The sequence below is a fragment of the Lingula anatina genome, chromosome 3 (genome assembly GCF_051362555.1).
Source record: "Lingula anatina isolate TDL-2025a chromosome 3, LinAna3.0, whole genome shotgun sequence".
Classification (NCBI taxonomy): Eukaryota; Metazoa; Brachiopoda; class Lingulata; order Lingulida; family Lingulidae; genus Lingula; species Lingula anatina.
In genome coordinates this window covers 12732462-12786128 of record NC_141769.1, presented here as the reverse complement: position 1 = coordinate 12786128, position 53667 = coordinate 12732462, and the positions used below count along the sequence as shown (strand labels likewise).

General features: G+C 36.8%; 6 protein-coding genes and 1 long non-coding RNA gene across 11 annotated transcripts; 4 read left to right on the top strand and 3 right to left on the bottom strand.

Moving 5' to 3' along the window:
- The first annotated feature begins 4841 nt into the window (after positions 1 to 4841).
- Positions 4842 to 7821, top strand: LOC147762921 (uncharacterized). Of its 2 annotated transcripts, none has more exons than XR_015333571.1 (4): positions 4842 to 5183; positions 6028 to 6205; positions 6707 to 6767; positions 7228 to 7821. It is a non-coding gene; the product is annotated as an uncharacterized LOC147762921 (long non-coding RNA). The 2 variants fall into 2 exon arrangements; XR_015333570.1 differs by having other exon boundaries at positions 6707 to 6815.
- A 2844-nt stretch (positions 7822 to 10665) lies between these two features.
- On the bottom strand, positions 10666 to 14483 carry LOC106158983 (WD repeat-containing protein 55). Its single transcript, XM_013535121.2, has 8 exons — positions 14327 to 14483; positions 13710 to 13819; positions 13153 to 13338; positions 12568 to 12640; positions 12276 to 12382; positions 11933 to 12032; positions 11552 to 11721; positions 10666 to 11148 (listed from the first exon to the last, which is right to left on the bottom strand). The coding sequence occupies exons 1-8, from the start codon at positions 14333 to 14335 to the stop codon at positions 10803 to 10805; spliced, it is 1101 nt and encodes a 366-aa protein (XP_013390575.2). The 5' UTR covers positions 14336 to 14483; the 3' UTR covers positions 10666 to 10802.
- Positions 14475 to 20185, top strand: LOC106158982 (post-GPI attachment to proteins factor 2-like). Its single transcript, XM_087008146.1, has 5 exons — positions 14475 to 14641; positions 15217 to 15481; positions 15721 to 15827; positions 16152 to 16260; positions 17842 to 20185. Exons 1-5 carry the CDS (start codon positions 14480 to 14482, stop codon positions 17991 to 17993), a joined length of 795 nt encoding a protein of 264 aa, XP_086864272.1. The 5' UTR covers positions 14475 to 14479; the 3' UTR covers positions 17994 to 20185.
- A 958-nt stretch (positions 20186 to 21143) lies between these two features.
- LOC106158979 (autophagy-related protein 13) lies at positions 21144 to 26829 on the bottom strand. The gene is made up of 5 exons (XM_013535115.3): positions 26663 to 26829; positions 24836 to 25395; positions 24333 to 24530; positions 23734 to 24016; positions 21144 to 23282 (listed from the first exon to the last, which is right to left on the bottom strand). The coding sequence occupies exons 1-5, from the start codon at positions 26816 to 26818 to the stop codon at positions 23076 to 23078; spliced, it is 1404 nt and encodes a 467-aa protein (XP_013390569.1). The 5' UTR covers positions 26819 to 26829; the 3' UTR covers positions 21144 to 23075.
- A 228-nt stretch (positions 26830 to 27057) lies between these two features.
- On the top strand, positions 27058 to 31673 carry LOC106158980 (acyltransferase PGAP2). 2 transcript variants are annotated; one of them, XM_013535117.2, is made up of 5 exons: positions 27058 to 27337; positions 27863 to 28124; positions 28607 to 28716; positions 29327 to 29435; positions 31295 to 31673. In XM_013535117.2, exons 1-5 carry the CDS (start codon positions 27176 to 27178, stop codon positions 31459 to 31461), a joined length of 810 nt encoding a protein of 269 aa, XP_013390571.1. In that variant the 5' UTR covers positions 27058 to 27175; the 3' UTR covers positions 31462 to 31673. The 2 variants fall into 2 exon arrangements, with proteins under 2 accessions (XP_013390571.1, XP_013390572.1); XM_013535118.2 differs by lacking the exon at positions 31295 to 31673 and adding an exon at positions 29934 to 31034.
- An 889-nt stretch (positions 31674 to 32562) lies between these two features.
- Positions 32563 to 36765, bottom strand: LOC106159000 (uncharacterized). Of its 3 annotated transcripts, none has more exons than XM_087009482.1 (2): positions 36635 to 36765; positions 32563 to 34050 (listed from the first exon to the last, which is right to left on the bottom strand). In XM_087009482.1, the coding sequence occupies exon 2, from the start codon at positions 34031 to 34033 to the stop codon at positions 33413 to 33415; it is 621 nt and encodes a 206-aa protein (XP_086865608.1). In that variant the 5' UTR covers positions 34034 to 34050; positions 36635 to 36765; the 3' UTR covers positions 32563 to 33412. The 3 variants fall into 3 exon arrangements, with proteins under 3 accessions (XP_086865608.1, XP_013390606.2, XP_013390607.2); XM_013535152.2 differs by lacking the exon at positions 36635 to 36765 and adding an exon at positions 35337 to 35792; XM_013535153.2 differs by lacking the exon at positions 36635 to 36765 and adding an exon at positions 35190 to 35347.
- A 6524-nt stretch (positions 36766 to 43289) lies between these two features.
- LOC147762920 (uncharacterized) lies at positions 43290 to 45721 on the top strand. Its single transcript, XM_087009092.1, has one exon. It carries the CDS (start codon positions 43616 to 43618, stop codon positions 44243 to 44245), a length of 630 nt encoding a protein of 209 aa, XP_086865218.1. The 5' UTR covers positions 43290 to 43615; the 3' UTR covers positions 44246 to 45721.
- The last annotated feature ends 7946 nt before the right edge of the window (positions 45722 to 53667 follow it).

The window sequence follows — 53667 nt, the reverse complement described above, 5'->3', positions numbered from 1 at the left end:
TTTACCCATCCCACCACCCCAAAAAAATAAAATTTACTAACCTTAGCTTGGATCCAAGAGTGAAGTCCATGTCCAGGTGGGGTCGCTCGTCATCTTCTTTGTCCTGTAAAAAGAAATGAAAAATGATATTAGATTTATTCAATTTACCCATCCCACCATCCCAAAAAAAATAAAATTTACTAACCTTACTTTGGATCCAAGAGTGAAGTCCATGTCCGGTTGGGGTCGCTCGTCATCTTCTTTGTCCTGTAAAAATAAATGAAAAACAAGATTAGATTTATTCAATTTACCCAATCCACCACATCAAAAAAATAAAATTTACTAACCTTAGCTTGGATCCAAGAGTGAAGTCCATGTCCGGTTCGGGTCATTCGTCATCTTCTTTGTCCTGTAAAAAGATATGAAAAACAAGATTAGATTTATTCAATTTACCCATCCCACCACCCCAAAAAATAAAATTTACTAACCTTAGTTTGGATCCAAGAGTGAAGTCCATGTCCGGTTGGGGTCGCTCGTCATCTTCTTTGTCCTGTAAAAATAAATGAAAAACAAGATTAGATTTATTCAATTTACCCAATCCACCACATCAAAAAAATAAAACTTACTAACCTTAGCTTGGATCCAAGAGTGAAGTCCATGTCTGGCTGGGGTCACTAGTCATCTTCTTTGTCCTGTAAAAAGAAATGAAAAACTAGATTAGATTTATTCAATTTACCCATCCCACCACACCAAAAAAATAAAATTTACTAACCTTAGCTTGGATCCAAGAGTGAAGTCCATGTCCAGGTGGGGTCGTTCGTCATCTTCTTTGTCCTGTAAATAGAAATGAAAAACAAGATTAGATTTATTCAATTTACCCAATCCACCACATCAAAAAAAATAAAATTTACTAACCTTAGTTTGGATCCAAGAGTGAAGTCCATGTCCGGTTGGGGTCGCTCGTCATCTTCTTTGTCCTGTAAAAATAAATGAAAAACAAGATTAGATTTATTCAATTTACGCAATCCACCACATCAAAAAAATAAAATTTACTAACCTTAGCTTGGATCCAAGAGTGAAGTCCATGTCTGGCTGGGGTCACTCGTCATCTTCTTTGTCCTGTAAAAAGAAATGAAAAACTAGATTAGATTTATTAAAAGTACCCATCCCACCACCCCAAAAAAATAAAATTTACTAACCTTAGCTTGGATCCAAGAGTGAAGTCCATGTCCAGGTGGGGTCGCTCGTCATCTTCTTTGTCCTGTAAAAAGAAATGAAAAACAAAATTAGATTTATTCAATTTACCCATCCCACCACACCAAAAAAATTAATTTACTTACCTTAGCTTGGATCCAAGAGTGAAGTCGATGTCTGGGTGGGGTCGCTCGTCATCTTTTTTGTCCTGTAATTAGAAATGAAAAACAAGATTAGATTTATTCAATTTACCCATCCCACCACACCAAAAAAATAAAATTTACTAACCTTAGCTAGGATCCAAGAGTGAAGTCCATGTCATCTTCTTTGTCCTGTAAAAAGAAATGAAAAACGAGATTAGATTTATTCAATTTACCCATCCCACCACCCCAAAAAAATAAAATTTACTAACCTTAGCTTGGATCCAATAGTGAGGTCCATGTCCGGTTGGGGTCGCTTGTCATCTACTTTGTCCTGTAAAAAGAAATGAAAAAAGATATTAGATTTATTCAATTTACCCATCCCACCACCCCAAAAAAATAAAATTTACTTACCTTAGCTTGGATCCAAGAGTGAAGTCCATGTCCAGGTGGGGTCGCTCGTCATCTTCTTTGTCCTGTCAGTAGAAATGAAAAACAAGATTAGATTTATTCAATTTACCCATCCCACCACACCAAAAAAATAAATTTACTTACCTCAGCTTGGATCCAAGAGTGAAGTCGATGTCTGGGTGGTGTCGCTTGTCATCTTCTTTGTCCTGTAAAAAGAAACGAAAAACTAGATTAGATTTATTCAATTTACCCATCCCACCACCCCCAAAAAAAAAAATTTATTAACCTTAGCTTGGATCCAAGAGTGAAGTCCATGTCCGGTTGGGGTCGCTCGTCATCTTCTTTGTCCTGTAAAAAGAAATGAAAAACGAGATTAGATTTATTCAATTTACCCATCCCACCACACCAAAAAAATAAAATTTACTAACCTTAGCTTGGATCCAAGAGTGAAGTCCATGTCTGGGTGGGGTCGCTCGTCATCTTCTTTGTCCTGTAAAAAGAAATGAAAAACGAGATTAGATTTATTCAATTTACCCATCCCACCACCCCAAAAAAATAAAATTTACTAACCTTAGCTTGGATCCAATAGTGAGGACCATGTCCGGTTGGGGTCGCTCGTCATCTACTTTGTCCTGTAAAAAGAAATGAAAAACGATATTAGATTTATTCAATTTACCCATCCCATCACCCCAAAAAAATAAAATTTACTAACCTTAGCTTGGATCCAATAGTGAGGACCATGTCCGGTTGGGGTCGCTCGTCATCTACTTTGTCCTGTAAAAAGAAATGAAAAACGATATTAGATTTATTCAATTTACCCATCCCACCACCCCAAAAAAATAAAATTTACTAACCTTAGCTTGGATCCAAGAGTGAAGTCAATGTCCGGTTGGGGTGGCTCATCATCTTCTTTGTCCTGTAAATAGAAATGAAAAACTAGATTAGATTTATTCAAATTACCCATCTCATCACCCGAAAAAAATAAAATTTACTAACCTTAGCTTGGATCCAAGAGTGAAGTCGATGTCCGGGTGGGGTCGCTCTTCATCTTCTTTGTCCTGTAAAAAGAAATGAAAAAGAAGATATGATTTATTCAATTTACCCATCCCACCACACCAAAAAAATAAAATTTACTTACCTTAGCTTGGATCCAAGAGTAGAGTCGATGTCTGGGTGGTGTCGCTCGTCATCTTCTTTGTCCTGCAAAAAGAAATGAAAAATGATATTAGATTTATTCAATTTACCCATCCCACCACCCCAAAAAAATAAAATTTACTAACCTTAGCTTGGATCCAATAGTGAGGACCATGTCCGGTTGGGGTCGCTCGTCATCTACTTTGTCCTGTAAAAAGAAATGAAAAACGATATTAGATTTATTCAATTTACCCATCCCACCACCCCAAAAAAAAATAAAATTTACTAACCTTAGCTTGGATCCAAGAGTGAAGTCTATGTCCGCTTGGGGTCGCTCGTCATCTTCTTTGTTCTGTAAAAAGAAATGAAAAATGATATTAGATTTATTCAATTTAACCATCCCACCACCCCAAAAAAATAAAATTTACTAACCTTAGCTTGGATCCAAGAGTGAAGTCAATGTCCGGTTGGGGTGGCTCATCATCTTCTTTGTCCTGTAAATAGAAATGAAAAACTAGATTAGATTTATTCAAATTACCCATCTCATCACCCGAAAAAAATAAAATTTACTAACCTTAGCTTGGATCCAAGAGTGAAGTCGATGTCCGGGTGGGGTCGCTCTTCATCTTCTTTGTCCTGTAAAAAGAAATGAAAAACAAGATTAGATTTTTTCAATTTAACCATCACACCACCCCCAAAAAATAAAATTTACTAACCTTAGCTTGGATCCAAGAGTGAAGTCCATGTCTGGGTGGGGTCGCTCGTCATCTTCTTTGTCCTGTAAAAAGAAATGAAAAACGAGATTAGATTTATTCAATTTACCCATCCCACCACCCCAAAAAAAAATAAAATTTACTAACCTTAGCTTGGATCCAAGAGTGAAGTCTATGTCCGCTTGGGGTCGCTCGTCATCTTCTTTGTTCTGTAAAAAGAAATGAAAAATGATATTAGATTTATTCAATTTAACCATCCCACCACCCCAAAAAAATAAAATTTACTAACCTTAGCTTGGATCCAAGAGTGAAGTCCTTGTCCGGTTAGGGTCGTTCGTCATCTTCTTTGTCCTGTAAAAAGAAATTAAAAAGAAGATATGATTTTTTCAATTTACCCATTAAACCACCCCAAAATATTAAAATTTACTAACCTTAGCTTGGATCCAAGAGTGAAGTCCATGTCTGGGTGGGGTCACTCGTCATCTTCTTTGTCCTGTAAAAAGAAATGAAAAACAAGATTAGATTTTTTCAATTTAACCATCACACCACCCCCAAAAAATAAAATTTACTAACCTTAGCTTGGATCCAAGAGTGAAGTCCATGTCTGGGTGGGGTCGCTCGTCATCTTCTTTGTCCTGTAAAAAGAAATGAAAAACGAGATTAGATTTATTCAATTTACCCATCCCACCACCCCAAAAAAAATAAAATTTACTAACCTTAGCTTGGATCCAAGAGTGAAGTCCATGTCCGGTTGGGGTCGCTCATCATCTTCTTTGTCCTGTAAAAAGAAATGAAAAACAAGATTATATATTATGTTCAAGTTTTAGCAGGTTCAGGGGTTGGGGTGAGAAGTAAAAAAGTAGAAAGCCAAAATTATTAAATAACCTTTACATGAAATTACACAGATTATACGAAGCATATGTTTCTTACTGGCATGGAGTTTTCATTTTTACATCATGGAACTGAATGAAGCGATATTTAGACTACCTGTTCATACCTGCAAGAGATATGCAGCAAGAAAACAAAGGACATCGTGGGATATGGTGGCCAGACCATGGACAGACGATGGAGAGTTACAGGTGGTGCCCCCTCTGAAATAATAATAATAATAATAATAATAATAATAATAATAATAATTTATTGTCATATTCATACTTGTATAAAATGAAAATTGGTATGATCTGTCGATAAAATGTAATACAATGGAATTATTAAAATACATTTTGTTCATTAAAAATACGTACTGCTGATGGATAAAAACTATTTTAGTGCGCGTGGAGGTTGCTTTTAATGACCGTAGTCGACTTGATGACATATGCATAAGTAGGCTATTCGCTGGGTGACCAGGGTCACCCGTGACTGACTTCACTTTCTTGAGCACTCGTCTCGTATACAAACATTCAATTCAATTTTACTACGCGATAGAGGCGATTCTTGTCCTCTGCTGTAGCACTACCGCACCAGACGGTGAAAGATTGTGTTAGTACACTCTCAGTCAACCTCGTTTACCTCGCTTTCGCCCCTTCCGCCGCGTATTTGAATCTTCATACTCGGTACTGGTAATAAAGTCAACCCGATTTAGTCCTCCAAACATGTCATAGCTCCCCTCAATGTAAGTATTTATGGCCCTTAGCAGCTCCTCTCTTGAATAAGTTATGTATCCAATAGTACGGTTAAAAATTGAAAGTAAAATAACAAGTAATACTACAACACGACAGATCATGTCGCCATAGGGCGGCGCCATCTTGAAAATGGAGGTAAGGCCAATGATCTGAGAAATCAAGTATTGGACTGCAAGATGCATGATAGATTCCCACATTGTTTTTCAATGGGCTGGATTAAACGTGCTTAAAAATCGAAAAAGACCACAGGTAGTTACAAAAGCATTTAATTTAAACAGCTTTGACATAGGTGAACAAGAAAATGTAAAAAAAAACATTGAAAAACTGCTTGAAAAGTTAAAGTTACAGGGTGGGGGGGGGGGGGGGGGGGTATACTACAAAGCACCTCTACGTTGGGCATCGCAAATGCCGCGAAACGGCGTTACCTCCTGACGCGGGCGCACTGAAAAGTTTCAAATGACCGCCATGACGTTACGTTTTTCTGCCGGCTGCCATATCTGACTGTTTGTGCATTTCCCAGAGGGAAGGGGGGGAGGGGACGCTTCAGAGTAAGTGACCAAAAGTCACTTGTAATTGTTGTCACTCTCGTTGACTACAAATTAGCTCTTTGATCATAAGATACTTCTTTTTCTGTCACCTGTATTCTCGGCTTTAATTTTAATTAATTACTGCCTAAATTAGTAATCTGAGCACCTTTCCATGAAAGAAAAAGTTGTCATTGAACTATATTTGAATGAGAATTTTTAAAACCTCCACCTCCTTTAGTATATAGTTGGTTCTCACTGAAATTGTACAGTCAGTCCATGTTGATAATGACCACACCTTTCATTTCAGCTACCCTCAACCTGATATTCAACACAATACCTCAGGCTGCGAAGGACCAGTGTCTCAGCTCTCAGGCCAGAGTGTAGTTATGGACGTGCTGGAGGCCAGGGCCAGGAAGTGGGCGGGGTCAGACCATGTCAACCAGGGACACTATAACAAGAAGCAACAGGAGATGGCTCTCAGACCGGTGGGTGGGGTGTGGCTAGAGAGAGGGGTGTGGCATTGGGAGGGGTTAGATATCAAGAAACCTATATACAATGTGAAAATAGTGGGAATCTCCTTGGAACCTTACAGCCTTTTCCTGTAACAGGTGATATTTGTCCGATATACTGAGCTGGATACATGCTTCCAGCAAACCCTTACCTTCATTTATCACATGGGACCGTGGACTTTCATTGCTGTATATAGGACTACTATTCTTGTAAAGCAGTGTCAGAAGTTAAAAGATGGCATTTGAGGGAGTGTTGTGACAGTGGGAGGGGCTAATACATAAGATTACAAAACAATGAGATGAACAGCACCAGATGCCATCCACAGATGGGGGCGTGTCAATCAAAAAATGGCACACAGAAATTGTTTAAACAGGTTGTGGGAGGTATGACATGATAGCAAGAATTATGGTACACTAAACTATTGATCAAAGATAACTTTCAGTGTTGGAACTTTATTTTCTGATTTTTCAATTTAGAAAATTCCAGACCCAAGTGTGCCAGGCTCCGCCCACATCCCACCTAGCTGTCATCAGTCATGTGAGACCATCTCTTCAATCAACTGTCAGTGTGGATATTGCTGTAGAAGTAAAATTTTATGAATGAATTTTTTGGGTTTTTTTTGTCAAAGACATCTGATGTAAATCTGTAGAAAGAAACAAAATATTGTAAAAAAAAAAATGTGTTGTACATATGTAAGTTTGCCATGGACTAGGTAAATAAAGATATTGTTGAGGTTCAGAAACTATATGTATAACTTGAAAAAACAAGGCATCTGTTTATTTTACAAAAAAAAAAAAAAAAAAAAAAAAAAAAAAAAAAAAAAAAAAAAAGATGAAGTTGTCAATTTAAGGCTATGGTAGAGTTTAAACAGAGTTTAAAAATGTGCTGTACTTTGTATGGGCTACAGGCTCATGCAATGATGTTTACTTTCTTGATTTTGTACAAAGCTCCTTGAGATAAATCTAACTTGTTCAGTATTTTATTTATTTTTTTGTAGATGATTCAAGAAGCTCAGGACAAGAGGTTTGTTTCAGGAGCAAAGAAAAACCTGCTAACAGCCTTAGATGACGTCAGTAACCAGCTCACTGAAGGGAACTTGCATTCCCGCAATGTCTCTCTCTCCTCAAGGTCGCGCTCTCCAAGTTTTACTGGAAGCCGCACGCCTTCCCCAACCCCCAATCTCAACAGTAACTATATTGTGATTACGGACATGAGGAGTCATACCCCTGAGCCTAAGAATGGAATAATCGGGCATTTGCCATGTGGTGACAGCACTAAAGAGAAACTGGCAGATGAGACAAAGGTAAAAATGGTTAATGAAGTGTTAATAAATGGCGATTGCTTCAACAGAGTAAATCAAATATATTTTCAAACATTGCCCTTTACCTCCAAACCCAGTGATTCACCATACCATGTATGATTTGAGTGTAAGCATAATTACTGATTTTTATGTACAGACACAGATGTGCCTGTACACATAGCCGTCACCTGCGTCTGTCGTCGCCGTCGCCGTGCACTTTTACCGATAACACGATAAGTGGAAAACCATTTTTTCTTTTGGCTTGAAACTTACAGAACTGATGAATATTCATAATATGCAGGTCAAGTACGAAAATCAGCATAATCGGGCCATTTTTAGGGAACTTATGCTGTTTTTTTTTTTTTTTTCATTTTTTCAGCATTTTTATAACACGATAAGTGAAAAACCGCTTTTCTTTTTGGCTTGAAACTTACAGAACTGATGAATATTCACAAAACGCAGGTCAAGTTCGAAAATCAGCCTGATAGGGCCATTTTTAGGGAAGTTATGCTGTTTTTTCACTTTTTCAACATATATGCAACACCGATAACGCGATAAGTGAAGAACCATTTTACCTTTTAGCTTGAAACTTACAGAACTGATGAATATTTACAATACGCAGGTCAAGCTCAAAAATCAGCATGATCGAGCCATTTTTTTTTAATTGTGCTGTTTTTTCACTTTTTTCAGCATGTATGCAACACAGATAACATGATAAGTGGAAAACCATTTAATCTTTTGGCTTGAAACTTACAGAACTGATGAATATTCATAATACGCAAGTCAAGTTCCAAAATCAGCTTGATCAGACCATTTTCACAAAAGTTATACTTTTTTTTTTTTTTTTTTTTTGCTTTTTTCTGCAAATATGCAACACTGATAATGCATTTTAAGGAAAATCGAGTAACCTTTTGTCTTGCAACTCACAGGAGTGATCAGTCTGAAAATAAGTTTGAAAATAAGCTTGATCAGTTAAAGGGATAATAACTCTTCGTTTTGACCAAAAAATGAATTTTCCTGGAGTAAACAACAATTTTCCCATACTTACCAATGGTTAATGAATCCATTTTTACATTCAAAGTTAGTCCCTGTTTTTTTTTTCTAAAATCTCTTAAGAGATTGTAACAGAGTATAGCCATCAATGGAGGTCACGTGGTCTGAAGACAAGCTTAGATATCAGAATAACAGCCATAACTGCTGTTTTTGTCATAAAACAGAATACATAATATTTCTATGAGTTATTCACAATGTTTTTATTGTGAAATATAGACCTCATACAAAGAGTTATTATCCCTTTAAGTTTTGATGCAGTTATACCTTTTTTAGTATTATATTAAGTGGTTTTTCTTCAGATTTAATTTTTAGGCATGTTAACAGTCTCATTATGGAACTAATTTGATGTGTAAAAGTGTTGTTTTGACAATTTCTACTTCTTAACAATATTATTAGTTGATTATATAAAAATGACAGTAAACCTGTTATCGTGCATTGTGTAATCAAAAATGGAAATGAACTCATATCATTGCAGTTCATCAGATCCAATCATTCACTAAGTTAAGAATCTCAGAATGGAGCAAGTTGGACATTTAAAATTGTTCTATTGATATTTTTCCTTTGACAACATTTTTTTAATTGATCATATAAATATGACAGTAAATTGATTATTTTGTTATACATAAAAAAAGGTGTTGAAAATGGAAATAGACTCTTTTCAATACAGTTATCTCGTTTACATTTGGGGATTTTCAAAGTGTGACTCTGAACTCTATGGACTAGTCACATTTTTTGAATATCCATGATACTTTTATTTTATTATTAAAAAATTGATGGTAATTTTTCTGTTAAGCATTGCATAATATTGCATCAAGATTGAAGGCAACCCTATTTTGGGCACTGCCTCCATAGTGACCATGAAAGGAAAACCATGTCACTTACTCTTCTCACACTTACAGGAAAGAAACATAGCACTGAAATACAGCTTCAGTTAGAAAATCTGTCTCATTAGTTAATTTTCTGGAAGTTAAAGTTTTTTTTTTTTTTTTTTTTTTTTTTCTTGTGAAAATTTTTATCTTTCACATATTGGAATTTTCAACGTGGGATTTAGAGCTCCCTTGGGCATGAAGCCCAGTGGTATTCAAATTTTCTTAATGTCCATGCGCGAATAGAAAATAGAATTTAGAAAATAGACATTGCATGTGAACGAAGCCTTACAAGAATGATTCTTAGGATTGACATACAGCTCATATTAGAAAACCAGCTCTATTGGATTATCGTTTTTTTTAATTTATGCATTTTTTGTGAAATGTTCATTTTTCTCATTCTGGCACTTTCTAAGTGTAAACTTGAACTCTGATGGGCCTGAAGCCTTATGCTTTTACTTTCATCGGTGTTACCGGTTGTGCATAATTAAATTTTGATGTTGACTGTGCAGTTAAACATAATGTATTATTGCATCTGAATTGGCAGTCTCCTATTTTGTGCCCTTTTATTTTCTGCTTTTCTTAAGGTGTGACTTATGGGCCTGAAGACCTTTGATAGACAAATTTGTGTGGTCAGTCTGTAAATTCCCCTTGGGTATTCACTAGGCTAAGTTCAGAGCTGTTAAGTTATTTGTTATATATATCTAACTCAAAGATTAAAAGTTTGAATAGCAGCTTCATTGGAATGATATTTTTGTTATGTTTTCTTTTTAATTTTTTCTCAAACACTGGCATTTTTAAGATGTGACTTTAAACTCCCAATCTGTCTGAGGCTCAGCACATTTTCTGTAGTTCCACATAAGCAGTTGTATTGGTAATTATGTTTTCAAATATTGGGACTTTCATCATGTAGTTTGAACTCTCATGGTGCTGAAACTGTAATCTTATTGAAGGGGTGGATTGAGACCATCCTCTGGGTCTTCCGGAAGACGGTCAGATTTTAAAGTTTATATTGACGGGTATCTATTTTTTCTGTTGGAAGACCATCAAAATGGAGGATGGATCAACAAACATACTTTGGAATACTGTTAAAAAATATCTCTGGATCTGCTCCTGTTATTGATCATGTTACCTGTTGTGCATGATTAAAATTCAGTGTTGAGTGATTGTGCATTATAAGCATTATTTATTATTGCATCAAAATTAACAAAATTACCTATTTTGCATCTTTATTTTCTGTTTTTTGTCTGTACATTTTACAGTTTTGCTGCCTTGTTGAAAATTTCACATAGAATTTCTGTAAGCATATAAAACTGCCAAATGAGAATGATAGAAAATTCTTCCCGTCTATGATTATTCATCATCATCATCATCATCTAAATCGGAGTCTTCAACTCCAGAATCTTCTGTACCAGCAGATGGTGCAGCAGAAGATGACGAAGGTTCTGCCAAATCTGCAAAGAAGTCATTTTTCTGTGCTGCTTTATTCAAAGTCTTAGGTTTGTTACTCTTTTTGGCTTTCTTAGAAATGTCAACCTTCTCATCCTTCACATCTGTGATGTTCCAAAATTTGATTTTCTGATCATGTGAGCAACTGGCCAGAAAAGTGCCATCCCTAGAAAGACTCAAGTTTTCTACTGGAAACTCGTCATGCTGCCCCACACTGCCTAGGAACCTGTTAGGCAAGATATGCACTGCCCTGGAATAAAATTAAGTTACTATTTCTTAATAATTTGAAGTTTGATTTTTAAGTTGAACATCCATCAATGTACAATAAATTAAAAATAATGATAATCATATTAATATGAACAGTAATAGGTACTTGTGTATTTAATTTGTACAGTCATAAAACCAAGATATTTAAACACATTAAAAAAGTTGATACAGATGACAATAAATTAGACTGCAAAGACACATGCATCTTGCAACAGGTGGTAAAATATAAACACCTAAGTTTTCACTTCAACACAAAAAAACATGAAAATGCCAGTATATTAATGAGATGGCCATGGTTGGTCACAGTAGTACTGTTTAATCCTGTCTCACTCACCTAGCCAAAAGTCATCACACCTTGCTTATCAAGTGATTTAGAATGTCATTACCTTACAATGCCATCCATGGACCCCGTACATACAATGTCATCACTAATGGCTACCATACAGTCTATGGACATTGGATGACCAGGGAACCTGTCACTTATATTTCCCCACTGGCCCCAGTTAAAGAAGTTTAACACCCCTTCACCATCACCACATAGGAGTTTGCTGCCTCCCTAGAATATTAAAAAAACAACATTATTCAATATCTCAAAAAAAAAAAAAAAACTGCCTAAAACAACTTCACGCAAATAATAAATTTCTTGTTCTTTCTAAATACAGACGATCATAGGGTTATCTTGCTATACAAAAATCAAAAACACCCATGCTCCCAAAAAAAGCACTTCCTTTGCACTGACATTCAGTACATTTTCTTGGCACTGTTACCTTGACAACTGCCAGTGACAGCATCTCTGATTCAAACAACTCTGACTGAAGCTCCATCTTTTTCTTCTTTATATGAAATGCTGTTAATGTGCCCTCACCACTGAAAACATAAAAGAAAAGAGGATATATTTCCACGAAGACAGAAAAATTAACTCCTGGCATAAAATAGTTTACATGTTAAGCATAATTTTATGTATGCATGAGAAAGAGAGATACTAGCTAACTTTGGTTGAAAAAGTTGCTTTTCCAACTTTTTTGTGTGTATGCCTATACACAAGAGTGAAATAGAGAAAGAGGTTTTCTAAGGATAAGGGAAAAGTCTCTTCAATTTATGATGGTTCACCTTGATGCAACCAAAATCTTCCTCTGATCATCTATTACCATGTCACTGATAAATTCCTCACACTCTTTCAGCTCCATGATAGCTTTATCTTGCCTTCTGTCCCATAACTGAAAAGTGTACACAAAAGGTATAATACACAAATCCCAAAAATGCAGGAAATGCATTTACTAATATTATGAACCATAGTTAGAAAAGCAAGCTTTTTGTGAACAAAGACAGCTACAATCTCTCTCTCTCTCTCTCTCTCTCTCTCTCTCTCTCATACAACACTCTTTGTTGGTGTGTTCAATACCTTAATGGTGCCATCATCGTCCCCAGTGGCTACTTGGTTCTCATCTATGACCAGCATGCTGTATGGTGGAGAGCTGGAAAGAACCATGCCATCAGTATCATGTACTCATGTTTTTATGTGTGTCAGTAAGACAAATTCTGGCACCAAAACTTTGGTTTTGCAAATAACTCCAAAGGGCCTTATTTGTAAGTTTTGAGTTTAGTCCTCAAATTTTCAAATTACTGTCTTAAAATGTGCTAGGACAAAAATTCAGCTAACAACCCATTATTTCTAATTACCATGAAACAGATTTACAGACTTAATATTTTAATATTTAAAAATAAACCAAATACATCACTGAGACCTAATTAATTTATCCAAATTGTTTTTGAGTAAATGTATTATTGTAGGCATGCCCTAATTTTTAAATTCAGTTCACTTTTGAAAATGAAGTCAAATAATTTTAGCATTCACACTTTTTCCCTTAAAAAATTAGTAATTTATTTATTAATTTATCTAATTTTTCTTTATGTGTACTTTTGTTGAAATGATGCCATTTTAATTAAATATCTAAGTCTGAAGATGAAAAAAAAACTGTTTTATTACTCATGAGCTTTCTGCACACTCCTGACCACAGCTCCTGTGCTGGTGTCTATAACATGGAGGGACTTGTCCTTGGAGGTAGTGATCAGCTGGTCACCTGATGGAGAAAACTTCACACATCGACATGCCTTTTTGTGGTGGGTGAACGTCATCAGCTCATGGTTCTCCTCTGTGGTAGAATAGGAGCAACTGCAGAAGAAGACATCAATTATGGTTATCAAAAAATATTGTGGTTATTATAAGAAAATATTATAACATTGGCATACATCTCAAGTTCTTCCGCATACTATACCTTTCAATTGTAAGTATAATCAGTATTTTCTAAGCAACCTCTTACAAAATTGATTTAGTAAAAGAATAGTGACACAAAAGTTACATAGAGACCAAATAATAAAATGAAATTTCTTTATAAGAATATATTTTTAGCAGATAGGTTTATAACGTGTTTCAATTACTGTTAACACTTTTATAGTACATGTAAAATCCAACTTTTAGTTGCAAGAAAAATATTATTAATTTCCATTCATATGTAACAATATTATTGTTTTTATTGGACCTACATTTTCACCTCTCCATCAATAAGACCTGCTGCTAAAACATCTTTCTGAGGGTGGAAACTTAGATCAACAACTAGATCTGCAAACTTGATCTCCTTTGGGGCTTCCCTCTCCTACAGAGCAACATAATTACACAAATCTGGTATTTGGATACATACCAACGGAAGAAGCATTTCATTAAATAAACAAGTTAACAATTAATAACACTTTTACACAATTTTCCAAAATGCATTTTTGAACGCCTACTACATTTGACAATCAAGTAAACGCAACTTCAAACTTAAAGTCAAGCGTTTTTGTCATTGATAATATTAAATGCAATCAAGGAAGTAAATTAACTTTCTTGCCTGAATCAACTATGTAGTCTAAATCTGCATAACTCGGTTACAAGCTAAACATGGCCAGCAAAACGACAAAGCCAAAGGTGCCAGCATACAGATTTATTTAGACCCATTCTTTTTTCATATACAGAAACTGACGCTTTGGTATGACTTCCTGTGCTGCCTATATAGTGACACGGTCATTTTAAACATGTCAACTTAAAATGTATACAGTGAAGTCCTCATAAATCCACATAAACATTGCATAAACAAATGTCAACACAACACACGTGCACTCACTTCTGCCATGTTTCCAATCCCATAATCCTTTCAGCGCATGCGCGGTATTCGTTTCCGTTTAAGGGACTTATTTCTGTTTTGGGAGTACATGTAATTTATTTATTATAAAGAGCCGACTGGTTTTCATTTGATTTAACCGAAAACGTAGGAGCGATGGGTAAAGAAGAAGAAGAAACTGTTAAGGATGTCTTTTACCGTCTAGATTTTCGCACGTTTGGCATTGTGACAGTGAGTCTTCCAGCCGGCTCCCTGCTGTTTTCATTCCTCTGGGGTCTCATCTTCATACCCGATGAGGTCAATGAAACTGTCTGTAATGTGAGTACCTGTGCTTTTTTAAGTTGTTTATAGTAAGTGGGCTTATTCCACCAGGTATATCTAGAATTTTTCCATTGATGGATATGGTTTTAACTCAATTAGACTTACTAGACGGGTATGGTATTAAAAGAGGCGTGGCTACCGTAATTTACGTCTAAAGCAGTACCATAGTTACGAGTGAAGACAGCACTTTCACTGACACTTTTCTTATAAAAATAGAGACTTTCTTCTGATTTTGAAACATGAGTAATAAGGTCATTTAAGAATCACACACTTTTTCAGTGAAATTGTGGTTCATTCCATGTATTATTTGCCTTCAAATTCATTTGGTGGATCCTAGTTAAAATTAAGTAACGTAAATGAATTATATTATATTATAATAATCTAATAATGGAAATAAGTTTTATATCACCAAGAAGCGACAGAAAAAAAGGACTTTACACAGTTATACATGCCTTTATTTTTTGTTAATATGTATTGCAGAGTTATGCTGATAGTGTTATCAAAAATTCACGAGCTCATTTGTTATTTACTAAGCATGCATTATTTATTTACATGCATGTATCTAATTTCAGTGTACCAACTTCATTCCCTCCATCAGTGCAGTGACAGGTGTTTCTCCGGGGAAATATGTTTGGAGGATCTGTATTGCCTTACATTCTGCTCCAAGATTTATAATAGCTGTTCTCCACTATAACTACTACCTATCACTTATACACAATGTGAAGCCAAGTTATAGGCCTTTTTACAAGAAGTTTGTCAGCCTGAATTTTTGGTTGAATACAGTGGAGAATGCGTGTCTAGTTCTTGTCAGCTATATATCAAATAGGGAAAATTATCGTAAGTATGAAATGAATAAGCTTATGATAACATAAAGTGGACCATGTTTTTTCAATTAACATTTAATAAATTGAATTTATATTAACTGTGGTGTTTTTTTTTTCTTTTTTTTTTTTTTTTTTTTGGTGGGGGGGGAGGGGCTTAGCAAAATGTCTTTATGAAAAACATATATTTTATGCTTCCGAGTATTAATAGCATCATCACACTCTAGAAAGCACACTTTCTTTTTATATTTTCAGCTGTCCATGAGAAGATATTTGTGGTATTTATGGTCATGTCACTGTGTTATATGTTGACCAATACTATACTGTTTTATATGTCAAGACCAGAGAAGTGGACAGAGCTAGTAAGTCAAATTAGACTGCTTTTTCCTTTTCTCTCTCATTTATTTTCTTATTTCTTTTATCAATTATTAAAACCTACACTCTTTAATTTTATAAAACATATTGTGCACATACACCTCTTCCACCACAAATCACACACACACACATACACACACATACACACACAAAGAGACAGAGAGAGAATTGCTTGGCCTTCAGTCAGTAACATATTTGTTATAAATACTTAGAAATGGAGATGAATAACCACGATTGCAGTAGAAATATAAGAAGTCAACAACAAGAAACACACAAGAAAAACATTAACTTAATCTCTTTTTATCTTTCAGGACTTGAAATCATATGCTTTCAAAAAATATTTGTGGATAGCCATCATGATATCCACTGGAGTGCTGCTGTATTTCTTTGCTCAACATAGGCTGTTCTGTATACCTGGAGGTATGTGTGGCTCAAGGCAGATGCAAAACATTGCATATAATGTTTTGCTGGCATTTCTTAAGGACCAGCTTGCTGTTAAACAAGAGGGCTTAGAAAATATATAAAGCAATATTTATCGCTTCATTTAATTTCACTGACATCATTTTTGGGACAGTTTGCTTTAAAAAAATTTAAGAATATAATATGCGACTTTTTGTTTTGTGATGAGCATCACAAAGTGGCCAACTGTTTTTGTTAGGCCACACTTTTTTAATTTTATGGATGACATCCTGCGCGCGCACCGATTTTCGTCCGTTCTCCAAAAAAAAAAAAAAAAAAATCCCCCCCCCAAACCGCTCCCCCCCCCCCCCCCCCCCCCAATGCAAGGAAGTTGGTTGTCGCAAACATCGTTATTGAATTTGCAGGAAAATGCAATCCACAATTCTCGGCTAATTCCGCAAGCTCTTAAGAGATTTTAACAAAAAACCAAACTTTTTAGAAAAAAACCAGGGACTAACTTTGAATGTAAAAATGGATTCATTAACCATTGGTAAGTATGGGAAAATTGTTGTTTACTCCAGGAAAATTCATTTTTTTGGCCGAAACGAAGAGTTATTATTGCTTTAATTTCAAAATACACGACAATTAAAGTCATAAAGAGAACGGGGGCCGTCTTTTTGGATTGGTTTGCCATTGATATTGGACATGGAGATATCACCCTTTTACAATTATACGAAAGGCTGGCCGCGGCCAGCGATCATCGCCCGGAAAATTTCAGTGACATTCTGTCCAAAGCAGCACATACCAGTTTCTTTTTGGAGCGAAAAAAGGGTCGACAAGAGCGTCGTGGTATTTGGTGGACTGAAGGTCGGACAGGCCACCCGATAGTTGGCTGCTAGCGTTTGAGTCGAAGTAGACAAAATGGCATCGACCGAAATTACCTTAGTAGTAGGAAGCATAAGCCCATCTTTGCTTCATTTTTTTAACAATTCTGTGAAGTGTTTACAATGCTTTAATTTTCTGAGATTACAAATTAAGACACGCTGTTTATTTGATATTTGTTTTATTGGATGCTATACCAACAGAATGCATGAAATAACCTTAAATAGATTTGGTAATATGCAGCATATATATTCATGACTTTTTACCTTTCTACGAAATAGGCCCTATTCACAAAGCTTTAATATTTTGAGAGCATGGATAAAGACATGTTGTTAGTTTGATACGTGTTTCTGTGGTAAATTAGTGTTTCCAGCTGTGTACTGAAAACGTAACTTTTCTTAAGCAGTTTTTTTTTTTTTTGGACTGTTTTTTTTTTTTTTTCGCCCGCTCGCACCGACTTTGGGGTCCCCAGAGGATGTCATCCATAAAAATAAAAAAGTGTGGCCTTATCCAGCAGTTTTAAATATTAAAGAATACTTCTGTTTAGATTGGCTCATATGATGATATAAGACCATTTCCATTTTGGCCAGTCTAAAACCAGTTCTGAAATCAAATACAGAATTTTTCATTTTATCAAATACAGCATACCATGGTTTTAGTCCTTCAAGCATTTAACAAAATTTATTACCTTTATTACCGTTTTGTTTCTTGTCTTTTCAGCATTCAGCTGGTTTTCATTGTCCGAGTTTTTCATCGCCTATATCAACATGGCCTATCATGTGACTGCAATATGGGAGTTTAAAGACTCCCAGTGGGTGAATGGAGTCTTCAGTCCTCCCCATGTAACCAATAACCACATCAAGTCTCACTGATCAGTTGCCTTAGTTGTGCCTAGCATACACTGTCCAAATTGCCAGTATCAGAGGAGTAGCGAAACAGGGTGAAAATAAGGGTTCATAAGCCATTGATACTAGGAACACAAAAATCAACTAGCACATGTAACATTGCACATCCCATTGGCACTCTAGTCATGATGAGATTTTCTATACAAGTGGATTGAAATCTGGTCTGTGAAAACATTGGTACCAAAAGAAGTCTAATGTCATCTGTAGTTGCCTTGTTCAAACCTTAATGAGAGGGAAAGTCTCACCTGTGTATTAGTTTCTATGTTTTTACTAGCAACATGTATCAATAAGTGTAAATAACACTTGGTGTATTTTGGGTATTGGATGGTCAAGTATTTTTGGATATTTTGTATGCTCATTAGGGGTTTTATAGAGCTCAATTATAATAAAATTTTACAGAATTTATGAATGTAATTTTTTTGGCAAATTTTCTCAATTTTTCATGTGGAATTTAAGATTTGTCTTTCAGTGGAGTTTTCCTCAATAGATAGTTGTTTCATATCATTTTATTATAGAAGTCCCAGGGCTTTTGTTTTAATTTAAAGAAGATAAAGTTCAAAATTGTTTGAAATATGCCCAAAATGCACAAGATATTTTAGAAATGTCAGATTGTTAGACTGAGAAAATTGCCATGGAAATCTGTCTAGAAAAAAATATTAGATTTCTTTTTTTCTTGTAAGTGCAGCACAAGGCATAATTAGGTAATGGACGCACAGCATTGATGTCATGTGCAAGAGGACAATCTTTAGAGCCAGTATTAAGATCTGCACAGGGGGTGCAGTTAATATGGAGTTTGCTCTGAAACAATGCTACATTTAGGATGCCAAGCAAAGTATCATATTTATTTATGAATCTAGCTGTACAGTGCAATAATGATTATTAGTAGGTGTTAAGGGGAAATTAAAGTTTATCATTATAATAAAGGGATGTTATTAAACTCAGAAATTAATATTTATTATTGTAAACCACCTTCCTGCTCACATTTTTAGACCCTGTCTCGTAAGATACCCCCTTTTTGTGTTTTAGAAGTAAACTGCAGACTTTCTTGCCTTAAGATGATGATATTTAATACACAGTAATTTTAATAAAAGGTTAGACTGCAAGGATAATTGTATATCAGACCATTTGTGTATTTTAAAGACCTGTGGACAATTTATTTTATATGGTGTAGATGTAACTGTTGCTGTGTTTTTACAGTGTTCTCCAATGTGTAGTATGTTTTGTAAGTGATGTAAGGCTCATAGCAGAATGGTCACTTTGGCTATATAGTTTCCACTTATTTAAATGGTATGTAGAATGTAAACATTTTTTTATGTGGAATTCAAAAAAAGGAAAGCACTGCTGCAACAATCATTTCGCTTTATCCAATGTCATGTGGGTTGAAAACTTGCAAATGCAATATATCTGCACTCCACAGGGATCAAACTAATTTGTGATGGTGATAATAATAATAGGTCAGTCATAATAAAGCTGTAAAGCGAATGGTTGTAGGTAATAATCCATCAATTTTAAGTCATAGTTTCCCCTGAATATCAGAATAGTCTGACAGGTGCATTTTTTATATATGTAATAATCACATGTAGTCTTCGTGACAAGAATATTGAATAATATCTTCTAGAAAAGAGTAGAGAATAACTATTCTGTAACCCAGGCGATTTGTTCTCAGGCTGCTTTTGTTATCGTTTAGTCAGATTCTATAAATTTATTGAAACTTTGATTTTAAGTTGCCATTTTTATCCCACATGTTGCATCACTATTTGGAGCTTTCATTAATCTGGTCCATGGCATCTACTAGGGATATAATACTGTATATTAACCATGTTAACGAACGGTAAACAAATCTTAACACATTCTTAGATATTTGATAAAATAACTGTTTTAAGCCTTGGATTGTGTGGACCCCATTTTGAGTATGACATAAGCTATTAAGTCAAGTTAACTAATTACCTCAGTGCACTATTTTTTCAATGTATATCAGTATCAGGAATATCCCTTGTATTGATTATACTGTGACATCGAAAAATGTATGGGTAAAATGTATGTTGCCAAGCTCTAATGTTAGAAGCGGCAGTGAAAATGTACACCCCAAAGCCAGGTTGACACTTGGCACATGATCTTATCCCAGTTTGCAACAATAAAATGTTTAATTCCACAAAAGATACCTGTCTAAGAAATATTTAATTATCATAAGACAATACTTGAGTTTTTGAAGCAAGAAATAATTTAAATATAATTTTTAAATGGTTCAAGTCTGAAGATGAAGTAAAAAAATTAAGAGAATTGCTATTCCTGGAAAGAAATTTTGGCACGAGTCTCCATCCACCAACAGCTGTCAACACAGAGATGTGTTCAATTAATTTTCCAAAACTGTAGTTTGCAACTTCTTGCAATTACTCAGGTAGCACATCTGACGAAGATTTATTCAGTGTAGGCTGAGAAATATTAGTTAACAACTGCATATAAAAGTTTAATGATAACATGCTAGTTTTACCCATTCACAGAGTATGTAGTTGTCGTTTTCTATCATGTGACTTTATTTAATTACTCATTTTGTAATTTTGACAAATAGGAGCACCCAACCTTCTGTTATAAGAAATATAAATGGATTTTGTGCAGTATTGGTTGTTTTTTACAGACTTGTGTTCTGATCAAGAAATCATCCAGATACTAGGTACTTTAATAATTCCACATGAAATTAACAAATTTGAAGTCTCTGATTTAATATATTAAGTAACATCCTGTTATTATTTATTTTAAATTAGCTTCATGAACAATATCAACAATCCATTTCAAGCTAACATTTTCCCCATGATTTCAGTACACTGGAGATTCTTCTCTCTACTATCAGCATGTTGGAAATGGCAGAGGCATGCTGGTAGTAATTGTCTTCTGAAACTCAGGGTGATTGTGACTGAACATGCTTCAATGAACATTCTTGTTAAATGAGATTCACCATTTGAAGTCAAAATTCATCTACAGTTTCCAAAGAGCCAGTTGGGTTTTTTAAAACTACACCACATATTTTAATTATAAAACACACAGTCGTGGACATTTTGGTCCACTCAGAAAACTTGCAAGGGCATGTAGTACCGTGGACAAAATAACAGAAATAGAATGTTTACTTCTTGACATTTATTTACTCAAGAACAATAGCAGCACTGTACATATTTACATGCACACATGTAACATGCATGGTTTGCAGTATACAACCCCGAGCCTTTGGGTTGAGACCTTTTCACATCCATAAAAGTTACTAACATTTCTTCTTTCATTGACACATTCATTCAAATACAATTTTTTCATTAAAAGTTGCAAAGAAGTTGGATATCATTACATCATCCATAAATGGTTTGTTGACAATGTATATTAGTTATAAATTAAATGACATGGGACCCGGTTTGGTACCTAGTACATCACACTTAACAATGTTGCAATCACTTGCCTCATCAGCTTAACTATGAGATTAAAGCAGTCTTCAAATTTTGCTCCACAAAACACCCGATTTAGCATAGTCCTCCCAAGGCAGACATAATTTGGCTTTGTTTGATTCAAAAATCCATACAATAACATCTGTGGAAATCTTATACAATATTAAAAATATTGTGTTCATAATGAGAGTATCACAGTAGCACTTTACATACAGCTTCTTGTCCATTTTACAGATACCAAATCAGGATGAACAAATCAAACAAAAATCCTTATCTAATCTGAAAGTTCCCTTCTTTCACTTATCATGAACATAGTCAGACATTGACATCTTTGTCTGGTTGCATCTCTTTCATCTTAAGGCTGGGGTTCTTGGCACATGATAAAATCCATCAACAATTACAGTAATAACCGTTCTGCTTGGATTGTATTTTTTTTACAAAATGACACATATTACTTTTATGTACAACAACTGATACCAACACATTACTGTTACAATAAGTAACCTTCATATAATGCACACTTTGTGAGTACAATACCTGCTGTTGGCATAATGAAGGTGATAACTTAAAATGGAGTAAAACTGCTAAATCACAGAAAAAAATAAATAAAAAGAGAAACACTACCACTGAGAGAGAGGACAAATTAAAGCATCATGTCTCCCGCAGCCAGAAGAATGAGCATAATTAAGTATTGGCGCAGTGACTAAGTATAAAAAACTAAAAGAAAAACAGGATTTGAAGGGAATAAATCTGGATTTTAAAATAGTAATTTGAGACTGTGTGTTGTCTCAACTGGAGTAATAAACAATTTTAAAAAATGATAAAAAAAGTTTCACATTTTTTTACAGAATCCCTTCATATCTTAACTTCCCAGTGATTCTCTGTACATCCTTTGCATTCTACTTTGATTCCTTATTTTCTTTCTGGTGTGCATACTCGACAGCATTTAGATATGAGCTTACTTCAAAAACTGATCTCAAATACAAACCTGAGCAATGACTCTATAGTTGCTGCCACAAGGGCACATTTGTAATCACAAACATACATACTATTCATGCAACATTAAAATAAAAACTTTAAATTAAAAAGAGAGACTTCATTAATAGTGCCCTCTGGAATTACCTCCTGCTGCTGCCTAAAAACATGTCTAGTACTTTCCACACATTCATCAACATGTTACATTGACCTACTCGAGATATTCACAAAAATGTCTCAAACATATATCAAACAATGTGTCAGCAGTGTATCAAATACCTTTACCATTTTACATGAGCAAGCATACATACACATAATCTGTATAGTGTGACATATATATATTTATATACAATGTGAAAAATCTGTTTCCATGCATGGTATTGATTCCACTTCAATAATAATAAGTCATCAACAACTTGTCTTATATCATGATTTTGTAACATTTGGCAGATTTGAGATACATCTCTGAAAGTCACTGATGTTCATTTTAAGGAAGCTAGTTGAAAACAGCAAAATAAAAGTGCCAAATTCTGGCAAGGCAGACTTACAGTTAAGAAGCCACTTTGTTTGTCAGAGTAGATTGTTTTTTATTTCCCAAGTACATCCCAACCAGTGCCTTGTAGAGTATGACAACTTCAGTGCACATTTATGCCTCTGTTGTCTGTAATGAGTTGACAAAGTCATCAAATTCTGGCATGGTGGACTCAAACATGGCCAGCTGCTGCGTGATTTGATCCAGAGTTTCCTCAACTGTTGGCTGTTCTTCAAACATTGACAACAATGGCGGTGCTTGACAGTCACGCACAAACTTCCCTAGGTCTGTGTTTGAATCGGCAGCAGCAAATGGAGTTTTCTGAAAGAAAGTATACAACATATTAAGCAACTTATTATTGTTGATCCTTCTTGTCTTTCTTCTCTTTCACTTTTCTATTACTTGGAAAATCTGGTACCAGTAATAATGTGTTCCTGTGAATATAGAATACAAAGAAGTTTTATCTTATGGACAACTTTTTCACTAACAAGATGTCACCACCAACATCATGAATTTTTCCAACATGTGGAAAATCAAAAATACCTTCACTTATTCCACCGCAAGCAAAACCGTAAGACAACTTGTTGTGATCTGTCTGAGAATTTTGATCGGCACACCTCAGTTTTTCCCAGATATGGACCAGGAAAACACAAACATTTCATCTTGCTTCACTTGGCATTTGCATTTTGTGTCCCCTATCATCCTTAGAACCTCCACTGTTTCAACTGTAACACAAAGCCAACTAAAAGCAACAGATACATTGAAAACCTACCAGTTCCACCAACACAAAGTCTTCAGAGCAGGATGCCCCACTGCTGATGCTTTTATTTGAGGTCCCACTGCCAGTGGATCCCATCACATTGTCAGTCATATCAGAGTTGTCCTTGTTACTGGTACTGGAGGCTGTGTTGTCGTTGTCGGTGCTGTCACCTTCGTTGTGGAGAAGAAGGGTGACAAAAGGTAGATCATCCACAGATTTCTGTTCCGGTGGTTTTGATGGAGCAAAAGCCCCCAGTTTGTGGTCCTGGGTTAGAGAGATGATCTTCTCTGGAGCACTGCAGTGATAAAGGAAAATGCTGTCTTAGTTTATTTTTCCAAGGCATAAATTTAAAATCTATGAGATATCATTCATAGATCACAAGATAAATATTGTGTATGTCATTCTGCTAAGGTTACAACTTGGCAAGATGTAATATACATTCAGCTTAAGTATGTACCAGTACAATTTCATAATGCTTTCAAGACAGAAATAACCAAAATCATTCATAATATTATACTAGTATCTCACAAACGCATGACAAAGAATTTGCAGTAAGGAAACAAAGGCACTCATAAAGTAAATAAGATATATGTTTGAACCTAAAACCATACCTCTGTGGCTTGAACACCTCATTCTTGTTTTCAAATGAGAGCTTCTTCTGTATTTTGATGGGGTGTGACCTGGGAGGCGAGTTGAGGTCCTGCTGGGCTGAGGGGGAGTACAGAGGATCTGCAGGACTAGTGGAGAAGGTAGTGGCACATAGTTCTTGAGAGTCTGATGTGCTGGGAGCAATGTCTTCTGTTGATGACCTAAAATGTGATACACAGCAAACATGTAGCAAGGAGTTCACCTATGTCACTACTGTCAAGATCTGATTATCACCATAAAGGCTGGGCGACTCCATTTTCTTTTATTTTTTTCAAGAATTGACAAGTGTGTAGGGATTTTCCGATTTAACTCTTCATCCACTCCTTCTTCTGAGCTTTAATTTTGAAAAATAATTTACATCTAGGTAAAACTGCTGACCAAGATTTTCACCCTTAAAACAACATGACCACAACCATATCTTAATTTAGATTGCTTTAAGATAACACCAACAACAAACAGTATTTACCTGTGTGACTTATATCCTTGGTAGCAAGGTTTGGGTGTAGCAACCCTCTTTGGGCTCGTGTCAGACTTGAAGTGATCATCTTTCAGCTCTGTGGCCAAGTCCTTACAGCTGGAGTGGGGTGAAATCAGCATCTTTACCCTGTAGGCCCCACCCAGTGCAATTGTCCCTGTCGGAGTCCCTACACTTCCAACTTTCATTTTCTGATACCCGTCTCCCAAGGCATAGACCTGAGGCTCCCCCTGGTAAACTCGATAACATATCACGTAGTTGTCAGGCCCCTGCCGCCTTGACAGCCTATAGGCTGGTGTGACCCGTGTGACACAGAACAGGGATTTGAGCAGGATGCCCATACGGTTGTACACAGAATAGGACACCTTGACATTAGGATCTGTTTGTTCGGTCATCCCTATGTGCCATGTCTCTAGTATCATGCTGTCACCTTCTGCTGTCTTTAAGGATACTTCTACACATATGTGACTTCCTACTGTCAGCTGCTGGCCTGATACAACCTTCTTGGTCTCATTTTGCACCTCCTGGATGTCCCTTATGGCCAGATTAAACTGGAATAAAATGAAAATATTTTGTCCCATATCTTTCTCTAACAACAAAGCAACCTTAGATTTTTTTATAATGAGAAGTTTAATTACACTGGAATAAAATTGAAACATGCATCCTGAAATTTTTATATGTATAAAAAGGGGGCAAATATTATTTAGACTTTAAATTTATAGACATTTGGTCCCTAACTGAAAATGGGGATACTAGTATGTGAACAAAAAGAACCTGTTTTAAATACTTTTAAAGCTTTGGCAAAGGGGAATAAAACTAAATAGCCAGAAAAAAAGTGCCTCCTTGAAACAATTTTAAACTAAGCTATGTACAATACATTCAAAATTATTATATTATATTTATTTAAAAATAACTCTATAAACTGCAATCCCAGCACCATGCATTTTTTCCTAATCTTTTGACTTTCTTTCTCAATATTTACTAAGTATGGAATAGATGTTGTCATTTTGAGTAATTATCAAAAGTATCGACTTGTTTCATATGAATCTCCCTGCAAACACCCAATCTTTAGTAATCCTTTTTGTGCAATATAATTATATTCTTTGTTTGGCAAGCATTTCTGATGGTATACTCAAAAAGAAAGAAGTCTTTTCTGAAAATTGAGAGCTTGCCACTAAGGTGGGTTCACAGGCCTTCCTTACAAACAATTGTTCAATTTGATTTTTGTCGAGCTGTGATAGTGAGCAAAATTAGTATTGATTTTCTAACTCTGTGTCCTTCTGGGAATTTAAGGCAAACTTACATCAATGTTAGTCTAGATTTTTTCTTTGGAAAGCATGTTGTAAAATCCTATCTAAATTGTGGTGGCATTGTTGTAAGGCTCATTCTACAATGTTTGTACCCTCTGTAAAAATTCCAATTTTTGTTATCCACAAAAGAGTAAAGCTAATGAATAAAAAGGGCTGATAGTCCTCAATGTTCCCTTTAATGCCTGGTTGGGGTAGAAAGTTTTTAAGCGAGGAGAATTAAATAATAAACAGACACAAATGCAGTGCAATGAAGACATTTCTTTCTCTGTTTTACTTTTCGATCCTAGAAAACACATCTGGACATGATATTCATGAGTCAACTATACTCTATACACTCATCTGATTGCTGGTTCAAGGGCACGGGTCAAGGGCACGATTTTTAGGTGAAGATCGTCGTTAAACCATGCACGTGCGATTAAGTGCTTTGTTTACGAAGCACCCTGCCACAGCTATCGAATTCCGTGTCAAAAGAGGTAAACAAGTATGAAATATTGCCCTCTGCTCTTACCCAATCTGCTCCCGTTGAAGCTGGTTTTGATGAAGTTCGCACTTTTTCCCCAAGCCTGGACTGAACTATTATTTGTACAGCCTTATAAACGAAAAACTTTGTGAAACGATCCAAGTCCTTTCGCTCCTGTGCGCTCAGTTTTGTCTGCGTGGCCATGATCCGAATTTGTTTACGTTGCTTACGTTTTCTTTTCGCAATATATTTTGAATACCGTTATCATGAAAATCTGCATTTATATCCAAACACGTGAAGACAAACCAAAGCTCACAAAGCTATTAAAGAATTGTCTTTTCGATGACGTGCTATCGTGCATTCCAGGTAAAAATACATAAGACGATATTTTTTTTCTTCCTCATCCGCCATGCTGAAAATTATCCCAGAATTCACTGATGCGCATGCGTGTTGTGACTATTCCGTGGGATTCAGCCGGCAGATTTAAGACATAATTCATTCAATATTTTACAATACTATTGCCTATTTTAACTGGTGTAACCAATTTCAAGAAGGTTAACAATGTCATCAAGTACAAAAAGAAAAGAAGATGAGGTCGTGTTTCGAATATCAATGCAGAGGCTCTCGTGCATCTGCTGCTCACTGCCTCTCTTCGGTTTTCTAGCCTGCGTTGGGACCAGCCTTTACTTACATTTTGAAGGGGCAACAGCCACTCACTGCGGGGTAAGATTCTTTAAATGACTATGGCTATCACTGACAGTGATTACAACAAGTGAAATGACATCAGCGACGTGCGCTGCAGACAGTAAACTGACTCTAACAGCAGACCTTCCAACCTTTTGAGAGCAGGAAAATCTGTGTACAATTTCACCTGGTGTGTTCGTTCGGGGGAGGGTTTTTTGTATACTGTAGTTTCCACTCCTATTTGGATTTGAATTATAATGTTTTGTGTGTGTTGGGGGGGGGGGGGGGGGTACTGTATAGTGTTGACCACGGTGACAGCTATTTGATTTCATGTTATATTTTAGATTTTGTGATTATTCTGACTGAAGGATTATCATAGACATTATTTTTTCTGCCAAAGCTTCTAGTTGCTTTTAGTGATCCTGTACTCATACCAGTATTCTAAATTTCAGTCAAAATATTTATTTAGATGTTAAGATTCATGTTGATTTAACAGTTAAAGGTCTCATTATTCTGCTCTTAATTCAGTGGTAGATTTTTTACATGCATGGCTTGTCTTTTTAGGTTCGAAATTACCTCCCATCGATCAGTGCTGCAATTGGAGGCTTTACCCCTGAAAAATACATCTGGAGAATCTGCATTGGTTTACACTGTGCTCCACGTTACATGATGCCTTTCATGTATTATAGATATTTCCAAAACTCTATGGACAATGTGAAACAGAAGTTTGCATTTACCTTGATGCTATGGACAGCATGTTTGTCACATGTGATAGAAATCAGTTCTCTGGTTGGGCTGACCTTCATCTCATCCTCAGAGAACAGAGGTAACAGACAGAAAATGGTCTGGACTGGGTTTGTGATCCATATATTGTAAATTGATCGAATAGCAATTAATACATAAATACATAATAATATAACAGGATTCAGTTACAGTCTGTGTCTGCTATAGTTTTAACTTTCATTCAAATATCACTTTTAATGGCATAGGGAAATGTTTTCAATTGAATATTTTTATCTTTAAAAAAAAAAGAATCACCAATCTGATTTTTTTTATTATTGGTTTTATTAAGTTATTAGTTTCATCACATAAAGTCAACCAAATTTAAAAGTAAACTAAGTCTTTTCATTAAGAAAGTAATAAGCTGGACATTTAGTTTATTTAATTTTGTCATAGTGCAGTTGACATTGGTTAATTATATCAGTGCTAATTTGATTGATGCTGAAGTACGAAATATAATGTGAGCTATTGATGAAAAGGATAGATGACCGGATATTAGGAGGTTTTTGTTTACTTTTTTCATTTTAGGACTCCATGAAAACTTGTTTATTTCCTTCATGGTGTTTTCCTTACTCTTCATGCTTATCATGTGTATTCTAATGAGGTGGTGTAACCAGGATAAGCCTGAGAATCACAAGGTAAGGGCTTGTACATATAAAAAGTAAAAGAGTACCTGTATGTTCCAACTTCTGTGTGATTGATAAAAACAAAGGTATTTTGGAATAGAAGGGGATGATAAAAAAGTGCCTGTCTCTGTTGACCACTGGTCAGCTGATTACTTTGTAGTTAATTTCATCTTGCAATAGGCCTTTTGCAGCAAGATAACTAGATGTTGACTTTTTATGTTTACTGAAAAGCTTGCTCTCCAGCACTCAAAAGAATGCATATTGCAAGAAAAACCTAAAGTCTTATTTAGACCTCTTTTTAATCAGAGCCATCTTTAGACCTTTTATGTAAAATATTTTACAACCTATGTAGTAAGTAATGTTGTGGGAAACTATCAGAAGTGATATCTAGACAGTAACTTGATGATGTGTTATTCAGCGTGTTATTTAGAGACAAACAGTGGAAAAAGCGAAATTGATAAGAATATGATTGTGTTATGGTATTGAGGTCACAGTGCAGAAACTTTTACTGCTTTTGTTGAATTAAGTTTCCTATAAAGGAGCCATATCCAAGATGATTTTATACTCATGATTAAATCTTTGTAAAACCTATGTACATAATGCATTCATGTTTGATTTTCAGGATAGAAGATCACAGAAGTATAAAACAATACTGTTCTTGGTGAACATCTTATCTTTCCTGGCGTCTGTATATTTCTTCATCAGACATAATAGTAAATGTGAACCAGGAGGTAAGTTTTCTAAGTTGGGCCATGTCCAGTTGATTAAGAGTTTAGTTTTAATATCAGAAAGTATATGTTTCATTGCACACCCCTCAGGCACCCCTCCCCTATGTAAACTATCCTTATTACCAACTGAAAGTCATTGTGTTGACCTCTTAATTTGGGGACCACAGAGGGGGTGATTTAGTGGATGGATTGCAATCCAAGCTTTTACTCTCTGAATGAAGGACTAAAATGTTTTTTGCAGTCGACAGCTTGCTGAAACATTATGTACCCTGTTTAAAAACATCAAAAGGGTAATAAAAAGTAACAACCTCATTTCATCAATAAAAATAGCAATCAGCAAAAGCATTCCTTTAAACGTACTGTACCTAATTACAGAGGCAAATAGGCAAAACACAATGCATTAATGCATAAAATCTTGCAATGCTAAAGGTGCACTTTCAACATCTTTTCTTATCATTTTGATTAATTCTTCTTTAAGATTTCTGTTCCTTATTCTTCTAGTGTACACAATATTTGCATTCCTGGAGTATGTGATTGTGGTGACTAACATAGCATTCCACCATGCTTGTGTAGTGCTTGACTTTGGGGAACATGAAGTTTATGTAGCACCCATTAGTATGAGTGGAAGATCAGAGAAGATGGCATAGACGGTGACTTTTTTGACCAGTATTTATTGATATAATTGTGATATAGTGTGATATTAAGACTGAAATGGATGTTTCCATCGAGGGAGACTAGACTAAGTGTAGAATAATTTATCTTTGTCAGAATATCTTATAGCAATTTAATGATTAATGTGCATTCTATACATAAAAATGAATTTAAGAGTAGTAATCTTGTAAATAAAAGAAATCTTTTGAAACAGACAAAATACACAAAACCCTTTGTGAAAAGAAAAAAACAATTATTTTCTCTCAGGCTAGAGGAATTGTATAGATTAATCTAAAATGTGTTTTTGTGCTGTGTTGTGAAGAAGATGGAAATAATGAGTCGATATTGTTTTTGGTTGAAAATGATCAAAGTGGGCCATTTATGGGGATTATATCCTGTCAACATTTAACTTTGTTTGCATTGTGATCTTTCTCACTATTTTTGATAAAGTTGTAATGAAGTGGTAAAACAGTATTGAAATGTCAGTATATTAAGACAGTAGGATAGATCAAGATCACCTATATTGTCTATGACTACGTGGCAGTTATATATCGAGTTGAGGACGTTTTTATTTTTCATAAGATTGTTGATTGTGTGCTTCTAGCATTGGGCTTGCCACCACTTGAAGACGACCAATTTTGACCCACTCTTTCAAATATGCAAGCTGAAATGTTAAAAGTTCATCAATGCATATGTATAAATACGATGATGATCATCAATTATTGTCAAAACCCAAATTTAAGGTGTGGGGAAAAATTCATTCTTCAAGCGGTCGGCAGCTCGGTGTAACAAGGGGTTTATTACTAGTAATAGTATGTGTTTACGTACACTGCAGAATACTGAGATCTTTTTTTCTCTTTTTTGATAGATGTGGTATTTTATAAAAAAGAATACAGCTGTTTGGTATAACCAAATACCAGTTTTGTCGTAATAAAATTGTACAAACTGAAACGAAATGGCTTTTTATTCTTACATAGGAAAGGTGCCAGACGGGTCATTATTTCCAACAACTTGTAGTTTTTCCGGACGATGTATTGACATACCTTTTACATGCCAAGTCTCAAATTTAAAATGTTAAATTTATAATCAAAGTATTAAATTGGAATTGTTCAAACAGAAAACTACGTCCATTTTTTTAATTTTGTTTTTATATTCTGTAAATTTATGCTTTAAGCATTTTTTATGGTGACACTCTTTTTTCTGATTTTCAGTGTACTCTTTGTTTGCACTATGCGAGTACATAGTTGTCATCACCAATATAGGCTTTCATGCAACGGCCAGTTTGGACCTGGAAAACGCTGTTTTCATGGCACATTTTCCGTTGTCAAGGTTACCATCACCATCGTCATCTTCAGAAAGGACTTGGCTTCCATTATGACAAAAACTGCAATTATTTAACGATATAAAGGTGAACATATCAGTTGAGTTGTTGGAAGTCAAGTAGACATTTTATTATTGTGCAATAATTTTCATAAATGCAATCATTGGAAAAAGAGGACATTTCGATGATATGGAACTAGATCTCGAAGAATGAAGTTGTCACAGCGGACCGTGCGTAATACTTATGACATAAAGGTGCAGTAAATTTAACATGCCACAAAAGTATTTCACAAAATAGTGTTATCAACTGTATATATCAGACATGATTTCCCCCCCCCCCCCCCCCCCCCCCCCCCCCCCCCCCCCCCCCCATTTAAATGGGAAATTCTATATTATTTATTTTTATTTCTTAAAGGTATTCCGCCAAGCGGCCCTACACCCCGGCCTCGAGGCCACCGACTCATTTTTTTCCCTACATTTTTTACGTCAAAAATCACGTCTGATATAATATTGGAGGAATGCTTCAATATAATATCTTTGCTCAAAATAGATATATTTGTTAAGTTTTGGGATATTTCGGTTTTGTTTATTGTTAAGTATATTTATGAATGGCCCAGAAGATGATTTTATGATTGGTTCAGAAGATCAAAGTGGACCATTTATGGGGATTATATCCTGTCAACGTTTAGCTTCGTTTGCATTGTTGGCCAAAACGGCGAACAAAAATTGTGTGCAATGAGATTTTAAAAAGTGTTTTCCTGTTCACGTAAAGCGTTGCGGTTTTGAATCGAAAATAAATGACATACAATGCAACTATATGAGCATACTGGACACATGGTCGGTCATCTTCATTTTGGACTTTGATTCAAGATCCATTAACTTTTGTCCACTGAAATACCAGATTTTAACCAAGAGACTATATGTTTTTGAAAGTCGCTTAAGCGAACTACCAAAGATCTGTCCTTAATTGAACTTGGCCAGAAATTTAATTTTTTTATCTAAGAGTTAAAACCGATTTTTGACTGAAGTTTGTTAAAAACTACTGATGCCATACGGCCAATTTTCTTTTGCTGTGTAATTTTTCTTTACGTGGGTATAAGTTAGAATAAACTACGACAACCGTAAAAAACACTACTGTCTCTGATAGCACCACCAATACTTATAGAATGAAAACTTTATTTTTGCAAGTATAATATCTTCGCATAACCGGTTGTGGTAGTGGCTCCAAAAGACTCCATTATCCACCTAAGAGCTGGCGCAATTTATTATGCATTCTCAAGTCTAAATGACGCGTAACCATACATTTTGTTGTTAAATCGAAATGGCGTGTCAGGAAAACCATCGCACTCGAAATGCGCGCCTAAAGGCTAACGTTGCATAATAATATTGCCGTGATATGTTCATCAAGTAGTGTTATACTTGTTGGTCACGCTAGGAATGCAATTTGAGAATCTAGGCTATGAAATATTTATATCTGCGGCCATACGATCCTTCGCTTGTGTCAACAAACGGATCCGTTTTGGGTTTGTTTGCTATACTACCCACGGCATAGAGAGACAAAATTCACTGATCAAGGTGTAAAATGTATATCAGTATACGCGTAATCCGGATCATCAAATATGTCATTTTCCATTAGATCAAGCAAGCATGTTTTATTGAAATATAATGAATACCGCCATGCAAATGCTTTGGTCGTCTGCTTTGTTGCGGTCTTTTCTCTGTTGAAATGATCATTTATTATTAAGTCGTTTGCTGAGTCTCCACATGTCCCTATGTTAAACCATAGGTTTGTAGGTTGAAAAACTGCATGTCAACGAAAGATTTTATCGTCTGCTGTACTTCTAAGCTGTTTTTTGAGAGGCGAAGCATTGAAATGCCGTCTGCTAAAATTTGTTCATTTGTTAACCCGTACAAAACGTCAATTGATATCTGATAAGCCATAATATTTTATATTCGGTTAAGTCGCACGTTGTCTTGTAGCCTCTTCTACTTAAAAAAAGTCGCATGGGCTAACATTTTGACTTCTGCAACTCCGATATGACACGCGACTCATTTTTTCCGTTCCGTCTGACATTCCACGCATAGTCGTAAGAATCCAGCAAGTCATTCTCTGCATTTTCAGCCCATGAATTCTCGTCCTTATTCGTAGTCACATCTCCCTCGGGCTTCTTTATCTCTTTATACCGCACGTACAACGCGAACTGTGACGAAAGGGCGGCCTCAATTTCTTTAGCCTTTGGATTTTTCGAATTTTGTAAAAACTCTTCTATTCTGTGGCGTAAGGCATCCGTGTAATTCCTCTTTGGATGTCTCAGCGTGGAGCCGAGGTAGACCGCCGCGTATGTGTCCCCAATCTTGATACCCAGCTCAAAAATACCGCATCTTTTGCCGCGTAGACTTTCCCTCACGCTGTCGCAGTAGTAACTTTTGTAGTTTGGGCGCTGGCGTAGTTCTTCCTCCTCCCATAGGGTGTGGTAAATGAGGTTGTCCTCGGTCATGGGAAACCAGGCGCGGAGGGTGGACGGAATCATGGCAGGCAGCCACTCGGACCAGGCCGGGTCGTCGAGGTTTTCCCGCCAGTTGTCATTCTTCCCGTCCAGGAGTTCACGGAGTTCTCTCCCTCCTGTCATGATTTATTGTTGGATATCTGAAATTAAGACAACGCTTGTCATGAGTCCGTCACATGATTAATATACACTGTAAGTCCTTATCCAAATCAAAATGAGGAATACCTGCTTCAATACACAGCCTTGAGTGTACGTGCCTTGATTAAAGACAATGAGGGTCCTTGTCTGAAAACTCGTTTTCATATATTGTATCAGTCTGCAAGCTTGTCTTATTTGCTTATCTTTTTTATACTTGGATGGATTTATTAATCCCAAGTCTCATGTTAACAGGTACAGTTCCAATATTTTATTTGAGATGAAAAAGGCGGTTGATAAGAAAACCATAAACTGGAAATTTAGTAGCACTAAGAGAATCGCTTAAGCTTTGTATGAATCGGGTTACGATGAAGTGGCGTTCAGTCTATTATCATGTGCTAATTCGATACCTTCAGCATGAATTTCGTGCTGCGAAGTTACAGCACGAATTCATCCAGGATTATTTTATCCGAGTCAATGTTAATTGTAAAAGCAAATGGGGCAGATTAAAACAGTTGATAACTAAATGCCAATCTACATAATGAGCCACGATTAAATGCCTAAGTGATTAATTAACCCAAATCTGACCGACAATTATACAATTCTACAATACGGACCTGTGATGATAGTGCGTGGTTGTTATGGATTTATACAGCTATTTATGTGTGTCATATTGTGAGAACATCAAGCGTGGACTGATACCGAGGTGTACTGTCCACTTTAACAAGGTCCTCAGGCCGTCATTTACGACCTGGTCAAGGAAAATAGTGGTGAAACCCCTGCCTGGGAAAACACTCGCGAATTGTGGGTCGTTCTCACAACGTGAATGTTGTCAAATGTACATAAAACGAGTCACTAGAATTAAATCTATCTTGATTATTTTTGAAGACGCTCAAGTTAACGGCTTTTACCAATTCCTTGGTCTCCACTCTTTCAGAGATGCTCAAATGTCATCTGAGAACTGTTGGTATGTTAAGCCTTACCTGTATGAGTTGTTTGCATACAAATCTGTCTGATTTATTCCACTCAAAATATCTCGTAGTCATATTAACAGAATGTATTTAAAATGGAAATATGCACACATACTCTTCTTTATAAAAAAAGTAGGTCGTAAAACCGACCGATTCTAAAGGTAAATACTCACCCTCCTGCGTCTCCGCTACGATGTTTACACTGCCTGTATCACCTATGTTTCGTGTTAAGTAGCGAAATGAGCTGACAAAATATATTAACAAAATACTGGAAATGATTAGGCGGTGCTGATATGAGAATGCGACGTGGTACGACTTACCTTGATAAATAAATAACTCAGGTGTGACGCTGTAGTGAAACGCTGCGGTTTGCGTCTGGCTGGGTTGTCTGCTACGTGAGTGACACCGTGTAGCAACCTAGCTCGAGAAATACAGGTAGAGTTCGGCTCGACCCCTCACAGACGACCTTTCGTTTACGAGTTCACGCATAAGCACCGACAACCGAGACAATCTGCGCTGAGAAATTTGTCGCACTGTAGCCTCTGCTTTGCGCCCAGGTGAAATCCACTGTGGGTGTTAATCCAAGATACAGTTTTGTATTAATAATGCTACAGAGAAAACGCTCCAGAGTCTGTCACCGCAAATCACATAAACACCTTTTGTCAGCAGTAAATATTGCCGCGAAGACTATTATATTTTGAGGGCAGCTCACAGATGCGTGCAGCATTACAGCTCGCTACCTGACCTTTTTTTAACGCCGATCCAAGTACAGCATATATAATAGTCCTTCACAATGTTGATTGTTGTGCTTGAAACTGTGAGGATCAAGTGACGCAACGCTCTGATTGTGTGCACAGGGAAACCGGTATTTTGCCTCCAGTTTATTTATCAATTGAAATAATATTGACCCTTTTTTACCGACGCGGACCCTTTTTTATGTTTGAAAGTGGGCGCATTCAGCGAAACACTTTAGGTTATGTCATTCTTTTTGTGGATTTATGGCTACTGTGCAGTATTATTCATAGTCTACATGTTCCAGATTCGTTGAAATATTACGCCTATAATACAAATGTAAAATTCACATATAAAAATGCTGAGAATGTGCTGCTTATTTTAGTGTCGAGTTGTGTTATGTTAAAGCCTTATGATTAGTTGATCGTATGCTGGTACCACCCCGGTTGACATAATGGTAGACTACTTGCCATATTAAAAGGATTCCTTTCTGAGCCACACAAAACCGCAGATCACAAATATGTTTAATGTTTTTACAGTACAATCAGCTGATAAATATTCAAGCGTGTGTGTTTGTGTTTGTGTGTGTGTGTGTGTGTGTGTGTGCGCGCGCGCACGCGTGTATGTGTGTGCGGAGGGGAGCGGTGAAGGGGACGGGTAAAGAAGTCCCCTGTCTTGTCGCACCCTACCACAACTTATCAATCGGATGTGGTATTGAGATGCACTCCAAATATGTAAAATTATTACAGCGTCCCGCTCAGAAGGAAGCTTTTACCTGTGAGTGCACTAGTGCTGTATAGAGGATATGATACCCAGTGTCAAAGCACTATCTGAACGTGTCAAATAATCTAAGGCGTGTCCTAGATTAAAAAACATATTAAATCACCTCTGATATCAATGTTTGCCAAAGGATATGTATCTCCTCGTTTCAGTGTCATTTTGTTCCACTTTCACGCAGTACTTAACTCTGTTTCATCGGCGAACACTCTTGATTTAGGCAAGAGTTTTCGGTCCCTGTACCACAATAATAAATATTTTCGGTACGATTTTGCGCAATGTTTATTATTTACCGACAGCGTATAAGATAACTGACTACACAGCAATACAAACCGCGGGTTGTTAATGTTTTAAGTGAGATGAAAATCACATCTAACGCAATTGCACCGTCGCCCAGTCCCTACATGAAATTAAGTATGTTGTCAGTATTGTACTTTGCCCAGCCAACATCCCTTATTCTTAATGCAAGTATGTTATGGCCACTCCGGATTTTCTGATAACTTAGTTTTTCTTCTATCATTGATCTAATTTATCAATTTCACAACTAAATTGATATAACAGTTTGTGACATAAGGATTTCGGACCGAGCTTTATTTTGTATGGAGATACGGCTCCTGCGTATTCGAGTTCTGTTGAACAATCTCAAATGCCCTATGGGAGGTGCAAACAAAAAGCAGGATGCTTTAACGCCAGATGTCTTCTTCCATGTCTTTACTTTTTTCAATTAAAATTCATCTGTTATTTTTACTATCAATCCCAAAAATACAACATTTCACATATTGAAGATCTTCATTATTCCGAGGAAATAAACGGCGGAAATTATTTCGTTTCGTTGTCATTTCACTAAGCGACAATGACGTAGAACTTTGTAATCATTTAGATATATAACAGGTAACCAACAGCGCACGCGAGTTAAAACAGTGGGAAAGGTCATATTTGTTATACAACGGGATATGCATGCAGTTTACTCATTGATTTAATTTGTCTATCTTTATTAAACGCTCACGCTGATAATTCAATGCACGTGACTTATTAGTCGTGTGATGCATCTTTACAAATTAAAATCTCTTGGATTTGTCAGAACTTCAATTATCTGTCCTCGATTATCTTTCGTCTTTCATGTTACGTATACGTTCCTTTTACCCAAGCATACAGGTAATCGTTTTTTTATTTTCTTTTATTATTATTATTATTATTATTATCATCTTTTTTGGTTTACTATTGGTAAAACTCGGTCCATATGCCCTCTTTTTATAATTCTTTGTATGGGGTATTTCACCACAGTCAAGTGGCGTTCTTGTCAGAAAGTCTCTTGTAACAGAAAGTCTATCTTAAGTGAAGATGAAGTCGCATTTTATCCTATGAAGTAGATTTTTCAGTAAAATCCTATGAAGTGGTAACATACCATGAAGAATCTTAACACGCGTGGCTCAAAATCTAGGACAGTGGGTATGTATACGAATCAAAGGGAACCGGACTCTGCATCAGAGTGGACTCTCTAGTACTTGACACCGGTGAAACTATTTCTGACCAGGAACAGAATCTCTATGTGAACATGCCGGTTACTTTATCATCGGTATGATATGTTTCCACTGACGTGTGTTGAAAAATAAACAACGTTTCGATTGCACCGTTTTCAACCAATGATAGTAGACTTGAGAAATTGGAGTCTGATTTGAAAATGATCAGTCACCTCCTCTGAAGACAACTTAATTCAATAAGGTATACTAAACATTTAAAAATGCGAGATTCAAGAGATGGATGAAGGAAAGTGGGTAAAGAGCACCCAATGGCAAGGCTAAAAGAAATGACCCTGAAACCCAAGCGTGTCTGAAAACAAAAACAAGCATACTGAGATAGATTAAATTTAAAAACCAATTACCACATATTAACCGGCACCGTCTTGACTAGTGCTCTCGCCACGTGTATTATTTGGTTAATGGGTGCTGGCATGATTAGCTTTGTGTCACATTAACAGAGATAGAGGACACGTTTTTCAGGATCCCCGTGGAAATGGGAAGATTCGAGGATCGTATTTGACAACTGGACATATTGAAGGCGGTCAATTGAATAAAGTAATGTTTGCTTTTCCAATATGAAAAGAGTAAACTGAGGTTCGAACAACCAAGCTTGCATTCATTTAATAAATGCAATGTTAGTGAAATAATCTGTTAAAAAATCAAAGAATGAAATCGTATCTTATCATAAGAAGTTTACATAAGTGGCGTCATTCTGATTAAACATTGTTGTTAGGATATATATATATATATATATATATATATATATATATATATAGAGAGAGAGAGAGAGAGAGAGAGAGACTTATTTTGCGTCTGCTCACATAACATCGCTTCCAGTGATTAGGCCTACGGAGAATCTCATCATCTTACCTCATTGTATTGGAATTACATATCAATAAAATATCACGACTCTTGGCAGACAGTGACCAACAATGCATTGTGTAGCAATCTTTGTGTCACGCCACTGCAACTCAACAGTCACCCGATTCTGAGAATTATTTAATCGAAGTCACATCCGCTCAGTGCGTTTGCCTGCCACGCCCCACTCCCCCCGTCCCCAACCCTCACGACGCATATCGAGTAACATTCTGTTAATGTTTACATTCTGATTCAGCAGAAATCGCTTTAGCTGTACATCCGTGTACTTCAATCGATATCTGTTTTAGATAATTTGGAAGTCTTTAAATACGTGAACTTGAATTACAGATACACTATTAAATCCTCCTCCTGAAGAAAGCCCGCCACTACCACGGACGCTGATTCATTTAGTGTTCTGTGTACGTAACGCGCGTCAAATAAAAATTCACGAGAGAGACGTCATTACCGTGAATCGATGATACTTGAGAGAAAGGTGGGATGTAAGGTTAAAAAACATCCCTATTTCAGTAATTAACAGCATCAGGAAACAGGAATAAATCTTTCTTTTTTTGGTTCAGAAGCAGATGAAAACACGTTTCACTAAGCATCTTTGCAGAGGAAGTTTATAGCTATTAAAGACACATGAATTTTATTTTGATCCACCTGTCTTATGTAATAAAGCAGAAAACCAAAGATACGAGAATAATTATCATAATCTTCAAATAAATAAATAAATAAAGAGCATGTAGGCCGTTTCTTTAAATGTAACCCAAAGGAATGAATTCAACGTGTTCATACTAGTTGATTTTCATACTTAAGTCATGTAGAATAATAAAAGTTAGAAGTTAACTGAGTAAGTTTTTTATGAGGAACTAGCCCCAAGCATTAGGTAAATTTATGGTTTTGTTCATCTGCCTCAGGATTCGCCATAGACCAGGATGACAAACCAAAATGTTGCTATGTTGCTCTCTCCCACTCTCTCTCTCTCTCATGTTCTCTCTCTCTCTCTCTCTCTCTCTCTCTCATGTTCTCTCTCTCTCTCTCTCTCTCTCTCTCTCTCTCTCATGTTCTCTCTCTCTCTCTCTCTCTCTCTCTCTCTCTCTCTCTCTCATGTTCTCTCTCTCTCTCTCTCTCTCTCTCTCTCTCTGTGGGCGCATGCGTCCTTGATGGAGTATAAACTCGTTCATATGTTCAAGCATGAATACACATGAAAATGCGTGTCCGTGCGTTGTTAACTTGCTTGTTTGCAAGGTTGTCTGCAATTCTGGAAGATCAACGAACGCAGAACGGAGCTTATTTGGTTTCTCAAGTTGAGGTTCGCGTGCGTAATGTATTTAACAGTCATGCCAGCGGCATCTTTTGAAACTATAACAGACTTCCTTCACAACTTATTTTTGTCCGTTCTGTATTCTACCTTTCAGCTTTTGCTCTTACGTTTTATCCTGCACTGCGCCGCACTGGCCTGTTCAAGAGCCAATGGAGTGAGACCTGTAAAGGTCAAACTGATTTATGTCCGCTGTGATATGTGAATAAAATATCATAACTCGAATAGACCAGGAATGACACCATAACTCACGTGCCTACAAGTAGCAGAGGTACACACACCGTTACGTATGCATCTATTTTAGATCGATTTTTTCATTTGTGATAATTGTGTTTCTTCCTGACCACACGCTGAAATTGCTCACTCATTCCCCGACGATGATGAATGTGTTTTTATGTTTCATTGTTGTGAATTAGCCTAAACAGATCTGGCGACCGCTAATTGAAGTCATTGGGTGTGCCCGTTATGTCACCGAAGGACCTTATGGCCACTGGCGAAAGTAGATAATCATTTTATATTATCTGTAAGCTTGAGTCACTTATCTCACCTCTGACTCAGTTAAAGAGTCGGAAAAGGAGAAAAGCGTTCGCTGAAAATACCTATTTGGAAAAAATATCTTTCAGGAGCCTGAATTGTTGTATACTAGTAACTGTTATAAATTTACATGTTTTATTTTGCGTTAACATTGGGTAATCAACGAACAACGCCCAGGAATATCGAAATTGCATTACGCAGGTACATGCTCTTACGCACGCGCTAACATTTTGATAATTTAAAAGCTAAGTCAAGCGGGTATTTCTTCTGGTGCTTGGCCTTACATTTCCTTTCGGATGCACAGAATCACCCGAGAATGAGATTTATGTAAGCTGAAGATGTATATTAAGTATAATCCTGATATATAACCGTCTGTTTTACAACGATTTAGTGTCAGGGCCTCGATTAAGCCCAAGTCTTTCTATGAGATCTTTCTATGAGAGGCACGCGTGTGCGATTACTTGGACACTGGTCTAAGAGAGGGGAAATTTTGTATCGATGTATAACGCGCAGATACTGGAGATTTATCATGCTCTCCAAAAATCTGCCACTAAGGCGAAATCTGTACGAGTAAATGTTACCGTTTTAAAAAATATTTTCTAAAATCACTTGCAAGCTTGTGTGTACGTGTGCTTAAAAGTGGTGCTTCAAAGCATTGGCGCAATTACACATACACATGTACAATGGGTAAAGACAATTCATATTTCTTGTCACCTTCTTGTCGTCTTTTAGTTAGATATTAGGGTTAAAAATACCTTTGGAAAAGGTCCATTTATTATTCTGTTGTCGTTTTGCCGTTGGGCGGATAGAAATTTTCTAATAACTTTTAATATTGCAGATTTTTAATCACTTTCTGTTCCGTCGTCATATTTCCGTCACCCACGCACTATAAATAGGTATACACTGGCATCGCATGCGGGTGGACATATTACAAAACTCTTTATCATATACACTCTAATCAAAGGTGCCCCAAACGCATATTGGCATCTAAATCGTATAGTGGGCCTAAAGATAGCCCAAAATAATGTCATCGTATGCCTGTGACACAGCTCATGCCGAATGGTAATGTATGCATGCGACTCAGTCACGGGGCAGGCAGACAGGTCACGGGGCGATAAGGTAGCCTGAAGTCAGTTGATTTATCTGTTGATAAAAACTTAATGTCATATATTCAGCAGTGAAAAACAACGTAGGAGCGTCACCTTATCATAATAATGGGAGTAGTTGGTACCCTCTCGCGCAAACGTAGAAGTTGGAAAGTCAAAACAATCTAAAACATGCACAGGGGGAGGGTACGAACTATATGACCCAGTTACGTTTTTTTTTTAGTTCAAATTGTTCAGCTCACATTTCATTAAACAAAAGTAAGGTAATATGAACTTTAAAATATCAACTTAGGGAGAATAGATAGGCGTTCAAGAAAGTAGTTTATATACATAAAAATATACCTTTCGTGTACAGTGCGTGCGTTAACCATGGGCGTGGGTGGTTGACCAGATAATGAAAAACAAAACTGAAAAGACTAGTGCAAAATAATCACATGTCCGAATGATGTTATCGACATATGTTTGATTTAAAATATAGTTTAGGCTGGCTAAGTGCAAGACTGTCAAAAGACAACAAAAACAATATTAATGCATAAGAATTACATAGGCCTACATGTCTGAGTTTATTTATTTATTTATTTATTTTATTTTATTTTTTTTTTTTTTTTTGCAAAATGATAGGCCTGTGCTTCCTTATGCTGCTTAATGCATGTGAAGTATACAGCTCAAACCTCTGAAATCTGGTCAGATTCAGTTACAGTTTTCCAACCTCAACTGCATTCACCGTTCTTCATGTCAAAAACAAGAAGATCAAATACATTATCCTGCATCGGTTACAGGAAATCAGCTAAATTAAACAGCGGTCCATCAAGACAGACAGCTACACACAATAAAATACAGATTCCGCCTACTAAACCGATGTGTTGCATCAACAAGATAAAGCTCGTGTATCTTTAATTGATAATTCCATGAAAACCACGGAGAATGGGCATTTGTTACTTTTAATTTTGCGTTGCGCCATAATTTTCCCCAAAAACATATATGTGTATTTCTTGTTTGTCAGCATTTAATTAGTAGGGCCTATCATCGTATTACATCATGAAAACATATGCCAATCCAACATGCGCTGATAATAAGTACTTGTAAAATAAGCAATTTATTAGATATTTTGCTCTCGAAACAGGGACAGATTAAACCGTTAATCTATGATCGGGAAAAGTAATTGATCAATATTAATTGAACTGTTAACGTATATTCTATGAGTATTTGGTTTCATTTCCAGCCTAAGAGTAAACTGTTGTAGGCAACGATTCAGAAGTTTGCTCCAGCATTGTGATTGAGTTTGCTTATGATTGTGTTGTACCCTTGGTCATGAAAGAAGGGCGGCAAGGCTGACGTCATACTTGCTGCACGCTGATTGGTCCGTTAGGCCCTCGCCACTGATCATAAACATAAGCAAACATGCTCGACCTATTTATAACAGCAAATCATACTCAGTCCTTTCATCAGTCACAGTCATAGGATGAGGTAAACAGTGGAAGGCGGTATAAAACTGAGAGGGAATTCCTAGAGTGAATCAGAACTAACAGAGAACTTTGTGTAGCAAGACCAACGTTTATGAGTCAGTCAGAGAGGTGATATCGTACAAACCACAGGTTATCAAAGTAGACATCGCTAGTCAAGAGTCAGCCGCGTGGAATTTGGACCGGATTTCGTTCTTTCCACCGACCGCAGCAGCCGATACAATATAGTAGTAAGTCACATCAGACGTATAACCATAATACTGTATATAGGAAGGGTGTCATTGAATGCACCAATATCTAACTGTCGATTTTATAGAGACTCGGGAACGATTCAGACAGTCTTATAAAACGCCAGTGATACCGAGTCAAACGCCCACCTTACATCGTAACAGTATGAAAACTCTGGATTGCGGAGCCTTCAGGAGTGCAGACATGCTTCTCAAACGTACTGGGGCCACATTAGCTAGTGGGTCCCCCCACCATGATGGCTTGGAGACAAAATCCGGACAGTTGGGCCTTGTCCAGACGGTGAACAAACGTGAGAGAGTCACGAACATTACAGTCAAAACGTACTGTAGCAACTTCGACCACTACGCTGTGTTGTATCAGGACAAAAAGTACGGGAAGCCCATGGGGTTTTTACATTTGAAAAACTTCACCGTTGAAGCGGTCAGTAACTCAGACAAAAAATTCAGAGTCCTATCAAACGACTGCGATGGACAGGCACTTACATTCACTGTGAATAGAACAAGTGAGCTGGACTCCTGGTTGGAGGCTTTCAACGCGGGGAAAACGCACTTGAAACCTCGCACCAGCTCACCCGGCCTTCGCTCCCCAATCATTCCAAAACGGCCTCTCATGCCAACGCTAGACGAGTCAGAAGAAGACGAGGACGAAGGAGATTCATCGTCTTGAAATTTCCAAGGGGGCTCGAGTTTAGCACACTCGCTCGTGTAAAATCCACGCACCTCAGTGTCAGCGCACCCACGTCCCGTGTCCAGCGCCACTTCTGAGCCGTGAACTCGCTCTCTCCGTGTAAAGACTCGCACCTTGTTTTCACTGCATGATCAAAACTGTTGCATTATGTATGGACAACGAAACCGTTGGTTCTCCTAGCAAGCTAATGCGGCTGCATTATGGGGATTCAGTCCCCATCATCGTAACTTGATTTGCATTGATTTTGCGAACGTTAACATGTAGCAGCATGTGCTATATCCAGAGCGACGAAGTGCCAGTACTAGTGGTAGCGCCTTAGCAGGTTCCCAACAGAAAAGACCCATTGAACTTCACTAGCGCTATTAGGAGAGAGAAAACAAAGCTTTGACTATCCCCAGATCAACTGTCAGTGTTTGACGATGATGATGATGATGGAAATGATAGGGCAAACATTGTGTTGTGCCATATTCCAATACGGTCGCTCAATTTAGCCACAGTATATTTTTACAGTAACGCACGATTAGTTTATTTTTATACTACAGATTAAACAAGTCAGTTGTGAATAATCTGTCAATTAACCTTTATATCGGTGGTGCTCTTTAAATTTTGTAAATGTCATTGTAAATGTTGTTATTATTTTTACATGGTGTATAAGTGTCATTCATAGGTTGACGTGGCATGCAGCTGTCATTTTGACAGGAAGTGCCACTTCCATGACTTGAATTCAGCTAAAAATAAGTTGGTAATATTTTGAAGAAGGGGAGTGCAAAATAGTGTCAAATTTGATATACGGGCGCACGCAATGTCTACACGTCTACATTTTAGAATAATAAGGCGCAGTGAGGAATGAACATAGGAGCTTATTTTATTCATGAACTTTGTCCTCGATGTGTTCCGGCGTGCATATTTCTCATATTCCATTTATATGGTATTGACAGAGTTTGCGTGTGAACTTGTAAGGCCACATATTTTTGCACATTCTTTAAAAAGTGTTCTTTTAACCTAAGAATGACAAACATGTTAAATTTTTAACCACAGGTGGCTTTATGAGAATAATGATTCAAGCTTATTGGTAAGCGATAGACATTATCTGGGCAAAGTGCAATTAATGATATGAAGACCTTTTGTTATTCATTCAGCAGACTTGATTCTTTTTTAACGACAGTATTTCATTCGGCCCTGAACTACTTTAACGTGTTCTGAACTAGTGCGCACTATGTTTCAGTGCTGATATAGCTCACTGTTTTCGGCTGTGTATTTGTTAGAGTTGATAAGGTAGCAGCTGACTTAGACCGATAAGGTCAAGCCGTCTCGCAGTACTGTGTAGTGATTGTTTTTTAAGCGCCTTAGCACCCACAGATCGGGTGACTGTGTGCCGTATCCGGTGATCTTGTTGTTTCAGTCTTCATACAGTTCATTGTTATAAAATTGTTTAATAAATTTTTATTAAAAATACCTTTCATATCTTTTGATTTTGGGATTAATAATTTCCCCCAGCTGGCGGATATATTGGGCTTCCGTTCTCCGCGATCGCTTGTTTTAATATATTTGTTGTTAGACGTTTTGTAAACGACGTGGCCCGGATATTATTTCCATTGTACTGCCTATGAACAGATCAATATATTGCACAAAGCACGTGTGTGTGAGATCTGGGCTGAGTCATACTAGACACGCTGTGAAATAATCAGTTTCTGAACACTACGCACAGTTTTCAAGAGTTAAACTTGTACTGCATCAACAATATATATGCTTCAAAATCTGCTATTATTCGTAAATGTCAACGAGACAACCATTTGAAACGACAAAATAAGCCATTTTTCTAAATTAGATTAATATCGACACGTAGAACAACCATGAAACTCCGTGAATTATGAGGCATTTCGATACTTGCATCAGATGTTTGTAACAATGAAGAATGGAATAAGGAAACGAAATGCGGGGGCGGGCTGCAATGATTCAATTAAGAGTAATGTGTGTTAGTCTATGTATACAAGAAGTGGAATCGTCTGATTAACAAGCCTGATATTGACTCTTGACTAAGGATGGATTTTTATAAAGTCGTCTTGGTTGTTTTATAAAAGCCCTTAATAGAACCATGCTTATCGACTAATGTGATATCAAAACAGAAAGAACTCACCAAACCGAACATACTGATATTCTTTTCGATTCCTGACAACACAGGATATATTCTTAAGGAGACCCAGGGGAGACTTGGTAAAAGCTAAAAGGCTGTTTTTTAATGATAAGCAAGATAATAGTCAAAAGTAAGGCAGAAAGATAAACAGGTTTGGTTATAAAATTTAGCTAATACTTACATATTGAATATCTGCATTACGAACTCATGCAGTTAATGGAAGTGAGAAAATTGTCCCAGAAGGAACAGGTCCTGTTTGTCTTTGAAGGAATATTCCCCTTATTTTTGTAACCTCTTAACTTCAAACAAGGGTATCTAAGAAAAATAAAGGAGCTGCACCCCCCCCCCCCCCACACACACACACACACACTCAAACACAGAAAGACAATCACAAAAAGAAAAAACTGTTACGCAAAGAGTCACGTCGACGATATCTATTTCTTTCATTCACATTTAAGACAGGCCTATACTTGGAAGTGTTTGCTCAGGTGAAGAAATAAAGGAGTTCCGTTTCAACTGAAAAAAAGTCACTTGTCTTTATTGTCTCCGGTTCAGGAATAGCAGTTTACTTCCTTCTCGCGCTATGGGAAAGCTGTGTCCCTTATTTTGTATGGTAAGAAAAAGAGAACACCAACTCACTTCCGGACACGCGCCAAACATATCCTACTAGCTTTAATGGTTAATCGAAAAACTGTGCCTTTTTAAATTGCCTTGTCTTAGTTCCGGGTCAAGAGCGCGTTGCGCAAGTTCTTCACTAGCAGGCGAATTTCGCATACACTTATGTGTGTAAAACAGAATTATAAAGCCTACTTCATTGTTGCTCTCGACTAAAGTGGTTCAAATTAAACATGTATTAGTTTATAACGTGTACTGCATGGCTCTGTTTATAACCCAAGAACTTATTGAACCAACCCAGTATCAATTGCTCTTGAAAATTGGCTTGTTTACAGAGCATATTACCTAGTGTTAAAAGCTAGGCGTAATTCAACTTGGATTGAACCTGGGCACAAAGTGGTTTCTGTACCGACGTTTGTTGCAGAGGGCGTGGTGCCAAAATGGGTCAATATCGGCTTTGTTCTATTATTTTCGAAAGGAAATTGCAAGTCGGATCTGAAAAAGAAAGGGGCAGGGATTCATTAATTGAAATTCTACTTTTGGTTAGGATTACGTTATTTTTGCGCAGTTGTGAAGAAAGTAATTGTTCTTTTTTAACCATCTTTCTGTGAAATTATATACTGAGGAGAGGGTGCGGTGGCGTAGTTTTTTGCCACATAGGATACTTATCAGAGTTTTTAAAATATATATAACATATCACTGAGTACATGAGAGAAAAAGAAAGGCGTACAAATGGTTCGGTGTTCAAGCCAGTTTTTTTCAATGAAGATAACGTGAATAACAAGACGAAAACTATCAAAGAAAAAAAACACGTTTGAGTATGTTTGTATTCACGAATAACGTCATCCATTCATGATTGTAACACAGTCAATGACGTGTTCAACTTGTCATAGAGCTTATCACCTGCTTTAAGAGGCAATGAAATAATGTTTTATTATTCAAACACGTCAAGTGACAACTCATATCTCTACCTTAAGTATCAGAAAAGAGATATTTATTCTGAAAACCATAACTTCTCGAGAGGTTTGACACGAGTAACCAAACGCTTGGGATATGAGTCGGCTGACTAGTTCGTCCAGCCTCTTCGAATGCTACGCCAATGTTGACGTCTTGACGGTGAACTGTAGCAGTTTGCTTAGGGCGTACGGAAATGTTTAGAGTTAAACCACATTGACGAATTTCCACAATAGTTTCCTATATACCCTTCTCCATTTCCGTTTATTTCAGTTTTCATATGTACGTAAAACATGTATATATTATTGTGATGCTTGAATAAGATACATGTTCAGCAAAAAAAACATACTTGGTTACATTTAAGTCTGTAGGCTAAACAGGATATTAATAGAAATAATTATTATGAAGGCAAGTCTTGAATGTCTGTGAACAGAGTTTACCCCAACAAAAATACTGGTTTTTTTAGAGCTGCAGGCTCACATCTTTTATCTTTTTCCCTACATAATAGGTGTCATACGCATGTTATTGTGCTATTTTTACCAAGATAGTGCGACCTCAAAAGTAAGCTTAGTTCTTGGGACAAATGTGTGCATCTTTGCGTGCAGCATGCTTTCAAAGCCGTGTATCCCTGAGGCGACCGCTGTCGTGCGCTGTCGGTGTACTCTTCTTCCGTGTCTACGAACGAGAACTAGACCCGTCGTCCGTATAACGATTTGATACTGATAACATAAGACAAACTGACGTCACAGGCACCTTTGAAACTACGGCTTCGGAAAATGGTCTGAAGACTGTCTTGGTATTTTTCATACTGCCCATTTTTGTCGAATTCTCTCTCTTTCGGTATATTGCGCCTCCAGATTAAAAGCCTGAGTTGTATTTTTCGTTTATTTAGATACTGGTGTCACATGACCGGAAATGATAAGGGAAACAAATAATGAGTGTTTGTCAGTTTCACAGATTTTCTTATTGATTTCCATTCCCTAAATTGTTTTATCATAAGATCGTGTATCATGAGGCGCTGATTTTGATACGACTTCATTCGGTCGATAAACCTGTAGCCAGAGTGTGTGGGAGAAACAACAAACTGGCTTTCCTAACTTCTTGGGTAATTACCAGTCTTCCCATATCTAAGGCATTGTTTTAAATCTTAAGTTCGAAAAGGAAAAAGGGACAATAACCATAACCTCTTCTCCCAACATCTTCAAGCCCTACAGGATGCAACCCATTATTTGTATAGGATTGAATCATGTTTAGTTAACTGTTTTTTTTTTTTTTTTTTTTTTCTCACAAAAGAACATAGGCCGAAAGTTGGACTAACTTTTAAGACCAAAAGGCATATGTTTTTAAACATCGCGTCATCCATTTATTACTTTCTGTAAAAAAAGGCTTCCCTTTCTCGTGGTAGATTAAAATTTTCGGCATTGAGGTAAGAACCATGAGATTTTAGTTTCGAATTAACCAATTTGTTAAGCAGGCCTGTGAAGTAAGTGCGTTACCCCTTTGGGTAAGATCTCGGTAAACATATATCTTGATTTTGACAAGATTAACTTAATACTCCTAGGTATGCATCTATGCATTATGACTAAATAACTATTGGAATTTATGAAAATCTAATCATATCAACATATCCAACGCTGCCAGGTATGTGGATGAGCCGATACCCCCTGCGTGTGTTACACCGAAGGCTAGAAGCCAACAAGTGGGTGGGTACTAGAGAGAAATAATTGCCACCTGTCTGTCTGCATTAATCGCTCCCAAAGAGCTATAATCCCAGGTTATTACATCTTCATACCAGAGTCGCGATATCCTGAGCGACCCTGGATACAAACTCAAACACCACGTATCTAAGACAATATACATGATTTAATCCACATAAATCACCTATAAAATATTGGGGGAGATATTCCTTGTTCCTCTACTCTTACATTTTTGACACGTAACATTCAAATCAGATAATAAGGTGTAATAAAGCTATCTTGACATAAACGCGATCGGGAGGAGGGGGGGGGGGTTAGTTATAAGGTACAAACTGTATGCCATAGCAAGTCACATGCACTGTCCACGTAACCTGAAAAGGCTATGGAGCCACGCTTCTATAGTTCAGTCTGTCCAGTCAAGCTTCCCAGGGTAGTAATCTTTCACATTATCATATAATGGTTGGTATTTGGTGCCTAGACCTCCCCAGTCCTTATGTGAATAATAGCTTTTCAATGTGGAAGAAGGTGTGCTGACTATCTGAGGCCCTTTTCTCTTATCTCGTGAGCGTGAGCACTTAATAATTTATCTCTGGGTCTTACCATGCGGGAGTTGGGACTAGGACTTAACAAACATAGGATAAAAATGTTATCTGCCATGCACAACCAAAACGCTGTCGGTAAAGAATTTCCCCACATAGGGCCACTAGTTCGAATCACACGACTATTTAGTGACGTCATGATTATTTAGAAATTAAAATTTACGAAATTCTTTTTTCTAGATTTTATCTCAAAATAAAGGGGCCTATCTGTAACATTAATCATTTAAGGCCTGTTAGTGATCTGTTAGTGCCATTCCCCGCAGAAAAAAAATGCTAAATTTGTTTTGGAACAATCATTTGTCATACGGGGGCTCGTCTTTGTAATGTGCTCCTTGCTGACTTGAGGAGCCGAAAGGATTTTTCTTATGAAAAGGGAGAAAAGTGACACTATATGTCTGGTTTCGTGGATTCAACTCACGTTGAAGCCCTATAACACCCGATCGCAGAAGACACAGACAGTGCAAAAACAACACCCCGCTGAAAATGGATGCCTACAAAAACAACAACAACAACAACGATAAAACAAATTCGCCCTCAACAGCCTACTCTGATGGCCTTTATTATGTAGAAAACCATAACACAAATGAAACAAGGTATTCCTCCAGTCGATAACTGGAAGTTTGAATCATCGTCAAATGAAACTCTTGAAAGCAAATGTGAAAGCTACCTACTTTGCCTTACGAATGCGGATGCAGGGTTGAGACTAATGGCTATCCACTGAGAGTGTGGGTATTTTCCACTTCTCATCCATCTAAATCTTTGGATCAAACTGTAACCTCTCTCTTCTACGGCAACGAGGCAAAGATCTAATGTTGTCTGCTTCCACTGCTCAATGCAAATAATCAGATTTGACAGATTGCTTTCCATTACGTTAAGGTGAAACCATAAGTTCAGCTTTGCTCGCTAACGCAAAATATTGATTTTCTTAGGACAAGGGGTGTGTTGAGGGGCAATTAAAAATCAAAGGAAATATCAATGCTGCTTGATACGTTAAAAAAAAAGATTATACACGGTGTCGGTATGCATTAAGCCGGAATCAAGGGTGAAATGGTAACTGAAAATAATTCTACAAAAATCCCATATCCTTGACTGTTCACACCCTTCCTCTTTGGGCTCTATATGTCTTTCACACCACCACTGCCGCCACCACCAGCACAACTACAAAAACTGTGATGCCACTCTTCGGTACAGATGCTAAAAATGAGTCCAGTTTAGACACAGGTATTGCTTCAAATATATTTTCATTCATCTGTCAACTTTTACGCGTGTTTATAGTGAAGGGGTAGAGTTTCAAACGTTTATTCGCCTTATCTCTTCTTTTCTGACAAATGCAAGGGATTTTGCACTCTAATCTCTCCGAAATGATCACGTTTTATTTTTTTCAGCATCTTTCGCGTGACCTAAATCTTCCTATCTACTTTGTCGATCAAATATCCGATATTACTTTATTGGGCGATCTCTTTAAGCAGCAGTTTATCTTTACGTCTAGATATAATCAAAACAAATGACATTGACATGAATGTTCCATTATTCTTTTTTCCAACTGAAAAGGATACCACTATACACTTAATTGTAGGTTTCTTAGAAAATTTCCCCTCCATTCTACCGTCTCCGTGAATCGTTTGAGAACAAAACAATCAATCAAGAAGACGAAGCTGTATCCTGACACGCCGCCTAAAATATGCCTAAATTACAAGATTTATACGATCTTTCCCCAGTAATCATTCAAGTTAACCTTTCAGTCTGTCAGTTTGCGGTGAGTAAGGTGTTGGCTCTCACGTGTGAAACTCTGTGAACGGCACGTGAGTTTGGTGACCTCCATTAGTTTGAAGTCATCAAGGTCCCGGTGCCTGGACCCTGTTGTAAAGAGTGTCCCTGACCCATCACCACACCATTAGTCTAACATCTCTTGTAAATCATCTTTTGTTTGTGGTTGTGTTTTTTGGTGTTTTTCTTTCTCTTATACTACTTCTTATTTCAAATAGTTTTCTCTTTGACTCGTCCCATGTTCAGTTGAGTTAATTCTTTATTTAATTATTTATTCCTTAATTTATATTCAACTATCATTTATTTTACATTGTATGTATAAACATTCAGTTGACCTATGGTGGCCCCTTTTCTTCGTATATCTTGGGTCAATGATGGATCCAATGATGAATCCTTGATACATTACACCTTGAATTTACATCTCTGAACAATCGAATTCCTTTGGATTTAGTTATTCATCAACTCCAAAGTACAACATTTTGGCCAGCCCCGCTTTTTGCTTGATTCCATTCTTCTTGCCTTTTTAGGTAGAAAAGAAGGCATTCACCTCTATTTTTTCTCTAACTTTTATTAGTGCACCGGCAATATCAAAACATCGGCGGGAAGCCTGTTCTGCATTTCCAGACACGAATAAGCAATTAGAATATTTATTTTAACGTTATTTTTGCGGAGGTGTTTCCAGGGTCGTATAGTCTGTGTGTGAATCCTGGTGGAGCTGGCAACAAATGTTCAGTTTAATAATTAACTCCGTGTTAACAATATATATTGTTATTGATAGCTATATACACACGTAGATATCTATATCTAACTTTGCAGGCGAAGAATCAATGCAATGAAGAGATCCCATTATTACTGTATTGAGATTTATACAGTAAAATACATCGTCAATCCGATGGGCTGAATTACTGTCTTCTTTAAAATCGGCGTTGGGGAGGTTTACAAATTCACTTAGAAGTGCTATTAACACAAGATCTCATCATCATCGATCGAGAACGAGCACTTTACATTGTACTCAAGCTGGGAATAAATCTGTTATTAGTATTTTAAAAAAGTACTTATGTATTGAATAAATGAACAACCAACCAGTCAGTAACGTTAGTACAAGCAACAGTAGTAATGTTATCTACCAAAAAATAAAGTTTGGGGATTATCAGACGGACATGCAATGTACGTTAAAACGAAATAAAAGATAATGGCATTTATTAATCGACACTGAGGAGTTTATAGGCCTTGTATGTTTCAACAGCGGTATTGATTATTGAACAAGGACACAACGATTATAAGGCACTAAGAAGTCCCGAGTTCAAATACACTGTAATTTCCGGAGTCGCCTTCCGATAGGTATGACTTTTGACGGGTGACTTGCACATACATAAGTGCCTTTGTATGTTCACGTGCATTTCTACACGTGCACGGGTAGATGAAAATAATCCTTCACAATTCACAATGGTTTTATTACAAACAAAGAAAGTTGACAGTATAATTTAAAAACCCGCTTCACATCCAGTCGGCCTTTTTTGGCTCTGTTCGTGTGGGGAGGATATGGTATGGATTTCTCACATATACTGTCAACTGGTCACTTGTGGTTAATTTTTTCCAAACAGTAGATCAATTGTGGGTATTTGACAAGGCCAT

Bases quoted from the DNA above. Each gene is read 5' to 3' on its own strand.
- LOC106158979 (XM_013535115.3), bottom strand. From the start codon at position 26,818: ATGGCCACGCAGACAAAACTGAGCGCACAGGAGCGAAAGGACTTGGAT. The intron at 25,396-26,662 runs GTAAGAGCAGAG...ATTTTATTCCAG, and splicing joins CTTCAACGGGAGCAGATTGG to TTTAATCTGGCCATAAGGGA. The intron at 23,283-23,733 runs GTAGGTTTTCAA...ACTTTCTTTCAG, and splicing joins ACTTTGTGTTGGTGGAACTG to AAAACTCCATTTGCTGCTGC.
- LOC106158980 (XM_013535117.2), top strand. From the start codon at position 27,176: ATGTCATCAAGTACAAAAAGAAAAGAAGATGAGGTCGTGTTTCGAATA. The intron at 28,717-29,326 runs GTAAGGGCTTGT...TTTGATTTTCAG, and splicing joins ATAAGCCTGAGAATCACAAG to GATAGAAGATCACAGAAGTA. The intron at 29,436-31,294 runs GTAAGTTTTCTA...TCTGATTTTCAG, and splicing joins TAGTAAATGTGAACCAGGAG to TGTACTCTTTGTTTGCACTA.
- LOC106158982 (XM_087008146.1), top strand. From the start codon at position 14,480: ATGGGTAAAGAAGAAGAAGAAACTGTTAAGGATGTCTTTTACCGTCTA. The intron at 15,482-15,720 runs GTAAGTATGAAA...TTATATTTTCAG, and splicing joins ATCAAATAGGGAAAATTATC to CTGTCCATGAGAAGATATTT. The intron at 15,828-16,151 runs GTAAGTCAAATT...TTTATCTTTCAG, and splicing joins CAGAGAAGTGGACAGAGCTA to GACTTGAAATCATATGCTTT.
- LOC106159000 (XM_087009482.1), bottom strand. From the start codon at position 34,033: ATGACAGGAGGGAGAGAACTCCGTGAACTCCTGGACGGGAAGAATGAC.
- LOC106158983 (XM_013535121.2), bottom strand. The intron at 12,383-12,567 runs GTATTGAACACA...TACACTTTTCAG, and splicing joins ACGATGATGGCACCATTAAG to TTATGGGACAGAAGGCAAGA. The intron at 11,149-11,551 runs GTAATGACATTC...ATTTTATTCCAG, and splicing joins TCCATGGATGGCATTGTAAG to GGCAGTGCATATCTTGCCTA.
- LOC147762920 (XM_087009092.1), top strand. From the start codon at position 43,616: ATGCACCAATATCTAACTGTCGATTTTATAGAGACTCGGGAACGATTC.